The following is a 69,410-nucleotide window of genomic DNA, read 5'->3' as shown; positions in this document are numbered from 1 at the left end:
AAACACCAGATAATTGAGACTAACCACAAACATGCCAACTCCATAAACACAACCAGGCTCCAGGAGCCAGGTTTCCTGGAATTTTAAGAAGTAATGTTCATTTAGTAGCCTAATTCCCAGGAGCATACTAATGTATAAAAGAATGGATAGTTAGTGTTATGGTTTTCACAGTTCGTGCATCTGTGTTCTGTGAATATGAATACTTAAAATTCAAGTGCCTAGTGCCAAGCCCGTAAGAAATATCTGTGTGCCTTTATATGGATAGTACAGTGATTAAATATGAGACTTCAATTTAAAGATCATGCATCCTAACATGAACAGAGAGATCCCAATTTGGAAGTCACAAGTTTGAATTACTAGGAAGGAATTTATCACTTTGTATGATGGAGAAAGACTACCCTCCTCTGTATGATGGAGAAAGACTACCCTCCTCAAACTTCCTGATATATATATATTTAGAATTAGAACCACAAGAAGTTCCATCACACTTCTATTTCTATAAGCAAAAATTAAATTCATGGACATACATTAAGCGCAATGGAATTTTGTTCACATCAGTTGAGCAACTTTAGGGGTTGTCAGCAGAATATTCTACAGATAGAATAGATAGATCTAAGCAATGGAATTTTGTTCACATCAGTTGAGCAACTTAAGGGGTTGTCAGCTGAATATTCTACAGATAGAATAGATAGATCTAAGCATTGAAGTATTCTTCATACAACAGCCACCACCTTGGAGATTCTATGCTCTACAATCCACAAGATATGAGAATGAGAACCTAACTTGCACCCTGTTGGAATGAAGTCACAATATTATTCAAGTTTTCCCTGGGAGGTAAAAGCTAAAAATCAGATGTTATTTCCCATTTAGCAACAACTGATAATTTTATCTTATGTTTTGGTTTATCATCAAGAAAGATGTTATGTCCCAATTACATTCCACAAAACCAAGACTAAGACAAGTTTTTTCTCCTTCCCTCTTAAACATATAATTTCAATCCAAAGTAAGACATTAAAAAAGAATTTTTTAAGATTTATGTTCATCATTTTTTTTATGGGGAGGGGGTGCTGGGGGAATCATTCAGTTATACAGCATGTCTTCTTTTCAAGGCCCTCAGGGTCAAATTGAATGAGGGGGGACTACAGAATGGGTGTAAATACATGGGAATTAATGCTATTGCTGGGATGGTAGGACCCTTAAGTAATGGCTCTTAGCCACCCAACTTGCGGAGCTCTCTCATATCATGCATAACCATGGTTTTCTGGTAAATTGCATCCACATATTTCAGTGATCAGGAGAACAATGAATTACAGGTGGCCCAGAAAGGAGACTGATGCCACCCGGCACACCAATGAATAAACAGGTAAGTAAAATCTGTTACGAGTCATGTAGTAAGAAAACAATTCAGTCCAAGTTGGTGAAAGCACTGTAAGAGCATGGCAAAAGGACAATCATATGAAAAGAGACAATGATCTTAAGGCCCTTATTTTACATAAGAAACGACCAGAAGAAAAATCATGTTCCAAACTCAACATATTAGCTAGGAATTAGGGATAAGTCCTTGTTAATGATTAAGTTTAAAAAAGCAAGCATTTCCTCTATTGGGAAAGGTCAGAATAGGATAATACAGAAATTTAGCAAGTAGAGACCATTGATTTCTAGTGATTAGCATTGGGACACAATGGTATTGCTAGTGATTGTGGGAATGATGTGGCTGTGGCCTGTGGCACATGTCTAACAAGCTATACTTAACCTTTAACTTCAAGATTAACATCATGCCATTATGGCATTATTGCAATTTTAAATTTGCACATTATCTATTGATATGAATTTCTTGATAATTAAAAAAATGCACGTCACACAAAGAACTCACTGCATGGTTAGTTTGGGCAATCATCTTACTCCATGTACAAAGTATGTCCACCTTTGCAAACTCTCCTTCCTAAAACAGGATACTGATCAGGTTCAAAAGGTAGTAACATATGATTAATTGGTTATAATTTCCACCATTATGGTTAATAATGCAACTTCTTGTAATTCAGCCTAACTAAAAAGATTGAAACAGAATGTTGAACTATTAGCAGAACAAGTATGAACACATACTCATTATCAATAGGTGGGAATTTTTTTTTATGCCCTATATTATTATGGTTATGTGCCATAAAACCTTTGTGATCCAGATAAGAGCACAAGTTCCCTCCTTTTTGGCTTCTCTCAGAGGCAGAAAACAGCAACTTCGAGAGAGAGAGAAAATGAATAGTCATTTTCATAAAGTCTAGACCTTTCTCGTCAGTCTGGACCACCATTTTCTCAGCCTATATATAAGTCACCATGTCATTCCCGTCTAGTTCACGAAACATATTTGATCAAGTTCTACAACCAGAGATCCAATATAGTACCTTGCATACTTGCATAAAAATTTGAAAGCAGAGATGGTAGGACTTCCACCACACACATATTCCGATTTTCATCTCTTCGTTTTTGTATTCGTGTTCCTACTAAGTTTCCTGGTGTTTTAACTCTTTTGGGCCATCATTGCAGGATGAAGCAAACAAGTGGGAAGGCTATGTAGACTGGAAGAATGGACCTGCCCTAAGGGGTCGTCATGGCGGCGTGCTTGCTGCCTCCTTCATCTTGGGTAAGTATAGATAAATGATAAATATAACTTTCATACTTCTTCCCTCTTATATGCGGTATAATTTGCGAATTGGTTCTCAAGAAGAAGATAAATTAGTAACAGCTGAACTCATGATACACATGTACACACACTCATCTTCATATAAATACATAACTTTCAAGATATGTAATACTGATTATGTGATTTTGTTATATCAAAAATCATAGTCGTGGAGGTACTAGAGAATCTAGCATACCTGGCAAATGCAAGTAACCTTGTGCTATACCTGTCCAAGTTCATGCATTTTTCTCCATCCAGCTCCGCCAACATTGTTACCAATTTTATGGGAACAGCCTTCCTCCTTGCTCTACTTGGTGGCTTTCTGGCAGATGCCTTATTCACCACCTATCGAATCTATTTGATAAGTGCTGCAATAGAATTCACGGTAAGGTTACAAAGCTACTTTTGCCTTACTTTTGGAATGAAATCTTCTTGCTGTCATTCAAATAAGCAATTAGTATCCCTATTCTCTGAAGAAATCAAACCGTGAATGGTTCCAAGTTGCATAGTAGCCATGACTGGTTTGTTACACCCCTTTTGAGGATACTATCAATTAGAGACATAACATCGGCCAGTCGGACTCGCCACTGGAATATCTCTAAGGTCCATCGAGAAAGACAATCTATAAAATGGCTTGTTTGTCCATGCCCAGAAATGTGCCAATCGCAGGGCTTTAATGTTCAATAACTGTATTTAAGGTAGCCCCATCCAGATAGTATCCAAACCAACCATTAAATCAGTATCAATGTTTAAACAACAGCTTGAGTTTCCGACCAATAAGGGAAAACAAAGCAGCCAATAGATTTAAAAATTAATAAATCGTGATAGATTGTCCAATCATGTTTCTGGAAACTTGTAATTAAGGTCCCACAGTCTGAAGTGAAGATTGACAGGTGGATATGAATTCTCTCTATCAGTTCCCAATGGTCCCCTTTCAAATGAAAATAGCTTTCAGTCATACCATGTGACAGATTGATCAAATACAACACTTAATGTTCAATTCAGCCAAAAAGGAAAACCAAGTGCTGCCAAATCCTTAATAGCCTGATTTCAAGTTCAACACACACCACATTAAGGAAAATTACAATACAGTAAAATAATAAAAAGATCCTGGCTGAGTCCATCAACCATTAAAAGTTCTTCCCTACCACTTAAGATCATAACTTCTACATGCGTTAACCAATTCTTACCAATGAAACAGGGCCTGTTAGCACTCACAGTCCAAGCTCGCTTCACTTCACTGAAACCACCACCATGTGTTCCAGCAAACACAATCATCTCATGTGAACAGGTTCATGGGGGGAAAGCAGTGATGTTATTTGCAGGCCTCTATCTAGTGGCACTGGGTGTTGGAGGAATAAAAGGTTCACTTCCCCCACATGGCGCCGAGCAGTTTGATGAAACTACCCCACAAGGAAGAAAGCAGCGATCATCATTCTTTAATTACTATGTTTTCTGCCTCTCTTGTGGGGCTCTGATAGCAGTGACTTTTGTGGTATGGATTGAAGACAACAAAGGATGGCAATGGGGTTTTGGGATCTCCACTGCAACTATACTTCTCTCCATCCCAATCTTCCTCCTTGGATCCCCAGTGTATAGGAACAAAGTTCCAAAGGGAAGCCCCATCACAACCATATTCAAGGTACAGTTAAGATAAATAATACAAAACCATCAGAATTTGCAAAGAAAAAAAGATCCCGTTGGATAATCCATGTCATTTATTCCTCCTGCAGGTTCTCGTTGCAGCAATTTATAACACCTGCAAAGCAGGGAATCCAAGCAATGCTGTCAGGGGCATGGACAGAAGCTCATCATACACCACTGAGGCCAGTGAGGGAGAGGATAGTCATGCCAAAAAGGGGGCACCAAGTGAAACTCCGGGGGAAAGTTTAAAGTTTCTCAATAGAGCAGTGATGAACAAGACTATAAACCCAATGCTTCAATGCACAGTAAAGGATGTAGAAGAGGTTAAGATAGTGCTAAGGATAGTCCCCATCTTCATGTCTACCATAATGTTAAACTGCTGCCTCGCTCAACTCTCCACCTTTTCTGTCCAACAAGCTTCAACCATGAATACCAAGCTTGGTTCCTTGAAAGTCCCACCAGCTTCTCTCCCTGTCTTCCCTGTCATCTCCATCATGATGCTGGCACCAATTTATAATCATATTATCATTCCATTTGCGAGGAAAGTTACAAAATCTGAAATGGGGATCACTCATTTGCAAAGAATAGGGACAGGGCTAGTCCTCTCCACTGTGGCAATGGCAGTGGCAGCGCTAGTAGAAATCAAGCGAAAAGGATTGGTGGCCAATTATCAACTAACAAATTCAGCTGAAGCTCTACCCATCACATTCCTTTGGATAGCCTGGCAGTACTTGTTCCTTGGATCAGCTGATCTTTTCACCTTAGCTGGCATGATGGAATTCTTCTTCACAGAAGCCCCTACAAGCATGAGATCTTTGGCTACATCTCTCTCCTGGGCCTCACTGGCAATGGGATACTACCTCAGTTCTGTGCTTGTGTCAATAGTCAATGCTGTGACTGGTGCCTGCAGACACACACCATGGCTATTTGGAAACAACTTGAATCATTATCACCTGGAGCGGTTTTACTGGTTGATGTGCATATTAAGTGGATTGAACTTCTTGCATTATCTATTCTGGGCTTGCCGCTACAGATACAAATCAACAAAGCCTGATGACGAATAAAAAACTTCAATTGCACAAGTCACTAGATGTCTACTTGTCTTGCCAGAGAGAGAGAGAGAGAGAGAGAGAGAGTGAGTGTGTATAAAGATGGTATCAGAATTCCGTCCTGTATGATTCCTGATAAAATTTTCTTATTATCCCTAGTTACATATAGCTTTAGAACAAGCCACCAATCAACATACATAAAATTTGCCCATGTAATACGAATTCTGATGCTCGCATCTTATGAATAGTCTCTCATCCAAATAAATAATGGCTCCCAAATGAGTGAAATAAACTACTTGTTATAATTCCACACTGAATCACCCAAGTAGGTCACTCTCTTTTGGGACGACTTGTCGTCAAAAGACAACTACAAATCCCTTAGGTTAAAACCGACATAACATTCAACATATTATCTGTTTTCGAAGGAGGTTTAAAATAGACGTGCCGCTTAAAGATGAAAATAGTTCCCAAATCCCCATATATAAAAATTCTATTCTTATCCATGTTAACATCACAGTAGCAATCAAAAACCAATGAACAGCAAGCTCATGAATGCCTCAATTGCAGATAAAGATTTATCGCCTTCTTTCTTAATCATATCGGAACTGAGTATGAGGTACCATACGAGAAAATGATTGCAATTATTTTGCAGGGGAAGAGAAAAAACAGAATCCACATTTTGTAGGAAGTGGAAACTGCAAATCTAACTTAAAAAATATCGAACGGCGACGATTATAGTGCACCAAAAATGGGCAGTGAAAAAGTAAGAAATAGGGAAGTAGAATACTTTTTAAAAGTACTTTTTCTTTTTATTTTCATGCAGGGGATGTAGCTCAGATGGTAGAGCGCTCGCTTAGCATGCAAGAGGTACGGCGATCGATTCCCCGCATCTCCATGGTCGTGTAATTTTAATTTGTGTGTCAATATTATATGCACATTCTTTTTTTTTTTTAATTTTCTTGTATTTATCAAAATGGCACTATATGTATTATTTTTTTTTATTTCTTTATATTTATCAAATTGAGAATGAATCAAGTATTTTTTTTAATGAATTCCGTTGAGATAAATTTGAAAAGTATATAATTGAATTTATGAATTTAAATTTGAAAATAATATATGTGTTAGGCTCAAATTTTAATATATTAAGTATCTATTTTACAAATTTTTTTATATTTAAAATAAAAAGAATTTAAATATTTTATCAGTTTATTAAAATTTTAAATATAAATTATTAATAAAAATATATATTTTATTATTAATAAAAATATATAAATTTAAATAAATTTGAGTAATAATTATTGAATAAATTCAATTAATTTTAGATAAAATTTCATTAAATAAATTAATATTAGTGTAAATATTAAAAATAATAATTAAATTTAAATTTAAGTAAAATAACTTTTGCAAATATCATACACATTGCTCCTTATTTACATATCATTTGATCAATTCCATATCATCAATTATCATAAAGAGTTATCATCTCCTAACCTGCCATTTACATTCCTTAATATAATCATACACAGTCCACATTATTTTAAAATTAAAAAAAAAATGAAAATGCCCAAAAACCAAGAAAAGCAAAAACTCAGGCTCAGTCAGCTTCTTGCAGCCCACCAAGCACAACAGACCCAACAAACAACCCAGCAGCGCCAACAACAAGCGCACCTGCCAATACAACTTGCACCGCCACCAGCCCCGCCGAATCATCCGGTATTACGACGATCGCTGCTAGCGCCACTACCAGTATCGGAAGCGTTGCGGAAGCCAGAGTGGACGGAGAGACACTGACTGTCTTCTCCAACAGACTCAAAAGGCCTAACTCCTCAGCTTTGGAAAACACACCTAACTTCTCTAGTGACGACAGTGTGAATCCCAGCTCCTCCGCCTTGGAGAGTAGTCCTGCCTTTTCTACGTTGCTAAGTACTTTGCGCTTCTCCAGCTTCTTGAACACATCGAATTCCAATTCTTCACTGCTTTCGTAGAAGATTCCCGGACCATACCATTGTTTCTTCCAACCATCATCGTACTTGTTCACCTGCATCAATTGCATATAGATCAATTCTATTTACATAGCAATTAAAAAAAACAGTTAATTCAAGGGCTGTTTAAACAAGCAGTAAATATTAATTAATTAATTAATCACCTTCTTCTTGGGAGCCATAGCAACGACCGTGCGGGCCTGTTTAGCGGGAAATGGGGGTGCGAGAAGGGGATTGGAAGAGAAGAAGTGGCGTTGGATTCCTCGAAGATAAGCAGCTGAGGGTGATGGAACTGCGACCGCCATTGATGATGGAGGAGAGAAGAGCAAAACAGAGAATAAAGAAGGGTTTTTGGCCTGGTTTCTGTTGACGATGCTGCAACTGCGACGTAGGAGAATGGGTGAAATCCTAGGTGCTTTGTCTGAACCAATCAAATTGGTGATGGGTTTATCTAAGACATGTCATTTTTCCATGCAAAAGAAATTGGGCCTTTTCTTTCTTTAGGCCTGAAATCAAATTTAAGCCCATATTCTTGTTAATGGAGCATTCATCCATCATTTCCATCAATTGTCAAATTATGTTGTTTTCCATTTTTGGTTCTTCTTGTGAAAAAATGAAAATCATATTTTCAAAAAAATGGGCAAATGAAACAAGCAAAAAATCATTGTCTTAAAGCTAGTAATTGATTTTTCAGGATCCCACATCGATTATGAATAGCGTGCATAGGTGATTTATATGGATTAGCATATCTTCAGAATTTTATTAAGGAGTGTGTTATGTCACTGAATCATCTGCATACATGTGTATACCTTTAGATAAAAAAAAATCAAAGTGTTAGAGAGAGTGAGCCGGTGCGTGCGTGGGCTTACTCCCCACATATGAGTTGTGTACACATGGTTTGCTGTGTGAAAGGGCTGATCTTTCAGAATTATACATCGATTCAAGTTTCCACATCGGTTATGGATAACGTGTGTATACTTTTGGGAGAGTTATTGCATATGATTTCGTTCCTTCCTTATAATAAAAAACTAATTTGAATTGATTTGTATAGAAAAAAAAAATTTATGCGTTGAAATATTCTTTTTTTTTTAATTCTATATTATATATGGGTTCTTGCATAATTTTTTTTCCATTTTATCAATTGATTTTATGTTGAAAAGTAATTTAATTTATTCATATATCTAGAAATATGAGTAGTTAAATACATTACATAGGTAATAAAAATAAATATAATATTTAAATAAGTGAATTTTTAAAAAAATGTATGACATATTTAATAAATAGTTGTTGCAAGATTATAAAATGCTCTTAGTGTATTAATTTTTAATGCACCATATGCTCACAAGAATTTAGTCATTTTATGAATTATGGGATGTGAGCTCATTTCGTTGTAAAGGAAGGAGCATGTGCTCCTTGAGCACCTAATAAAACCTCATAGATATGATGTATATTATATATACCTTTATAAAAAATAGTTTTATTTACGATAAAAGGACGAGAATTTTTTCTTAAACTCGATTAATTGTTAATTCAATAAATAAATACGCAGAACTTATGTGTGTATTTAATAAGTAGCTTTTATTATTTTTGAATTAATAGTAAACTAAGTCTATCTAAGCAAAATCCTTTATAATATTATTTTAATGTTATTATACTCACTTGTTGTGATTATTCTCATTTATCTTATGCGTGATTTCTCTCATTTCCAACAAACTAGAAGCTTCCAACATTTTAATGGAGTAATGTTTACACCGTGTAATGGGTTCATCTTGCTCTTATTGTATCGATGGCGCAGTTTTTCTACAAAGTTTCACTCTGTTTGCAGGGATGATTTAATTAAAAACCAAAGCATCCGAAAGCTGCAAAGCAAGTAATACTTAATATTTTTATTATTGCACTAATTAATCTCTCCAAACACGGTACTGCTTAATTAATATTCTACAAACACATGAACCCTTTTCGAATTCATGTGTTTTTCTACTCATATTCTCTATAATATTAATATATGATCTTCTGTTTATGATCCCTAGTTGTAGCAGTCTATGTGGGAATCTCCATACCAGGCTTGCTACGCTCAACAAAAGATTTCTCTGCTTTCATCTCATGATCGTCAACTCTCACGTCCTTGCCATCGATTTTCTTAAGCTCGCCGTGGATGCTTCGGTATATTACAGCAATAGGTCTAGTGTCAAAATCCTTTACAAATTTAGAACCTGATACAGAATCATTAGCTGCCGGATGTTCTTCAACAAACAGGCCTCTGATTGCTTCTGGCATAGGCTGTTCTTTCATTATGCTCTTCCAGTAGTCCTGTGGTAGCTTTCTTGCATAGTTGAGGTTCACAAACTATAACAAATATATAGAAGAAAATGCTTTAATAATTAATTTAGTAATCAGACCAAAGAAATAAATTTAGTAATCTCGATACCATGCACCCAATAGCAATGAGGAAAAAACTGGGAGAAGCTTAGTGATCGTTGGCTATGAAATATACTTACCGAGAAGAGACACAACAGAAGAAAGAAAGTGAATGCGGGCTTCATCTTGAAATTTTTTTGCTAGTTTGTATTTTGTATGTGGTAGGCTGTACTCCAACCTCATGACTCCATGCCTCTTAATTTATAGCCCAACAACAAGGACAAGAAAGTGATTAACAATATATATTTTCTATTTATGAAATGTCTTATTGGAGTTAATTATAAAATATTAAAAGAGAATACAAGACTAAATATTGTTAATAATTTTCAACACTCTTCGAGAATTTCACAAGATATTAAAATAGCCACAGTTTAAGACTTAAGAAAAGTATAGTAATAAGCTGACCCAGGTGAGATTTTTTTTCGTGTTAATTAATAGTAATATTTGATGTTTTATAGTTTTAATAAACGAGTTAAATATTATATAATTAAAATACATTAATATAATTTAGATATTATTTAATTTTAAATAAAAAAAAAGTTTGTGAGTCCAGTTAATCAGGGACTCGCTATAATATAAAGTACAACATTTGCAGTGATCCCAAGGTCGGTGGTATGCCAAAAATGTTAAAGAATGGGTGGATACAGGAGGAGCATATATAAATATTCTCTCCCATTTTCCTGGCATTTGTGATATAAGCACTTTTTCATTGGAATAGATCATGTGTGACTAATTAGCAGAATTCAACGTCAAATTTAATTACAGGTTTGGAAAGTTTAAAAATATAGTAAAATAATTTAATTTAATTGAATTTTATTTAGTTAATTTTTATTTTTAAAAGTTTTAAATCCATTCATTTATTTTTTTTAATTATTTTAAATAATAAAATTCAAATAATTAACATATAGTATATGCTTGAACGGATAGAATCATTTCATGTAATCAAGTGGTGAATGTCTCTATAGGGAAGCAATAAATAATAAATAACATTAAAGGCATTGAAACTGTTGTCGAAAAAATTATTTTTTTAAATATATTAATTAAAGAGTATTAAAATAAATTTAAAATTAAATTTTTATAAGTTTTAGTTATAAAAACACTAAAATAACAAAATAGCTTTTTTTTAAACTGTTTTTTTCAACGTAAATGATGTTTTTATTTAGAAAAATAATTTCAGCCTTTTAAATATAATGCTAAACAGGCATTAAATATAGTTGATCACTAACTGTTTCGTGTTAGGCAATTGCCTTAAGTAGGTCTTGTCTAGATATAGTCTACCACAATATAATTCGATTTTATTGAAGGGGAAGGTTCAAGAACACCAAGTAGTGCTCTCTTTATTAGTTCATTGTATAAAGTATAATATTTTCAAAAGTGACTATATACGTGCTTAGTTAATTACTTAGCTAATATAAGAATTGATTATCTATCAAGTGGTCATTCATATTATAATTAATTAAGTTTTTTTATTTGAATAGTTTGCAAGTCGCAAGAACTATCTTTAATTATTTTTCCCTGTAATCACTCGTGAGAGCAACTATTTAGAGTGATGATGATTCAATTAAGATGCATACAATGTTAAAGATCCATGAAGGCTTGTGCTTACCTAAAGTGGAGTGGGGTGATGGTGGTGGTGGTGGTGGTGGGGGGGATTTTCTTGATGACAAACAGAAACATTAATTAAATATAGGTGCATGCCCTAGTTAATTGTCTCTCCCCATTAATTTCTCTTGTTTAATTAAATTAAATGGGAAATTATTTATTATTGTAGTAATTATTTTTATGTGAGGAGTTTGCCTAGTTCTAATGACACAAGATGAATTATTGAATACCATGCAACGCAAGATCTATGGTTCATTAGCAGCTGGTGACTACCATGAGAGACTGAAGAATAGAAAATTAAACCTAGTGGGATTGAAAATTGACTTTGGGGAGGTTGGATATGATTCTTGAGCTAGCACACAAGAGCGAGAGAGAGAGAGAGAGAGAGAGAGAGAGAGAGAGAGAGGTCTATCTATCTAGCTTGGCATTGGCACTTTCTACTAAAGTCAACTTAATTGAAATGTGCATGACAAGATGATATAGATATATAATAGTAATAGTGCCTAACAAAGAAAATTGTCTGGTTAGTTTCCATTTGGTTCATGCACGACTTGCACATTCTTTCTTTTTCAACATTTTTATTTTAGGCTGTATACTATTTTTCTTTTCGTAAGTGTTGTGTTGGATTGGGACAATGGGGTTGGCCTTGTCTGCCAAAGTCAACTTCTTTTTGTGCATCACTTGTAGATGTGTCTAGGTGTTGTTTCTTGATTTGCTCGTGGTTCTTGAAGAGAATTTATCATTGATTTCCATTATAGTGTTACTGCTTTTGTAAATTGATTCAATATTATTGTATCTTAAGGGTTGTGCTAGCTAATTAAAATCCATCTTTCTCCAATATTTAAGGAATGAAATCAAATTTAAATTGAAATACATCAGAAAAAAAAAATTACAATGAAAATTTTGTACTTTATTTTTGGTATAATTGACTCTGATTAAGAGTCAAATTTGAGATTTCACAGTATTATTGAAAACTATTTGAGTTTCACTAAGATAAAGCTCATATGATAAATTTAAATTTTTTTTATTATGTTAAATTAAATTCTTTCTTTAGTTATTTGTTTAATGAGAATAACCCATTAAAAAGCTTCATATAAAAGAAGTTAGTCAAAAGATTATTGGAATGGTGTAATATCCACTAATCCATGAATTTATTTGGGTCCCTCAAAAGGTTTAAATGCATCATCAATGGCGTAGCTATGGTGCAAGGTGATAAATTTGTTAGAATTAATTCTAAGCAAGAAAATTACATGATTCATTATTCAACTTGTCAACCAGAAATTTTTGAAACAAAAGTCTCATGTAAGCAAATCAAGTTGAATCCACGTTAGAATTTGATTGACAAGTTTTCAGGTACTCATGAAAATTATATTGGGCAGTGATGAGTGATTGGGGTTTGATGTATATCTTAGTGGAGGTGGGGCTGTACATAATAAGGTTGATTTGTAATTAATAGTAATTTTTTTTTAATTGATTGAGATGCATACACGGGCGCACACAGAATAGAAAATGCATACATCATAATAATAAATTTATTAAATAAATATATAATAAATATTTCTTTTGTGGAAAAAAAAAAGAATAAAATAATTTTCAAGGCACTAAATGAGGTCTAAATCTAATTTCCACAAGTGGAAGAGAACAAGAAAGAGGGATGAAAATGGAAAACAAAGTTAAAAACACAACATGTTAATGCGCTTTGCAAAAGCACTTGCTAACAGTGTTTTCATTCACTCAAACTTTTGTAAAATAAGCAGATCTTGGAGCATATTCTAGGCCCCCCTCCCCCCCCCCCAAAAAAAAAAAAAAAAACTTTAGTTGGGCAGTTCATGGCATATAAATTAGGCAGCTTTTGGAGTTGCTATAATTATTTTAAAGGACAATTATTATTTAATTTTAAATATTATTATTATTTATGAGTTATTTTTTTAAAATATATTAAATATTTAATTTTTTAATATATAAAATTATTCACTTCAAATTTTATTTAGCTTACTATTAATTTTTTCTCTTTTTCAAAAAATTATTAGGAGCATTCAATATTTATACATTCCCCTCTCACAAAAGCACATAAAATCCACCTTCTTAAATTAAGAAAATAATTAATCTTTATTTCAATAAGAAATACTATTTTTTAATTACTCGAATCTGTTTAAATTTTTTTTTCTCTATTTTTATTTCTCTCTCTTTCTCTCGCTATGCATCTATCTCTCTTTATATCCTCCCATCGTTTGCACTCTCTCTCTCGAATCAATGCCCAAACAGACCATATCCGTTCCTTTTTTTGGCAAAACCAAACAAATTACAAATTAAAAAAAATTGCAAAATCACAAAAAATGGCAAGGGTCAAACTTACATAATGCCATGGTTGATTAATATGCTTGAGAAGTACCTTAAATTACAAATTAAAAGAGAGTGTTTAGTTTAAATTATAAAAATCAATTAATAAATAATTAATATAAGATTATAATTATTTAAAAATTTTAAATAATTACATATTTAATTAAAATATTTATAAGTGACTGATAATAAGTAATTAAAATATTTTAAATTATAAAAATTAATTTATAAGTGCTTAATATAAAGTTATAAGTATTTAAAAATTTTAAATAATTATGTGTTTAATTAAAATATTTATAATTAATTGATGATAAGCGATTAAAATGTTCGGTAAAAATAAGTAAAATAAGTTTATAAGTATATTTATTATTATTATTATTATTTAAAATAAATATATTTATTATTAAATTATTAAAATAATATTAAATAAGATATATTAATTTAATTTATAAATAAAAAAATATTATAATTAAATAAATAAATTTATTTTTAAACTTATAAACCAATTTGATTCCTTTATACACTAAAACTAAACTCAAATTAATTTCATACTTTATACTGTTTCTGAAGAGCGATAGAGCATGGGAGGAGGAACCCTCTTTCCTTGGTCAAAATTTTTGTTTGGCCATCATGAGTAATAAGGCTCACTTCCCTCCCTAGTCCAAACAAGCCTCAACTTGAAATTCTTTAATATGAAATGGTGCAAAGCCAAGCAATAAAAAGGAGACGAAGGGAAAGAGAGAAATTGTAGCCATCGTTTCCAGGGATTTTGACACGGATAAAATCAAGTAGATCCTTCTCTGTCTCCTTTAACCGTCAACGAAGCCTCCATTGACACTAGTTTCGTCAGATTTTGAAGGATAAACAAATTGCAGAACTTGATTTGTGGCCTTCTATCCAATGGCTTCCAAGCTTTCAATCTCAATATGATCGGTATACATTCATTGAATATATATCATTGTGAGCGACATGAATGACGATTCGATTGTTACAATGATTACAGTAATGAAGAATGAAGAAAGTGCTATAAGTTTTTCTAAGCCAAAAACTAGGAGAATTATCAAAAACAGATAATATACAATAGTTGAGTGATTTGCCATCCTAATTATACAATAATCGAATTCCTTCGCCTGTGGTTGTTTGCTGTGTTCTAAGTTGAGACTTTTATTGCTCTGTAATGCCATATTAGTACCTGATAAAGCTTGAATTTAAAAATATTATCTCAATTAAATATGTACTTGGTTCAATTTTAGCCTAACTAGTTGAAAGTTTTCTGGGCATTGAAGGAAACAGCCGAACTGATAAGAGGGGAAGGTTGTGGTGGTGGCGTTTTCTCTAGATGTGTTTTTTATCAAGTAATGAGGGTGGGGAAAACCTGAGAAATTTAAGATTTCTTGAACCAGTAGATACACAACAGATAACATAATTAATAAACTCCAAATTATTTACACATTATGACCATGTTTGATTTAATTTTATGATAAAATTCATTTCATTTGTAAATGAATTCTATGATAGAATTCATTTACAAATAAATTTCATTGTTTGATATATTTTATATTAAATATGAAATTCATTTCAAATGAAATAAATTTTATTTTTGAAATAAATAAAATAAAATAAAATAATATATAATAAAAGAAAAATTTTATCACTTGAAATTTATATAATTTTAAGTTTGGAATTATTTGTAAATTTTATTAATTTTGATGAAATTTGATTTAGATATAATAAATTTCATGAAATTGATAATTAAAAATTTTAAATAAATTTTTATTTAAATCAAACAGTAAAATTTTAGTTTTATAAATGAATTTCACAAAATTTTATAAAATTCATTTATACTAAATACTACGATAGTATGCAAGGGAAACCCATGTCTATAGGAGCACACACACGGCAACATAGAAAGTTTTAAACATCAGGTGACGCCGTCCTAATATCCTGATGTTTAAACTTTAAACAACAAGAACAATGACAAGAACTAGAGCAACTAGAACAAAATATGTAACATCAAACCTTGTACCCGATTAAAAAAACCGCAACTAGAGCAACAATGACCACTAATGCCACTCTCACTTTTATTCTTATTAGCTTCTTCTTAATAGTCCAAGTGAATTTTAATCGGTGGCTTCTTCCTGGTTGGTGGTGGCAGTGGTGCTGCTGCCGCTGCTTCTTTTTCTTTTTGTTCTTCTTCATCTTCATCTTTGTCTTCTTCTTCTTCTGCAGATCCTTCTTCATATGCTTCATCTTCAAAGAAAATTTCAATCTCTTGCTTGTTTGTGGTAAATATAAGACTATCTAGATTCACTGCATGATCCCTTAAAAGTTTCATGATCTCTATTGCCAATGTGGCCCCATTGAAGAATTTGTTCAGATCAAAATATTCATCCTTCCATGTCTGGTAATCTCCATGAGTTACTTTTTTTTTTTGTTAGGAGGTGTATCTCTGCTGTTAACCAACCAGACTAATCACCCCTGGACCCTTGTAATAGCCTGGAAACCATGGGTGTTGTACTGTCCTTAGGTTTTCCAATTCTAGTCCCAAGTCTTGGATATCCAGGAATCTGCTTTCCTGGAATTCATATTGCAACAAATAATCTGGGAGAATCTGGCAATTTATTGAGCAAAAACTGTTAGGCATTGATAAAGCATTATATAATGACAAGTAAAAGAAATAGCACATAGAATACAATTCATATTTCATACCTTTATCTCGTCATTTCTGGGAGCCAATAATAACGTCAGCTCCTCAACCTTATGACATGCTTTTAGAATGTAAATGATTCCTGGTAGTTCCCATTTCCAGAAAGTACTTCTTATTTCCAAAATGGTGCAGTTGAATTTTAATCTCTTTAAATTTCTTAGCTATCACAAGGAAAGAAGCTGCATAAAATATTTGCATGTTATAAGATGTTGGAAGATGAACTGATTGAAGTGTTGTTAGTTTCTTCGTTCAAAAGTTGGAACTATATTTAGTGACAAGCTTATCTAACTGTATAACAATGGCCTTTACTTTTCTTGGTCTAGAGTACTTTTCTGATCATTTGAGTCTCTAGTTCAATGTAGGGTTGCCCATATTAGAGCCACCCAAAGTTAATCCATTAGAAGTTATTGTTTGTCTTTGATGAATTGCAGGGGCATGAAGAGTTAAAGTTGGAAGAAAACTATATCAGGGTGATTGGAATACCTAGATACACCAATTGCACATGTGAATGGCGTCAGACTTGTGAAAACTTGTAAGATGCTCTTGGAGTACGTTTTCTTACTTTTGAACTTTAGAGTATTTAAACAGGACATTTATTCCATCCTTTCCACAAGCACCAAACATCCCATGAATACTGGAATAAACCTCAGCACATTCTGATACTTCATCTATCTCATACTTTGACCTTGGCATTGAGCCCATAAACGCCACTTGGAAGGCAGTTGGAGCCTTGATAAACATTCTAGTTGAATGGTTGACAGGGAAAAAGTTTTCAATTATCACCAAATTACAAAAACGTTGATTTGGTGCTACATGAATATACAGATCCCTGGTCCTGTTGCAATCGCTCAAGAATAGTTGCTGGAGGACGGGAGCATTTGAAGTGAGCATCTCGATTGCATTATGATGTAATTCAATTCGATGCAAATGTAACACTTTGAGAGAACGAAGACCAATGGACATTGGCAGGTCCAGATTACAGAAACACAGTACCAATTTGACCAATGATTTGCAGTTGAAAACACAAGGATGTAACTTATAGCATGGACCAAATGCAGTATTCCTTGCTATATTGGTATCACCCACATCAAAGTCAAGATCTAAGTTTTCAACATGCTTATTAATTGCGAAGAGGACCCATGAAACAACATGTGTTGACATTTCTGGCTGATATATGAATCGTACAGAGAAACTTCGAATTTTTGGACCTTTATGAAGGCAGATGAACTGATTAAGAGATGAAACAATCTCTTTTCCTGTCAACTCAACCCATGATGGATCAAATTCAACAACGGAAACATACTTCCATAAATCTCTCCATCTATGTGACAAGAATCCAGTACTCACTGCATCGAGTAGTGGTAGTTTCTCCAGTATGGTATGAAGTAATTCATCTGGTAGCCTACCAATAGCATCACATAAATGCGCTGGGTCATTGTCGTCCTCAGCCATGTTTGAAAATCGTATCTGAGAATGAGTGCAAAGAAACTGCTCAATAAGCGTTAAAAAGTGGAAAAACAACAATGACAGATAAAAGGAGAGAGGAGGAGGAGAATCAAGTTTGGCAAAAAGATGATGACTGATCAGTACATCTGATTTTGCTTTTAGATGACTTAGAACATGTAATTTGGCATGAGCCACTTATCAAGCTGCTAAGTGAAGGCAATAGATCCAGTATGCGTGTAGCACAAAGGAATCAACAGTTGTAGCTGTTCTATATTACCCATGCCTTTTGCTTCTTTTTCTGCACAACGAATCTTCTTTTCTTGGAAACGTGCAACTGATAAAGCATTAACAAATACTAATATCGTCCAGTAAAAAATTTGAAAAGCCTCATGAGCTAGAGGTCATATCTGTCGAAGATAGGTTATAAATCAACACAATGCGCTTATAAGCTACAAAGTTCCTTTTAAAAGTTGCTTTGTCTTCCTGCCTGATTTTGTTCATGCTTGCTCCTAACCAACACATAGGTTGATGCCTTGCCTAGGACTAATTTGATATTTGAAAATTGGTATATTTTGCAGCATCTCACTTATTGTGCTTTGGAACTCTGGTTACCTTGCAAAGTATTTGATATGATTTCCCACCTGAACTAAAAGCATTTTATCATGTTTGTTTGATAATTTTTAGCATCACACTCATGAAAAGTGTTTAACATTGGAACATTTGCGTGGTGATGATGCTGAACAATAGAAAGAAAGGCATGCATAAGCTAAAATGTGTAGTGAGACTTAATCTGGATCATTTTAAGAATTGTCTATCTAACAAGCAGCTAAATTGTTATTGATCCTATAGCACTGACTGAACAACAGTGCATTTTAATGAGTTAAATCTGTTCATATCTGCAGCTTGGTTGGTGGTCTAACTTAAAAGCTTTGCTTGGGGTTTATTTAAATTCGCAGACCACAGGCTTCAAGCACACCCCATTTCTCTGACCAGAAAATATAATAGGTAGAAATATAATAGATTTTTAAAGTTGGTTAAGGGAAAAACCTATTTATAGAAAAAATGAAGATACAAATGATTTCATCCTCACTTTTTCAGTAATCAAATTTTCTAGGTTGACAATGATACAGTATAGTATGGCTCTTAATTCCATGTGATTATTGCTTAGAGGTATCACTCAGATTGGTAACAGCCTAGCTCAAACAACATAAAAAAAATGGGGAAAAGGAGGTATCAAGTATGTGAAACATATTTTGTAGGATAATCCTTTAATCCTCCATAAAAGCATGTGGTTTTGTGGTCTGCATAAATTCAAATGTTTGCTCTAGTCAGGAGATAGAAATATAAACTTGGGTAGTCTAACTTACTTTTTTATCTTCCTTGCCGTTGGTGTCGATTCTCCTAGACATATCACTTCAATTGTCGTTGATTTTTGGGCTTCTGCAAAATGAGTACTTATTCAGCGATGAACTATTTTGTGATGGCCTTCAGATGCATAGAAATTTTAGAGGAACAAAAGTTGAGTTCCTTGGGCAGTTAGATGAGAGGTTGGGGCACAGGTTTAGCGGTGGGATATGGAGGTTGAGAGAGATGATAAAATGACATTTTGGGTTACCATTACAGAGTATATGGTTGATATCATGGCAATTGTTGCAAAAGTGGGAAATGGTTATGAAAGAGTTTGTCCACGTGCATATCTGAAATTTTATGACTAACAATACAGGGCAAAATTGTTTATGATTACTGATCAATTTTGGAATATTTGTACCTGTTTCGGAATGCAATAAGCCGCAAACTGAGCGTTACATGCAAATAATGACAACGCATCCAAGGCAAGCGTTGAAAACAAACAGTTGCGTTCTAGAAGCATTGTGAAAGCAGTAAGTGATAATAAACAATTTGACCCCAATGGTATTTAATTTTATGACGTTGGAGTTGTATATCATATGATTGTCATGTGGAGTCAGTACTGGATTTAAAAGGTCTACCTTTCGGTTATTGTTGTAAGCATTGAAGAGCACATGCTTGTGCTTATATATTTCTTATATTTTTATTTATGTAAATTATATGATACTGATACTGTCGTTGTAAGTGAAATGCTAGCATGATTGCACATCGTCGCGGAGTATTTGTTATGAGAAAGAGAAATCAAGTTCACTTGCACATCTCTCATAGTTTTTTTTAATAATTTACCATTTATATAAAAACCCTTTTTTGATATGTGTTAACTTCAGAAAATTTTGACTATAGCATTCATCATAGCTGAGTACACAAATATCTCTCACAAGATTAGCACTAAAGATCAAGGAGTTTGCACAATTGCAAAGTGTAAAGTAGTTGCAAATAATTGTATCCCACATTTCAAGTAAATTTATGATTTTATCTGTGTGATGAAAATGATATCAATAATTAACCATTTTTTTTATACATATATATATATATATATTTTTTTTTTTCTAGTTTCAAATAAAAGATGCAATATCTAATTCTTAGGCAATGGGAATCTGATTTCTTGCATATTTTAATATATTATATTCTATAATGGTTTTGCTTACGATTATATTATATCTTATATTTTCCATATTATGATGCAAAAATTTCAGTTCAGAGTTGAATCATAAAAAATGAAAGCTACAATGCTAGGATATGGACCCGACCGCCATTGGGAATGGTTGCATATTAACATTAATGGCTTTACTAAGTATTTGTAGTGGTTGGCTTTTATCTTTCTTTGATTGGAAGAGTCGTTTTATTAAGTTCTTTGTGATTCTTTTATTCATTTGCTATGTTTGAATGCCAATCCAGAAGGCCAGGGTGTGAGGTGTGATGCCTCAGAGCAATAGGGATTTATTGTACATTATGACTTGCATTTCTTTCTCAAATGTGGCTTTACAATTCCTAGAGAATAAGAACTAGGATTGTCTTTTATTTTTGATTGTTTACTCTTCACTGTGAAGCCCCATACAATAGCCACCCAATTATTTAAATCCAATTCACTGTTGTAACATATGCATTTATATTATTTATTTTCCTGAGATCCATTGGGATGGGACTAAGAAATTTCTCAAAATTTGTTCTAAGCAATGATTATTGGTTTTTCTGTCTAACAAACTTGGTTTCTAGCATAGGCCAAGATGTGCAACTTTAGTGGCAGAATACTTCCCTCATGCAGATTTCAAGGCGACATATGAATTTGGAATAGGATCTAATGGGTGTTATTGGCAAGTTCATTCTCACTATTCATGAGTCATGGTCCAGGCATGATGATGAAAGAATTTAATTGGTTTGCTAGGTATCATTTAGACATTGGAATTTGATATAGTTAGTTACTTATGATTGTAATAAAGTTGACAGTTTGATGTTATACTGAAGGTGGTTATATACATGGTCTATGCCAGTCACAATTGCAGAGAGCCAGAAGCTGATGTGCATTGATTATTTGATTAAGAAATGAGATTGCTTGATTTTTGCGCGCTGTTTAACTTCTATTTCACTTCCTATTTAGAATGTGCCTAATGAGATTTCAGGAGAAAATTTTATTTAATCTATTATATAAATTTTGTCCACTTGCTTGTTTCTTTCCCTTCAGATGGTACAATTGTTTAGGTTTATTCTAAAAGAAACATGCAGTGATGTGCTGAAAAGGCTATGCGATTAATAGGTTAAGAAAGTTGATTGTTTCTTCATTGCGAGGCTGTCCTTTGGTCCAAGTTTCCAACTATTGATGTCAGGTCATTCCCTTAAATGCTTTCTCTAGACAAGAAAAGGTAATATTTCTTCAGCTTGCCAAATTCTGCTTTATGTGAATTAGGGTGTTTCAGCATTTTATGATTTTCGAATGAAGCTAAATTGTAAATAAACATATTCATTGTAATTTAATGGAGATATTCTTATGCAGGCAGATTAGAGTTTTTTTTTTACCAGAATTAGAAATGCTAATTTCACTGAGCAAGGTAATGTTGAAAGTGTGACATTAGTATGACGAAATCCCTGTGTATTTCTAGTTTGAGATGGTTATGGTTTTTACCAATCATATTCGCAATCTGGTTTTGCATATTGATTAGTGAGCTTTGATTGCACGTACAATGGGAGGATGGCATGGAAGAGTTGGGAAATAAAATGGATTTTTCTTAATTTGGCAAGGATTTTTTCTATCTTTTTTTGGGCAATTGTTGGGGTGTAGGTATATATTCATTTAATATAGTTGAATTAGCAGATCAATAAAACATCTATGCATAAATGATAAGTTACAAATTATGAATATTTTTTTAGCCAAGGCTACAAAAAACTAGGACTCTGTTGCAGCAAGCAGTCATCACCATTAGATAGAAAATCTACCTGTAAATCCTATAAATACGTGCTTTTTTAGTTCAACATGAAGCAGCTAAGGCTATTCGGCTATGCATTAACATCATAAGATCTGAGGGCAGAGTTGATAGCACTGTGCACGGTTCTCCGAGTCCCAAATCAAACGTATAAGAATTGTATAAAATTGAATTTATTTTAATATTTTAATTTAACTTTGATTTTTCATTAATTAGAATAGTACAAAAATCGAATACAAAATTAAATATATATAATTTATTATTATATTTATGTCATATAATTAAATATTATATAGTTAATAAATAATTAAAAAGTACATGATATATTTATACTACTATATTATATAAGATGTATAATTTTAAATTATATATGTACTTTATATTTAAATATTATATAATTTAAAAATAATTAAAAGATATATTATATTATATATTATATACTAATAACATATTTAAAAATTTAAATATTAATTTAAGTATAATATTTTATAAAAATAATTATATAAAATTATTTTATAAATTAATAATCGAGCTAAAACTGTATTAAATCGAATTGAAATTGAAGAATTGAGAATTATACTGAACTAAAGTAACGAAAAAACGAATCATAACTATATGTTACTAAATGATGTTCCATAAAAAAAAAAACATATTAGCTATGATATTTTTATGATGCAATTAAGATATCAAGTAATTAATATTAAATATTTTTAAAATTATTAATAGAAAATTAAATATTTAATAAATGAATTATTAATTAAAAAGGCAATAGTAATAAATAAAATTTTCCAATGAATTATGAAATAATCATATTTTATGATATTATAATTTGTAGGAATAAAAAAAATTATGAAATAATAATAAAAGAAGAATATACAATGAATCCTAAAATAATTAATAAATGACTGTTAATTAAAAGTATTTTTTTAAAAAATATTTTTTATTAAATTTTTGTTGAATAAATAATAATAAAATAGAAAAATTCAATAGAATTTGAAATAATTAATAAATTGCTATTTGAAAAGTTATATTTTAATTAATATTATTTCAATTAGATATCATATATAAGAGTAATATTATATGTATTATTAATCACGTAAATAATATGTATATGAAAGATAATTAATCTATTAAACAAATTATTTTTATAATTTTTATAATAACCTGCGTGGTGCCCCGCGAGGACGATTAATTATTATATTATAATTAAAAACCCTATAATTCCTCTGATTAGCTAAGTCCAAATTTCTACCCTCTGCGTGACGAGCCCCGGCTTTATTAGGGTTTCTCGAAATTCAATCTCAAGCTCATTCATGGACCATCAATGGCGCCCAATACTTCCTCCTGAAGGCAATATCTGCCCCATTTGCTCCGCTCCTCACTTCCCATTTTGCCCCCCCCAAACCCTTCCTCCTTATCCTACGTACAACCAAAACCCTAGATTCCCACCACATCCAAATTATCCACCACACGACCCGTACCATGCGGGTATGCCTAACCAGTACGTGGACAATCCAAACGACGGGTGGCACAGAAACCAGAGTTTTGATTACAGGGGAGGATTTGGGCTGTCAGTGTATGATTACAACAATAATAATAGCAATAGTAGTAGTAATGGCTATATTGGTGAGGTAGATGGGAGATTTAAGCGGCCTAGGGTTGATGAGGTTGGATCTACTTTGTATGGGCACGATAATAACCAAAATCCGGCAAACTTCTTATCGGAGGATGAGCGTAGATTGAAGCTGATACGCGATCATGGCGTTGCTTTGAGTGGGGATTTGACGAATGTTAGTTATGGTTCGGATTTCAATGCAAGTTATGGTAGGAATGTAGATATGAATAATCACTTTGAGTGTTCGAGGAACGGGGAGCCTAATCGTTTACAGAATGATGGGAGTGCCATGTACAGTCCTTTCCATCCAAATGCTCGAATGCAGCAGTCGCGCGAATCTCAGAGTCTGCCTTATCGAGTCCCTGAAGTTCGTAACGCGCATTATGGTGATCTTAGTTTGGCACAGAATCAGTTTAATGAATCAATGTCAGCGAAGGGACCTCATTATTCTCATATGAGTAACTGGCAGGAAAATCAGCCATCGCAATCTTATGGAATGCCTAATTATTTGAGACCTGATTATCAAACCCCTGGCCACGGTATGAACGAGCCAGGAGGTTACTTGCCTTGCCCTGAAAATAGGGTAATCGGTGGTCAACCTCCTCCTCCACCTCTTCCTGCTTCACCACCGCCTCCTGTTCCAATGGAACGTTTTAAAGCCTACTCTTCGCCACCAAAAACTTCCTTGTTTCCAGTTCCTATTAGTTCCTCAGCAAGCAATTCCTACTTGCAAAATAAGCCTCTTTCACATGCTTCAACTGCCTTTTCTTCAGAGGTATTGCTGCTTTGCTACGTGTTTTTGTTTTTATTTGTTCATGCATTGTTGTTTCAGCTACATCTTCCATGTGCATTGAGTTTTTTTTTTTTGGAAAAAGTGTAATGAGGTTTGTTAATTTCTGTGCTTAATTTTTTTGTCAAAGGAATGGCAAACATCGTCTCTGCCAAAGCAGCTATCTCCAGATAAGCCAACAATCATTGATGCTTCCCAATTGTTTAAGCAGCCTTATCGGGCTGCCCGTCCTGATCATATTGTGATAATCCTACGAGGGCTTCCAGGTACCTCTTTTTCGTTGGTGCACTCTGTTTGATTCGTTATGTATTTGATATTTGTTTCTTCCTTGTCATATGTGTTATAAAGCTTTGAAAAATTTCATTTCCAATATTACCATGCTAGTGCTAGCTGGGTATTTTTGGGCTTGCGGTCCATGGCTCAAACTAAGAAAGTTCTTTTCTTTTTGGTTTGTAAAACTGATAACTTCTTAACACTCTATTCGGATTGGGGGTAAGGAGAAGAAGGGTAAGTGAGGAAGGGGGTACCCTCCTACCCTTGTTTGGGAGAGAATTTTAATTTGATTTTGAATGGGAAGGGAGGGTAAGTCTTAACACCTATCCTATAAGTGACTCATTAAAAGAATAAAAACAGTGTTTGTCCTTTTTATCCCAATGCCTTGTATTTTGTTTCTTCTTAAGAATAGGAAATTTTAGTAATTTTAGCACTTTACTTTCCTTCCTTGTAACACTTGGTCCCAAACGAGACCACTCTTCCCCTTCTCACCCCATCCAAACAAAGTGTGAGTGGTCAAAAGATGAAAAATTTAGGCTTTGGTATTCGTGCAGAAATTTTTTTTATTGTCCAATTTTCAAAGAAAATAATTTTATTATAACATGTTTGTTTTTTGTTGCTTGATGTCTTAAAAGGGAAAAACAAGTTGCTACAATTAGTGATAACCTAAAAGGTTTTTTTTGCTTGTTTCATTAACCTGATTTCCAAGATACAACTTTTAGCTTTGTACGACAGTACACAAAACAGAAAACAAAATTGATATTGAACTTGTTGGAAGGAACTTGATATCGTGGTAGGGAAGGAAGATCAAACTTTTTGTTAGAGAAACTTTTTTTTTTATTGGATGTATTGTACAGTTTGAAAATTAGGAGGCAAATTACGTAGGGTCTATTTGGCATTGTTGTTGAAACTGCTGTTGAGAAAATCACTTTTTTAAATATATTAGTTAGAGAGTGTTAAAAAATAATTAAAAATTAAATATCTAGGCTCAGTCATTAATGTGAGGAGGATGTTAGTCATAGGATTAAAGCCGGATGTTTGAAGTGGAGACGTTCCACGGGAGTTTTATGTGATCGTAAGATTCCCAATAAGTTAAAAGGAAAATTTTACCGTACAGCTATACGACCGGCTATGTTATATGGTAGTGAGTGTTGGGCACTGAAAGAGTCGTATGCGTCTAAGATAAGAGTTGCAGAGATGAGAATGTTAAGGTGGATGAGTGGCCATTCTAGATTAGATAAAGTCCGTAACGAGAGTATTAGAGAAAAGTTAGGAGTGCTTATACGACCGGCTATGTTATATGGTAGTGAGTGTTGGGCATTGAAAGAGTCGTATGCGTCTAAGATAAGAGTTGCAGAGATGAGAATGTTAAGGTGGATGAGTGGCCATTCTAGATTAGATAAAGTCCGTAATGAGAGTATTAGAGAAAAGTTAGGAGTGCTTTTGAAGATAAGTTGAGAGAAGGGAGATTGAGGTGGTTTGGTCATGTGAAGCGTAGACACATGGAGGCTCCAGTTAGACAAGTAGAGCATATTAGGTTAGAGGATAGAAAGAAAAAAAGGGGTAGACCTAAATTGACTTGGAGGAGAGTAGTACAACATGACCTAGAAGCATTACACATTTCTGAGGATTTAACCCAAAATCGTTTAGAGTGGAGAAAGCAAATCCATATAGCCGACCCCAAAATTTTTGGGATAAAGGCTCAGTTGAGTTGAGTTTAGTTATAAGAATACTAAAATAACAAAACAGCTTTTTTCCAAACTGTTTTTCTTAACAGCATCTAAAATGGTGCTTTTATTCAGAAAATCAGTTTCATGCTCTGAAACTCAATGCCAAACAGGGCTGTAGACGATGATGATAATTGTAGCGAACGTTATATTCAATAGTTCTTCCATTCTTGTTGGATTTAGTGGGTTGCTTTTGGGAATCATAAGAGGGGTGCTGGAGTTATGTTTCTTGTGAGGTTTTGACTAGCTTGTGAAAAGTATATGCAAAATTTCTCATATTTGTTAGTTTTTTGTATTCTATCATGGGATAAAGGCAACCTGTTTAGCTGCAGTGCCAGGACCTATCTTTGCATATTGATGAAGATTTTTGTAAGGAAATGAGTAATTTTATGTGAGCATTTTCATCTGCAGCAATTAAAATTTTTAAATGTGCTATTGTATGCTGCAAACCGGGAATATGAAGATGCCTTTTGCTGGACTTGAGTTAATCAATTTATTTGTTGTGCTTGTAGGTAGTGGTAAGAGCTACTTGGCAAAGATGATGCGTGATCTTGAGGTTGAAAATGGTGGTAATGCCCCACGAATTCATTCAATGGACGACTATTTCATGACTGAAGTTGAAAAGGTTTGCCAGCTGGATGTTCATGTTCATGCTCTTTCATACAGTTCTTATGAATGCGCATAGAAATTTTTGTCTCTTTTGTAAGGTTTGCATATTGTTATCATTTAATTAGTGTTGTTTTCAACATCAAAAGGTTGAGGACAGTGATGCTTCAAAATCTTCTAGCTTGGGTAGAGGCAAGAAACTAACTATGAAGAAGGTCATGGAGTATTGTTATGAACCCGAAATGGAGGAGGTAACGCTCTAAATTTTATACGTGATGGTAGAAAATTGGTTCAAATATGGTTGAGATGGTACTTAATGATATAAAATTGGATCAAATATGGTCAGGATGCTGATCTGCATTCTTCTGGCTTTACATTTCAAATATACACCAAGAAGTAAAATTTTCTGCTGGAATTTGCAGTATGAAGTATATTGTCTGTTTTACAACATGGCATGTTTAGGACAAGCAGCTAGATAGTTTCGCATGCAGTCAGGCCATTTGTATCCAGGATGAGAGATTCAACTTTAACTTGGTCAGGATTAGCCTAATGGCTTGTGTGGTTGGGCAGGTTTTGTTGATAATAGCAAGACTGAATATAAAATTGCCTTTGGTTCAGTGAACATTGGGTTGACAAATTGTTTTAATGAAGATGTAATCATTTGAATGTGACTTTGGTGTCATTTTTATAACATGATTTCAATGCTAATTGAAAAATAAAATGAAGAAATAAATATTGAACTAAGAAGGAAATAAATACAGGAAGTCTCTCTAGTACTTGCTCTTTTTTGGTGTGTTATTTTCTTTCAATGTTTTCAACATACGATTTTGTTGTATCCCCAAATTAGGCTTATCGAGACAGCATGTTGAAAGCTTTCAAAAAGACCCTTGAGGAGGGAATCTTCACGCTTGTTATTGGTATGAACCTTTACTCTGGAATTGGCCTTTAATTGATGATAAAGATAATTATCTTTGCTTAATGCCCTTCTTTTTTTAATTGTTTTCTCTCCTTATATTGTAGCCATTTCAAGGATAGTGGCTTTCTTGAGATGTCCATTTCTTTGCAGATGGAGTAATTCAATTGTGGCCTAATTGGTTGACATGGTTCCCTTTTAGTTTGATCATGTTGTGGTTTTAAACCATTTGGTTTGTTGTCAGATTTCTTGCATCTGATCCTAGATTTAGTACCAAGTCAATGACTATTTCCTTTGCAGGCTTGATCTATTGAGTAGAGCTAAAGGCAATGAAAACCTTTCTTTTTATCTTTATATATTAGCAGCATTTTAATGTCTTCAAAGAAAAATTTCAAATTATAAGATTAAAAACAATATAAAGTGATTCAAGGTTCTTCTGGTTATCCTGGCTTGTTAATGCATTCAACAACTTAAATGATTTGGTCTGATTATAGATTTAGTGGTGATTCAGTGCTTGTGCACTGCTTTCATTTTCACTAACTACAGATGCAGTTTTGTTTGGCAATTGACCTTTTTGTGCTGGTATGTGTGCCTCGTCTTAGTGGATGACCGCAATCTGCGGGTAGCTGATTTTGCTCAGTTTTGGGCAATTGCAAAGGTATACCCTCATTTCTCTTCTTCACCACCTCTGCGAGTAATATGTTGTCGTTTTCCAGTTTCTTGGGAATGTGTGAAGGTCTGTAGGTCCTCATTCCCTTACAGGGATCTCTCCATAGTCAGATGTGAATAATGTAATATAGTGTTTTCTTCTACTTTTTTCTTCTTTGGGATAGGTGGCTTTCTATCATTCTTCAATGGTCAATGTTCAGCCACTTAATGTGCTGTTAGCTTTTCTTTCGTCACTGTATTTTCTAGAAGCCGTTGTGCTGTATTTTACATTTTTGCTCTCATAGATTATGAAAATAAAATTCAATGGGTCTTGTGCAAATATTTGTCTTGAATTGACATAATTGAGTGCAGCGTTATTTTTCTTTAATATAAACTGATAAAAAAGATCTCTTTTGCTGCAACTTTTGGGGTGTAGTTTTATTTCTGGATGAGCCATAAATCTGGTATATAAAGCTTGAGTAAGGAATTGGTTAAATATCATGGCTCATGTATATTATTCTTTAGTTTGAGGTAGTTATGCATGTATGCAAGGCAGGACTTGGTTCATCACGAAGACTAGAAAAGCCATATGTGGATCCAACAAGTGCTGTATCTATGTTTTATGATGTACAGGATTCATCTAAGAATTTCACTTGAAAAAGCTTTAATTTCTTTATTTTTTGACTTCTCTATTCTGTTAGCTTAAAAGCTTATGAGCTCTATTCAGTTAGCTTGAAAGCTTATGAGTGAATTGCTGAATGTAAACTTTACATGGATGGTACAGATTTTACAAGTATGCATTCCTTCTGTTAGTATATGTATCTCTTTAACATCAATTTCCTAATATGCCATGTGATGGATGATGTTTAATAAGTGAGAAGTACTCTCAAAGTCAGAATGGTGGATGCCCTGTTTCTGAATTGGGTTTGTACAAAATGGATGCTATTTGTGGGTCTTGGAACTGAATATTTAGAATTTATTAGCAAATAACCATAATATCTTTGATCAGTTCCTAATAAATTGTTGCATGTTTGAATCTGTATTTTACTTGAGATTCCCCAACTCACACACCTCAAAGTTCTTTATTCTTTATCGATGCCACAGGCTTGGAATTTTGTGAACGGAGGGCAAGTTCCTGTGATATCAGTTTTCATGTTAGATTTTTTAATTTAATATGTGCTTTTAGAAGTCGCTGCCCTTTCTTAATTATCAATTGATTTAAAATTGTGTTATATTATCTGCCTATTTCCTTACCTTTATTTATTTTTTTTTTTTCAGAGATCTGGCTATGAAGTTTACATATCAGAAGCTCCATATAAAGACCCTGTGGTTAGTGTATCTGTCACACGCACACACATTTTGTTCTTGAGATTATTTGTTGATTTGATATTTTTTTTGTTACCCCTAGTTGGTGATTGATGCCTCACCATCTAAAAATACAACATGCAGCTATCATAAATTGGACATAAGTTCCTCACTCTGATTTGGTGGCTTCATGTTGATAATCCTGTGGAATTTCAGGGCTGTGCAGCTAGGAATGTACATGGTTTTACACTAACTGAAATAAAGGACATGGCTCGGCAGTGGGAAGAAGCTCCGGCATTATACTTGCAACTGGATATCAAGGTTTGCTATGTTTTAGGTCTCAATTTTTATTTTGGGTTCGTAACTGAAATTCAATCTGTGTGACCAGTTTAAAGAAATTTACTGTTCTATCTTTAAAGTAGAAGCCCCATGTTAAAAAAATGATAACCCGGTGCACAAAGCATCCTGCACTTTTGGGCTCTGGGGATTATTGATATATGTAGCCTTACCCCTGTGGTAACAGTCCACAAATTTTTAAGTCTAGTGAGGACCAATCTTGCATATCATGAAGTTTAATAAAGTTGGGAACCTTTCTTCTGACTCATAGTGACTTCCATGTTTGGGTCTTAATGATTTTGTTATTCTGGCATGACAGTCATTATTCCACGGTGATGATCTGAAGGAAAGTGGAATTCAAGAGGTAACTGAATGTTATATCATTACTGATGAACTTTTTGTATTCATTAGTTTGTTTTCTTTTGTATCATTTTCTTATGGTTGAAATCTTTGTTGTAGCATCCTTATAAAGCAGAAATAATACAATATGTTTAGTTTGTATTCTTTGTGAACAGCATCATCACCATAATAGCAGTAATGAACACTCATATGCAATGCTTATTTTTTTTATCATAGTATCATGCCAGTGCTATGCTTCCTGCTCTAACATATAAGCTTTTCGTCAATGTAATTTTCACTGCTTATTACATTATATGTCGTTTTTTCTTTTGTATATAAGAAATAAAGGTTAAGATTGTGGATTTGTTCCACCCTGGGTGTGAGTATAATTTACTGTAATGAATAGGGAAGCAGATGCATCTCTAGAAAAAGAAAGAATTAAATTTGCTTGAAAAGTGTAAGCATTTTTTTATAGAAATGAAATGACAAGTGTTGAACTGTGATGTTTTGCATGTGTCTGTCTATGTGTATCCCAAGTATATGAAATTTATAGGAAAGAAAACCATGTAAGAAGTGTGTGTGTGTGTGTTTCTTAAATACAGGACATTAGAAAAACAAATTATGTGGACTTTTTATAAACTTCTCATAGTTATCATTTTGCCTGTGTAATTTGAGATGAGTCGAACTACAATAAATAGCCTCGCTTTGTTCATCATATAAAATAGTTTACACTTTAACTGTGTAAGTTTTTCCACCATTTTGATTTAAATTCATTCTTGTGTCAATTTTCAAGGTTGATATGGATACTGAAGATGATGATAATCCACCTGGACTGCTGGAAAGAAATACTGAGAAGGCCATACCTGAACTCTTGGAGGATAATCTGCCTCAGGGTACATTTATGTCTTCTGCTCTCAAAATAGTGACTACAAATGATATGATTTGTGTATCTTTGTTGTCATTGGCACAAATATTAAAGACACGTAATTGTGTTAACATTACCTTTTAATTTCATTTTCTTGGCTCTGACTGGGCAATTATTTAACTGCCGTTACTCAATAATCACCTCGAGGAGTCTTAAACCCCTGGCCATGCCCAGAGAGAAGGTTACATTTTACATAAATTTAGACCTGCAATCTAGCTAGCATCAAGGTATTGAACTTTAGGTGGAAGCTTTATGCAAAAATTATTTCTACTTTTACTACTAATGCCTGGATTTTTTATACTGTAATTCCCCTGCTGAATCAGAAAAGAAACATCTCCATGATAGTTGTGATTTGTACTGTGGAATACAATATATATTCACTAGCAGCGTGCGGGTGATGAATATAATGTTTGAATATCTGCTGTGTCTACATACATAAAAACTTTATTTCACATTTTGGTTGAAAAGTTTATTTGTTGGTTCTAATATGCTCTTGTTCATGTACACAAGCCGTGTCTCTTCACCCACTGAGAAAATATGTTACCACTTCAAAACTTGTTCAGTTCTCTTATTTACTTTATCATTTTGAACTTCAGTTCCTCCAAAAGATGGGAAGAGATGGGATGCTGAAGAGGACCATTCTGCACAAGGAGTGAAAGAATTAGGTAAAAGTAAATGGTCAGATGATTTAGATGAAGATGATACAGAAGGGTATGAAAGAATGAAGGGCAATTTAAATGCTCTTTCTGGGTTAATTCAAGCATATGGAAAGCAAGGAAAATCCGTGCGTTGGAGCGACCAGGTTACCATTATGTTTAGGGCTTTTGTTGTGTGGTGTTAATGCTGTGCAATTTCTGTTTTAGGGACCTTATTAGATGCCAATGACAATAATTGGACTATATTTGTGAGTCAAAGAAAGATTACAAACTCTATTAAATGTGATGATATTATCGAGCATCTACAAGCAAGTTTTAAAAGGCATTTTCAAGCATGTGATGCATAAAACAAGATTATGCACTGGACCGTTTGAATGGAAGTAAGAAAGTATTGGCATACTAGATCCTAAACTGTATTTAAAATCTGGATCTTCTATATTTCCTCAAGGATGCTCAGGATTCAAGCTGTTGTTTCTTCAGGCATTTCTGTATTATGGATTTAGAACATTTTTCTCTGCCCTAGGAGGCTGTGTCACATTTTTCCATTTTTCCCTCCTTTTCTTGTTTCTTTGTCCCAACCTTTTCCCATAACCAGTCGTATCATTGTATTGCAGCATTATAATGTTAGTGAACATTCTTTTTTTTTTTTTTTAACTCCTTTCCTTCTTACAACTATTTTGCTTGTCCAGGTTGGCAATACTGGTTTTTCTATAGGTGCAGCAAAGGCAAATGTGCGGTCTTTAGTGATTGGACCAGGTGCTGGATACAATTTGGTAAGTTGTGCACCTATTTTGGTTGGCTTCTTTTGTCAAAATTTAGATGATTAAAATTGAATATACTTGTTGATTACATTATTCCTCATAGCATAAATGTTAGTTTCAATATTTACACACATGCAGCGATTTTTTTTTTTTTTTTTTTTAACTTTGCTGGAAAAACATGCCTGCTTTTCTGGTAGGCTAGCTAGTTGATTTTTTTTTTATTATTCGTAATTTCATCAATAAAACACAGTTGCATTTGTGCATGCACACCCCACAATAAATGAAGCTTACAAAGGCTTTAGCTGCTGAACCGAACATGGAGCTAACTTTATGGTTGCTATATAAATGCTTTAACACCTGCAGAAGTCCAACCCATTACCCAAGGATGGAAGCCTAACATCAACCCATAGTATGGGCGAGTCGAGGAGACAGAGCACTTTCCAAGAACGACTCCGAGCAGAACACGAGTCCTTTAAAGCTGTTTTTGATAAGAGGAGAAGACGGATAGGGGGACTTGATTTAGAGGAGGAATAATAATATATGTTGTGATTCTATGCTCAAGCAGTTTTTGATGTACTTAATTTTTTGTATTCTTTGCAGGTTCCTTGCTGTTGTCTGTAATTATTGGGTTGAGGAAAAAAAATAGTGGTCATTTCCTGCATGTGTAATTTAAACAAAAAACAAAACTATTCAATTGGTAGAAATAAAATATTTTATCTACCACCATGTATCAGTCTTTTTAACTCTTGGACTCTTGGTTTTATGTGGAATGGTTGAAGAAATGAGAAATTGGGAATCAATTTAAACTTAAATTCTCGCAAGCATCCATGGAGGATTGAAAATTTTTGCAAATATCTTGTGCGTAATTTGCTTGTATACGTGTGTATGTCCAGACTTTCGAGTAAAATTGAAATGGAATGTATATTTATCTTGAAAAGATTTTGATTATTATTGAAAAGGATATTAACTCCCAGAGTGAGTTGAATGAGTGGCTCTGCTCGTTTACTGGTGCGTAAACCCACAGAGAAGGCAATATCTGTGTGCCTTTGCCTGGACCGTAGCCACTCACAATACTTTCTTTCTTCCATAACTGCCACTTTCTTCCTCTCTACGAATTCCATTATTTCAAAGCAGAGGTAAAACCTTCTTTCCTCCCAATTTCTCTTTCCTTATCTGCCTTGACCAATTTCACTAACCCTCCCCTTCCTCAACTGACCTCTGATTTTCATATTTCATTATTTTATTTATCGATGAAAAGGGAATCCTTTTTAACCTTATCAACAAACACACAAGAAATACCATCTGTTGTTTTTCTTTCTATTTTTTTTTTTGGCAGTTTGATATAATCATGACGATGATTTTGAGGTTTACTTCAACCAGAAATTCATTTCTATCCATATAATAATTTGTTGGGGTGTTTAAAATCAAATTTGCAGCTTTTGATACAGCTCAGACATCTAACCTTTTATGGCAATATATACCAATAAATTTGTAAGGCCTTTTCTATGATGATGACTTCCCGTTGCCGGCACACTGTCTATAATTTTTATAATCTTCTTGAGTTGTCTTTCCTGCCATTTTCTCGCTCTTTGCCTTTCAGTGTGCTTGTCACTTTCAAGTCTCTTTCTTTCAAAACAACAAACGCATCTTGTGATTCCCTTAGTTTATGGCTTTTATTTTAGCTGGCTATCGACTTTTCTATTCGTATTTCCTTAGGATTTATGTAAGTTCTTAATTAGTTTTAGGATTTATATTTGGGAAGCAAGGTAACCCCAACCCTACCGCATCCTGCGCCCCGCGCCCCACCCCCAACCTCGTCAATAATAATCAGTAATTTTCTCTCAGATTTGAGTTCAAAGTTCTGGAGAAGTTGCAGGAAGTTTTCCAGGTTTTGGTCTATTGCTAGATTTTTTTCCCCGCACTTATCTGTTGTGTCAAATTTGATTCTGGTGACAGTTGGAACTACTATTTATTTTCCACTTCTCCTGTCACTTTTCACTTTTTTTGAAGCGTAAAATATATGTTATTTTTGTTTTAGCATTTAGATTATTTTCCTATGAGACCTTGAGCTTGTTTTAGGGAAATTTAGTCACCATTAGCTCACTTACATTTCAAATACCATAAATAAGTCTTCTAGTTTCAGATTGAATGTAGGAATTTCGTGATTCTATTGAGTGTGAATTTTGTTTTTCTGTCTTTGCTGTCTGGTAAAGTATGTTGATTGGGATATTATAGATTCAATGTGTACTCCTTTTTAAAAAAAATTGCTAATCATTGTGAAATATCATGTTTTAGTTTCACTTTGACTTACATGTTATTTTGGGATGTATTGGACTGTAGAGAGGATGGGTAATCTGTGTTGTTGCGTGCAAGTTGACCAGTCCACAGTAGCTATCAAGGAGAGATTTGGGAAATTTGATGAAGTTCTTGACCCTGGATGCCATTGCCTACCTTGGATTTTTGGAAGCCAGCTTTCCGGCCATCTGTCACTGAGGTTGCAGCAGTTGGATGTTCGTTGTGAGACCAAGACAAAGGTCTGTCTATTTCAAGAATGATAGTTTAACCTTGGGAGCTGCTGGGTGGTTTTGAATATTTAATATTTCTGGATGCTTTTTGGTTGGTATTAAATCCTTTTTTGAATATTTCCTTGGTTCTAAATTTCTAATCTTGTAGGCTTGAATCATTTAACCAATTTGGGCACATAATGATGAAGAGAAAAAACAGGGAGCTATTTCTTTTGTTCATTTCTCTTCAGAATTCAGGGACTGTTGTGATTCTTTTATTTTTACAACTTCACCCTCTGTTTTCACATCCTTTTTATCTTATTTTTCTTTGGGGGATTTGGGTTGGAAAGGGAGTAGGTCAACCACAAAACCACGTCTGTGCTACCTTTAGTTTTGTAATTGTGCTGAATTGCTGATTGATGTTACACATACCCCTAATGTTGGCAGCTGAGACAAACTGACCCTTCTTTCCATTTATTTTCAGGACAATGTATTTGTTAATGTTGTTGCATCTATTCAGTATCGCGCACTGGCAGATAAAGCAAGTGATGCTTTCTACAAACTCAGCAACACTAGAACCCAAATCCAGGCCTATGTTTTTGATGGTATATGATACTTCTCATCAATAATGCATGATTGTATAGACATGGATATGTATGTTTTCATATAAACATGGATACATACTTCTTTTGACATTTGATTCTCAATCATCTTATTCAACCCATAATGAGCTCAACTACTTTGGCCCATAATTTTAGTAATTAGGGCAAGTGTTCCAAAACTTGATCTGGATGATGCTTTTGAGCAGAAGAATGAAATTGCCAAAGCTGTGGAAGACGAACTTGAAAAGGTAAATAAACTTAAAGATATGTTTTTTTTTTTTCTCCATATTGTGAAAGCAAACGTATAGTAGTGATGAAACTTTTGTTAGTTGAGAAATTCAAGTCTCATAAATATGTAACAATGTGGTGTTCAATGATATTTGTCAGGCTATGTCTACTTATGGATATGAAATTGTGCAAACACTCATTGTTGATATAGAACCAGATGAGCATGTAAAGCGGGCAATGAATGAAATAAATGCAGGTAAAACATTTAGTATGTCGATAGCGAGCTGATTATTTTCCCACCCATAAAAAACTCTCCATATACTTATAATGCAGACTATTGAACATCAATTGTGCCATCATTGTGAACCCTTCCTCTATTTTTTGATCTCTTCTTTATCCCTTCAATTCTTTACTTGAAATTATAAGAGATTCTTTCAATCACAGAAATGCTTAATCTCCACCATCTTCTTTAGGCGAGCAGAAGAATGAGGATTGTGATTAAAAAAGTGATTTGCTGCTATCAAGAAAGTGAATTTCTCCCAACCTTTCTAATATTTAGTATAAAGTATCAAACTTCGGTTTTGCATTTATGCTAGAGTCTGGACAACATTCAAACCCATGGAGACAGATCAAGAAAGGGGCTATGACAGACTTCAATAACTTTTCCATCAAAACCAAAATCCTATGCGGAGCACAATTCAAAAAGTGCGAAAAAGTATGGTTTTGGGGAGTGGAGGCACATGATACATCAGGAAGATTAGATTCAAGATAGAAATTTGGATGACTATTATTACTTTTTTTTTTTTTTGATAATTCATAATTTTATTAAAATTAATAAAATTAGGAAAGACTTAGCAAAATAATTCAGACTAAACCATGCCAATAGACTAACCTAGAACACCCAACCTAAGGCTTATAATGCTAAGTGAAAAAACCTAGACCATTACAAAAATACCTCTGCAATACAAAAAGTCTGCAACTTAAAAGATATTCAAGCACTCCTAACCAGAGGAAACACAAATCAATTTCAGAACAAGAATACATGCCTAAGGTTACAAAAATCCTAATACTACAGACTCCATCGATTTTCAGTTCACCCCATCAGCTAGAGTCTACATCTGAGAACAGAGGTGAGAACAGGAGATTTGGAAGCTTGATTAATCATTGTTGTATTTAATAGGTTTGAGGTCTTGTTCTGTGATTTAAGGTTTTAATTGGAAATTGGATCACTAAATGCATCTATTGGGAAACTCTAGAATATGTCAGTCAAAGAATGTTCTTGTTTTTCAACTGAGTTGTTAGTGTTCCCTTCAGTCAACATTTAATTTCAAAGTTTAAATTTATTGGTTTGGGTTTTTGAAGTTCCAATAGTTGTTCAAAGGTGCTTCTGTTCCCTATGGATGCCACACACATTGGTTGTTCTGCAATGTCCATAATAAATCAAGATTGCAACTCTTAGATTAATTATTGCCTGTGGTCCAACTATCTCAATTTGAACACTTGATCTTGGAGAACATTGTCTCTCTTTATTATATCATATCTTACTTGATATGTTTTTTCTGATTAACTTGTTGCTTTCTTAGCTGCAAGACTGAGGGTGGCAGCAAATGAGAAGGCAGAGGCTGAGAAGATTCTCCAAATTAAGCGATCTGAGGGTGATGCTGAAGCAAAATATCTTGCTGGGCTGGGTATTGCTAGTCAGAGACAGGCAATTGTGGATGGATTAAGGGATAGTGTGCTGGGTTTCTCTGAAAATGTACCAGGCACCACTGCAAAAGATATCATGGACATGGTCCTTGTCACTCAATATTTTGACACAATGAAGGAAATTGGTGCTGCGTCTAAATCATCTGCAGTGTTTATTCCTCATGGACCTGGTGCTATACGTGATGTTGCTTCTCAGATTCGTGATGGACTGCTCCAGGCTTCTGCCCACCAGTAACTGAGGTACATTTGCAGCTTTATGGCCTTATGGGTTTGTGTTGACAGGAGCTTTATAAGCGTTACTTCCTTTTGTTTTTTGGGCAAAGGTTTCAAATGTTGAGGTCTTGTTATGTGATGACACTTGCATTTCACTTGCCTCCTTGGTTCACAAATTATGCGAGTTGCATGAGTAGTGGTTCTCTCTATCGTACACTCCATTCACTAAAGAAAACGTTTTGTGTAATATCTTCACAATTTCAGTGTGCAAGAACCAAGAAGCTTGTAAATAAACACAGCATGAATAATAGCTTTGTAAATTGAACTTTATATAATTGTATTGTTTTCCAACAGTGGTTGATATTGTTCGTGTTTTGGAGTTAGTGGTAAACTTTGTTCTTTACCTTTCTGGTTCAATGGTAAAGAGACTTGCTTTATAAAAGAAGCGAGCGCCACACATAATAGGGAGTAGGGACTCTAATCAGTCAATAAACCCTAGTATTAGGTTTAAGGTTTTTAAGATGGGACCAAATGTATGTACTTTTGTAATTAACTCTTTTTAAAAAAAAAAATATTTTTTTAATAAAAGAAGCATAAATAATAAGAAAATATATATAAAAAAATTTTCAATTCACATAATCAAATATCATCCCTTTTCTTTAGTAGTAGGTTCCAATTTATGTTCAATTTTCAAGTCTGAAGCTTCTGGATTAGCTCAAAGACGAGAATTCTTCGAGACAAATCTGTTGCCACTGGCACAAACAGACTGCATTTTGCATATTTTCTTGTTTCCAATAGCTGATAAAATTTCTTGTGTTCTTATTCGTCGTTTAATCATTTTTAATTTAAAGGAAGGAAATTCAAAGTCCAGCGACTCTATGCATCAAAATCGCTGCTCAAGTTGTCCTTCTTCGTTTTGTATATCCGCATGTTTTGTACATACTCCGCTAATCACTTTCCCCAACGTTTGTTGTATTAATAAAGGAATACAAAAAATAAAAACTATATATAAATCTTGATGGAATGGAGGCTGTCATATAAACTCAAAATAACAGTATTTATTCTCAAGCGAAGCCGCTCTAGAGATTGAAATTTATGGACATTCCAATCTTAGAAATTTTGTTTGCAGCCCTGAAATCCAACTCCCCTGTTGCGGCTACTAGGAGCTTTTCCCACAGTTCCATCCGAATTAGCCCACCAATTTTGGCTTCATTGTTCACACGAACCTTCATCAATGTAAATGGAAAAAAGGAATGTTGTGCGCCAACTGTAACTGTGGTTGCTCCATTTTCTGAAAAATTATGATTCAATTCAGCTGCAATGGCAGTCGTGGTAAGGGGATTGAACGTATAGTGACAGGAAGCTTTTACAGCATCAAGTTTGTCATCCCTGCATTTACAAGAAGATAACAGATTAAAAATTTTAGACCAAAGTCCCATCCTGTAAGATTTTTTTCTTTCTGAGACTGGTAATGGGATTGCTCACAAGTTCAAGGCAGAAATAAGGAAGGGACTGTTGAAGCTCAAACCAGCACTGAATTCATCAAAATTCCTTGTTGCTACATTGAAGGAAATGTCAGTCCCAAGAGAGAAAAAAGTGTTTCCTGCTAAACCTGATAAATTTACAAATGGGTTATATCCCTTTCCTCTAAAGGGTCCCTGTTCACATGCCTGCATTTCAACGCCTGCAGCGATCCCGAAATAGTCACCCAAGAATCTGAGTTCCACCTGTTATTTGCAGACACCATTGCCTTCAGAGGACTCATATGTCTATATTTGTCTTAATGTAATACATTAATTAGCCTTGGTCTCATCAGGAAGTTCTCAAACATGATTGTTAACAACATTGACATGAAAGATCTTCAGATGCATAAGTTGACAAAATTTCAATTTTATTACCTTACAAGAATCAGGAATTGTGAATCTGAAAAATGTTGTGACTCCAGGCAAAATTTCCGGTGCTGCAACAGTAATGGAAACGAACCAAATAATTATTAGGTAATTGAGAAAAATAAGAAGGAATAAACTTAGGGAGAAAGAATGTTCAAAGAATTGATTCCTATATTAGTCATTAATGTTCTAGGAGAATAGGAGAGAATCTGCAAACTTATAAGATGAAATGAAATGTCAGAAAGGGATATGCAATGCACTGTCCACCATTTTCCAACATCTTTAGCCCCAGAAATTCCAATAAAGAAACAAGAAAGCATGCACAACTCATCCAATCCCATAGCTGGATATAACAATAGAGAAAATATGCTAAAAGATCAAGTAGAAATACATTACTTTCACATGAGAGATCAAAATTCCACTTGATGTTCCGGTAATGAAAATGAGTTTTTGGTTGATGAGCGTAATCTCTGTAGAGAAGATCTAGTGAAAATGTAAACAAACCTATGAGTAATTTATCAAGAAAAGTAAAGTTCAAAAAGATAATGTAGTAGAAAGCAAGACAGGATGTGAAGAGAAGAGAAGACGATAACCTCTGGCCTTTTTGCCAATATCCTGGTATAAACCTGGACAATTGCTCATTTCTTTTAATTAAAAATTTAAGAACAATCTGAGTCAAAATTTTCTTTTAACCTGTTATGAGTTGCTGGAAGGAAAATATATTGAAAATAGATAGAGAGAGCCAAGAGGAAATTTCCTCATACTTACAAACTTACTAACATTTGTAGATAGGGAAACTTCCAAGAACCCTTCAACTTTTATTGATGGAACCTAACTACCCTGCATTAAGATTTCTCACCTGGAGTTTCATCATTTCATTTACATTTTGAAGATGGCGCTTGAAGATGGTGACAATACAGAAATGTTATAACAAACACTGATAGTCAGAACTATAGTACATTAACAGTACACCAAACTTGCCTGCTCTCTGGAACATTTCAGTACAGGGAATGCAGATAATGCTATAATAAGTAGCAAGTAGCATAAAGTATTTGTTCTAATATAGTATGGGTCTTGCCTACGTAGCAAAATACAGAAGATAGTAGCTATAACGAGTCTTTTTTCCTTTTCTTTTTTTCATTTTTCTGGAGTGGGTATTCTGGCACTGGGGGTAGGATTTCAGGGTGGGGGTAGACTTGACCAATTGCATTTGTATTTTATGGAATTAGCTATAGTACAATAGAGCACTGGGGCAGAGTAAATTGCTTCATCAACTCCCCATGTGAATGAAACATCCCCAAGTATGATGTCCTCATTCCTCAAAACTCTTTCTGGGCAATACCTTGGAAAACAAATTTTATGACATCTAGATGACGCCACGATGATGGCAATTACATCCCAAATAATGTATGTTCTAAGATAATGGAACTTCTACCTGAGAAACAATATCTGATTTAGAAGAATCATAATCGCAAACACTTGGTAGCCACTGGGTCCGGCTTGCTCGTCTAACCAATTCCTTTTCACACCGGACCCTCTAGTTTGAGGAATTCTTGCATGAAAGAAGAGGCAATATTACCCAGAAATAAAAAATAAATAAAAATTATCCTATTAATATTGACGACAGTTCTAACCTATTTAGTGAAGGGAAGTGTGAATATACTTAAAATTTTTATATAATTATATTAGTATATTTATTTTATTTATTAAAATTTCAATAAATATGAAATCTTTTCTATTATTTTATAAAAATTATTAACTTTTAATAATATATTTTTTAAAAATACCTTTTATCATCATAATTATTAAATAATGAAATTAAATAAATTTATAAATTGTATATATTTTAATTTTAAATTATTAAATAAGTTAAAATTTTTCTAAAATTAAAAAAAAAAAAGATAAATTTTTAAAAAGCGGATCTTCTTTTCTATTCAGAAATTATGGAAAATTCATTTACAAATTCTGCAAATGTTTTATACTAAAAGATATCATTTTTTTTTTTTTTGAAATCACCTTCATTTTTAATTTAAGTATTGTGAGATAATATACTAAAAAAATTATTATTATTATTTTATCAACCGGATAAGAAATATCTTGAGGAAATGGAGAAGTGAAATTGTGGAAGAAGAGAAAATCCAACAATCTTCAAGGATATTATGATGATTATCTTGTCATTCTCAAATTAGCAACACATGGTGAACAACATTTGGCCTCAATCCCTACTTATCAAATTACATAATTTTATTAAAAAAAAAAATCTCACAAACTTTCAATTTAATTTCATGGATGTGGGATGGGTTCCTTTTTCCTAACGCAGAGATTTTTACATTTTGGATGAAACATGAAAATTGAGTGATATATCCTGGGTTTCCGTTCTAAACAACTCCTCACCAAATCAGGCTACCGAGTATCATCAATTTTATAAAAATTCCACCTCAGTCATGTCTCTTTTCTAATCAAGAAACATGACATTAGTGGTGAATCATTATATTAAGATATATGTGCATTGTGCAATGCATGTTCTGTTGTTTATGTTAAGTACTAACATGAAAATGTAAAGACTATGAATCTTGCACCTCTATTTCTCCATGGACAAAGCTAATTAATTCCAAGTGGATTAATGTCTCTTAATTATCATTAATCACCTCTCTTATCGAACCCATATATAAGATGGTGGATTGCGGTTGGCAGGTGGTGCATGGAACCTTGCTTGAATATTTTCTATCATGGGAGTGGTTTATGTGGGGAAATTTTTTGCTATATAAGGAGAGCATTTTATGAGATGGATGAAGTGGTTTTCCACTAGCTAATCAAAGATTAAGTGGTTCAAGTGAAGATAATTGCAATGTTTGGAATAAAGCTTGGTCTGTGACCAATGCAGTACTTTATCTCTGTTTCTGCTAGCTATTGCATTGCTCCCGGACCAAGCTTCATTCCCTACATAAGTTATCGAATTAATTTTTAATTTCTTGATGTTCAATGGATCATCATAATCTTTCTTTCTTTGTTTCTTTACTGTGCTCTCTTTTTCAATGGAATTCAGGCTTCTTTTTTTTTTTTTTTTTCTATTTACAGTTGATTAATCAGTAATTTATCATTCTTGCTGCAGCTATAAAAAAGGTACAGTGTTATTTTTGCATTAATTATTATATAAACTACTTAATTAAATTCCTAAATTTCAAATTTTTTTCATCTCTTCAGGAAAGACAGGGTGCTGAAGTAGTTCATTCGCATGGTTTCGCTTTGGCAGAATTAATTTTTCAACTTCTTGGAATATATAACAATTTCCTCTTTCTTTACATTCAGTGGGTCTCTCCCTTCCCACCTCGTCCACCTCTTGCTGTGGCCTACTCTCAAAGCCTTATGTTATTTTGAAGCTCTGCGACGCCAAGGTCAGCACGCTAAGGATTTATGTACTTGTGAAAAATTGGATTAATTTTTTGAAAAAAAAAAAAAAAGAAAATATAGTTTTATATTCACATATATTAATTTTCTGCATCGGGAACTAAAAATCAGCTTTTCAATTTTTTAAATTTTAATTAAAATTTAGAAAATAATTTTTATTTTTCACTATTTTCCTTTATAACAAATATTTTATTTTCCAAGGGTTTCCAAGTAGAAAATTATGACTATTTTATAATCAAAATTATATTATAACTTTTTAATATTTAAAATTAAATAATTATTTAAAAAATATTTATTTATAAAAATTAAAAATTAATTATATTATTTAAAATAAATAAATAAATAATACATATTAAAATTTTATAAATAAAATAAAATTTTTAAATATGTTTTGTAATAATTTATTTTTTTAATTATAAAATATATGAATAATTTTTAAAATTTTTTTAAATTAAAAAAAGAATCTATAAACACGTTTCCCCTACTTTTCATAAAAAAATGAAAAATGAAAAATAAAAAATTATTTTTCATATCTGTGGCCTTTGTTACTAGGTTTTTCTATGGGGTCTTTATTAACCCCTGTTCTTCCCTGCAAGTTGATCCCGGTGACTGCCCTCTAGAAAATGGTGGCGATAGCGACAATCTATGACTGCTCTGTTTCTTTCTACCATAGCCAGGCTTTGGCATGTTAAACTGGACTCGTGTGCTAGGTTTGGGAACCTTTAATTTAAGCCATGGATTGATTTATCTTGTGAGATGGGCTTCATTAGTTTCTAAACCTTTTGTTTGGTCTATTTTAGCTCTTATATACCCATTAATGATATTTACACCTTTTGACGGAAATAGAAAATGCCTGAACCTTGGTGTCAAGCTTTTCAAGCTCAACCCTTAGTTTTGCAGTGTCCTTATCTTCAGGATTCTTTTTCTTATTCTCTTCTCCACCATCTTTTTTTATCCTCCTTATCTTCGTTGTCCATGTCTTTAAATTTCTCCTCCTTCCCCTTTGTTTTTAGATTTTCTTTGTTCTCCTTTTTAACACGAGTTTTAGGTTATTGAATTTGATTGTGAATTGGGCTTTAATCTGAGGCCCTTTATATGTATATATGATAGGAAATATTGAGAGAGAAAACGATAATTTAATCCTTGGTTTTATGTATATATTCTCTTGAGTTGCGATGTATTAAGTAGGTTTGATGGGGAGGATTACAAAATAAGGATGCGTCATGCATGGCATTAGCGCCTAAACTATAAGCCTCCCTATTGCCAGAGTCTCTAACACAATGAAAATAAACATGATCCACATAAGTGGAATATTGAATTACATCTAACAAGACATCATGAATATATTGAGGACCAACAGATTTTCTTATGGCATTGATAACATACCGAGTTATGATAGACACACCTCAATACTCTTTTTAACAAACAAAAAAACAATTGAAAATTATTAAGAAACATTGGTGATTGGGTGGGTCTTCAATGGATGAGGGGAGAAAGTCTAGTGAAGATAGAGCAAAGATGGGATTCTATTCCTTCACAGAGGGAATAAGGAGAACAGAGTAATGATTTTGGCCATCTATAGGAATAATTAATTTAACCATGATTTAAGAGGAAATGGTTCAAAACATTTTAAATCATGATTTGAGATGGGTAACTGTCTTATTACCATCTCTAGCAATGATGCAAGTAGGATTATGAATTTGTTTTAAAAAAAAAAAAAAAAAAACAAATTGATATGCTTATGTTGTAATTGATAGCCAAAATAATTTGTGAGACTTACCATATTTCACTGCATTTACTGAAAGTATCAGCTAAGGCCTAATAGTGGAAATTTCATTTTATATCAGGAAAAAGATCTCTGTCGTTTGAGTTGTAGAATCTGTACAAGGCAAAATGTAAGACATGTTTTGAAAGGCTTCCTTCAGGTGCAGTGCCAGTGAATTATTTTTGTGGCCCAAGTAATGACTCTCAGTCACTCAGTGGACTGAAAATACTGTACTCTATAGCCCCATGGCCATACATGGCCCTCAAAGTCAAACTTGTTCGAAAATTATGTCTCAAAGCTGCCAATTGCCAACCTTGCATCTTGACTCCTAACATTTCATGTCCACCAATTGTTGCTACATTATGGCCACCACTGCAAAGTAAAAGGGAAATTCATTTTTGTGTATTGCAACTGAGAACTTCTGGCAGAGCTCAATACACTACAATCCGGTTATCAGCACACAAAAATGAAACCAGATGAGAAAGAAGAAATAGAAAAATGTTAAAATAAAAATACAGTTTATAGGTTAGAAAGTAATATTTCAAATGTTCAAACTTCTGCGACGCCATTAAAGCAAACTCCCTCTTTCCCTCCCATTTAACTGGCTTAAAATTTCCTTTTCTTCCTGCTTCAATCTGCCTCTGCCCTCACTCCATTCTCTTATTCCAAGTTTTTCAACCTTTAATCCATTAATTCAATTAGGGGGGAAAAAGACACATTATGCCAACTTGCCACTTTTTTTCTACGAATTTTTCTTTTTCAACCAAAAGCAGTCTTTTGTTGTTTCAGCTTTTAAGTCCTTTGTTGTTTCAGCTTTTAACTTCTCCCCCGCCCCGGCCCCAGTGCGTCACAATTTGGTGCCCAAAAATTTTTGGTAATTTCGACTATCTATTACCATATATCCAAATCTACATTAACCTATCCAATAAGCTCGGAAGCCCCAGGAAGAAGTTCAGGCTGGCCGGCGGCATTGGGTTCCGGAACATTGGGTGCCGCAAATAGTAGAATCCTAAGGCCACAGCAACCATTTTTGGTGGCACTACAGAAAGAATTATGGTTGTAGACAAACACGCCGCTATGAACAACTTTGTGGCTCGTGGGTCCCTCCAACTCACCTAGCTTGAATCCGCTCTCCTTGGGTTGCGAAATCACCCAAAACTGTTTGGACGCGGGCAGCCAAAATACATATCCGATCATATCTGGCCCTGATTAGTTCCGGTGATTATGAGCTTGGAATTGCATCAAATTCTTCATCCAGGTCATCCGATTCCAATGTCTCCGCTTGAGATAATCTTATATCCACACCCGCTGGTATCTTGGGCCTAAACCTATAGTACCACATACCAATTAAGAACATGTACAAGAACCCGGTAGGAACAATCAAATCCTAGTATCAACAAGCACCAAATACAAAACGTGAACCAAAACTGTTGTAACCGGGCTTTTCCATCTTCGGATATTATGCAACCATTTCGCCAATCCGATTGCCCACGCAAGAACAGCTACGATCCGAAACCAATTTGCCTTACTCTTTCTCATGCTCCACGTGTGAGAATCCGCATCCAACATGTAATGGACCACCTCAGGCTCCAGTGGTGGTTCAGACACGCAATTCCTCTTGCTGGGCCACTCCAAGTGGTCGTAGATAGTGCATCCTAGGAAGCAATGACTGAACGTACACGGTGCAAGCATCTGATAATAAACTCGGGCAGGCGAACCGAACCGCTATTTCTAATCTCACCCATTTTCTTCAAACCGGTTCTTTGTAAAACCAACAGAGGATAGGAATTGGTATAAATCTTGTTGCTTTCCAGGGTGGATACCCGTATCCGGGCTTTACCTATACGGGTTTCTAACTTATGTTCTGACAGGTCAGCAAAAATACGACTATTGTCAAATACACCAATGGTCAAAACGGTGCAAGGGTCATAAACCTGCCACGTGTACTGATCATTCCAGCGTGGATCAAAACTGTCCATGATGGCTCTCGTGCGGACCCACCTTTTGCCGTTTTTAGCTACAGAGTAAGCATTAGTGGAGCTCTTGCTTCCTCGGTTTATGTTATGTTTCATGGGCTGTTCTTGTGGTAGCCGTGCATCCTTATCTAACGGAGGCAGAGACTGTTGATCCTCGACTAGCAACTCGTCATAGTAACAAAATTTTAATCCAATCTCGCCTCTAATCCAGCTAAACACACTCTTCTTCTCGAGAGGGAAATAAACGAGCCCTCTTCTCCTCTCTTAGCAAATTGAGAACCGTACAACTTGAGCCTCCCCAAGAAGTGGTTTTTCAGGCCGCTGCCGTGGCCATACTTCTTATCATTAAAGACCTCGATTTCGAGCTCATCGAAATCCATATTATCCGGGTCAGAGACAATAAACTCAAGCGTCTCGTTCCACATTTTGGATTGAGGTCCCGATACTTGGTGGAGGTTCGCTTCCTCTGTCCATCGAAACCAGCGATGACAAAAGGACTGGAGCTTCCCTGACCATCTTTAATAAGATCACGCGCATCGAATACTTGGATGAGCGGCTTGCGAAGGGTGCTGGGAGTTGAGACGGCGTTGTCATAGTCTCATTTTTGTGGGTTAACAGAAATTAAACAAAGACGACAGTGAGGTGTGTTAATCCTGAAAATTTTGCTTTATTTTTATGCCCCTTAGAAAGGAAAAGTATTTATAAAACATTTAGAAACACATTTAAAAATTTGATTAGATGTAAGTAAATTAAAAAAGTATAACTTTTCGGAAGCAGTTCTTTCTATTTTCTTTTATAAAAAAAAAAAAAAATTATCTGAAAGGGACGTAATAAATTACATTTACTCAGTCTAGTGCAATATAATTTATCAACCTATCTTTTAATTTGTTTCACTTTAAATTTTATTATGAATGGATGTTATTATTTATTACAACTTATAAATAAATTTACTTTCTGGTAAATAATTATTTGTAATTAAGAACATCTCTATTAATTTTATCCATATTTTTCTTATTTTTTTACTAATTCTACTGGGTAGAAACCATAGATCAGTGTATTTTAATACTGAATTTCTTATACACAGAATTGGCAAACACAGGGTATGGAAGCCGATATATCTAAATCTTAATGTGCAAGTGTAGAGACTTTTGAATTAGAATGCAAATAATAAAAATTACATTAGAATGTGGCATTACAATAAGATTATAGACTGGGCCAAATATTGAAACATAAATTATAGATCAGAGAAACCATTAGTGATTGCTCCTAACTCTGTTCACCTTCAGCTTCAGTTTTCAAGTTCTCGATTACGTTTGCCACAGCGCAACAAAGTTTGCCTTCTGAAGCTAGAGAACCAACCAAACGCTCTATTGATTTCAGCTCTTCATAAAATTCTGGATGCAACACTAGGGAAGAGAAGTTTTCATCCAGCACCAACCCAAGACATTTAACAATATCTTCAAGTTTAGGAACCCAATCACTTCAAGCCCAGCGCAGATGAAGCCTTAGGACATGGACCTGCTTGAGGAAACATTTCATATTTCTTTAACCATTTCCCCAGATACCTAATTAAGTTCATCGTTTCTTTACCATTCAATCTACCTATTGAAGATGATAATATAACTTCATCAACATTTGATGATGACAGCAAATAATGCAAACAAAGCTCAGATGTTGAAAAACCATCATGGGCAAGCATAAGCAAAATTGAAGCCTCCTTGGCTATGCGTGATTTCTCGTCTGAGAGTTTCTTGTCTTTCACCTTCTCAATACCTAATGATGCCTCGCTCTCCCATTCCTTCCTGACATTCACCAAACTACTATAGGCATCTTTTGATGGACACACAAAATATTTCAAAATGCAAAGCAACTTGTCAATCCAAGATCTGGAGCATGTTTAATACTCAAAGCAAGCAAATCAGACCTCTTTTTAACCACAAGACTTGTTATCAAATTGGAATAACATGAATGATCAACAATGCCTTTTACAATCGAAGTCTCTACCAAATACCAAATCTCCAACCTAACACATGCTTCCAAAACCAAAACCTGCCACTTCTCGACCCATCAAAAAGCCCATCTTTTCAATCAATACCTGAGTATAGCCATTATCTGATGAATCAACCGCAACTGAAATCCCAAAATTCTCCCCAATTTTCTCAAGAAACATATTCAAAATTTCAAGAAATTCATCTTTATTGAAATTATTAGTGTCCTTGAGCTTTCTTTTCAGCTTAGTATAGAATTTCTTGCCTGATTCAATGAGATGAACATCAGTTTGTGAGAGTTGCCACCCGGTAACAGAATTAGCAAGCGATGCAGGATGGGTAGATCCAAGCTGTAGCTTCAAATTGAGAAAAATATCATCTGCGTTTAAAATTATCGGGTATTCGGACTGAGATGCAACTTGTTCAGAGTTGACTGAAGCATTTGTGATCACCTCAAGCAAAGAAACGGCAAATTGTAGAGTGTGCAAAGTAAATCTGTGGATAGATCATCAATGCACAAGCCAAGTAAGTGGGTTGTTCGAATAACAAAATAACTTAACAACACAAATCATAAAATTGATAAAATTGGATTCATCTTTTATTGATTGCCCAAGAAGATGATAAAACAGAGAACTTCGAAAAGGTAAAGGGTAATGCTGGATTGAAAAATCAATTAAATAACGAGAGCAACATATTTAAGCAAACCTGAACTGTAAAGCAGCGCCTAATGAGATGAGGGAAGAGAAGCCAAGGTTGAGTTGAAGCTGAAGCTGCAATTTTTGTGGGCAGGCTAAGGGTTTAAGGCTTAAGGGGTTTGGCTACCGGGTCAGTTTTGTTCCTTTTGCAATAAATAACGGACGCAGGATTTGAGGCCATTTTGGGCCTTCTACTTAGATGGGCCTAATATAATGGGCTTTTTCTTTTATTTTAATAAAATCCATCAAATTTAATTAATTTAATGAAGTTTTCTATTAAATATACAAAACACCCATATTTAAGTTATATTTATTTTTTATATATATAAAGTCAAAAATTTAAATACATTGAGCATGGCAAAATTTATGACAATTTTTTTGTTCTCTTTATATCTAGAAAATTTAAATGTTATACGAGTTTAAGTTATTATTTTATTTGAATTATATAAAAATAATTAAGGGAAGATAAAATTTTTATAGAAATAAAATAAATTTTAATTTCAAATTAAGAATTATAATAGAATTTTTTTTTTATGTTTTCATACAGATAGAATTATTTTTAGAATAGAATTATTTTATTTTTTATATTTTCATACAGATAGAATTATTTTTAGAATAGAATTTATCATAGGATTGCAATTTTAATTTATATTATTGAGTTGTATATTTCAATTTCAATCACAATTTATAAAATTGCAATATTTTCAATATCATATAATTAATTTAAAAATTACCATTAACTGAATTTGCACATTCCTATACCCTTCAATTGATTCCTTCCATGAACAGAATTAAAATTTTGCCATTGTGCTATTAAATAAAAAGTTGAGGTAAAGAAGAGGCCTTGAATCTTGATAGCCCAACAGTGTCGAGCTTATGTAGGGTTGCCTCTGTTTTTTTTCATTTTTGCTGTTCTCTGAGAGCACATTGTTTCAGTTCATTTATGCATTAATCAAGGATCATAACACATTAGCCTTCTTAATTGAGTGGCTTGCAAAAGAAAATCTGGTCAATAACACAGTTTTTCTCGTTAGCTTAAGCCTAGTAGCAGGATGAATGATTCAATGCTACATTTTCTTTTTTCAAAACTTTCTCAACTGTCGCAAAGTGGGGAGCCCTGTGCACTGAGGGCAATCTTTATACGTAGCTTTGCAGATGCAAGCATAGACTTCTCATGTTGATGGTAGAATTTCGCAATCCTTTGGCAGGGGACCAATATCATTATTATTTCTCTAGGGCAAAACTACAGTAGTTTTATTGCTTCTGGTATTTCAATCCCTGCACCTCTTGGGTCTCCATAGCACTTAAATTCACCAATTTCAGAACTTGTTTGGTTGGGTGTAAGTGAGTTAAGAAACTTCAAATCCTCAATATTAAATCCTCAATAAGTGTAAACAAATTTATTTATTTAGTTAGGAGTAAGTGTACACTTTCTGAAAATAAAAAGACCATTTTTTTCTCTATTTCACAAGAAGTAAGTTACTTACCCTCGTAGTAATTTACTTCTTAGAAAGTGGTTCATTTTAACAAAACAAGGCCAGTAATTCCCTAAAATTTTCGTCATTGACATTTCATCGTTAACAAGCAAGTGGAGAATATAAAGAATTACTTTCAAATGTTGTGGTTTTTAGAACTTGTAAATAAATGGGAGTTTTTTAGAAAATTAGAGATTTTATAATAAAAAGATTGATGTGAAATGAGTTTAATATCCTATATTATTTTAATATATTTCTTTCTTATATTTTATCTATATCAATGCCACTTAGACATGTAGCACGCTCTTATTATGAGATATTTTCAAACAAAAGAAAAAAATAAGATTGTCTTAATTTCACTTTAATTAATGATAAAAAAAAAAATCACTTCTAGTATCCCACATTAATATTTTTAGTGGCATTAAGATATTTGCCATTATAATGCAAACGGCATATTACCATATAAACTAAAGCATCACCAAAAAAAAAAAAAAAAAAATATATATATATATATATATATATATATATCTTAAACTGTAAATAACAAAAGCACAAAATTACATAATATTTTTTTTATATCTTCCCTTTAACTGAATAAATGCTTTAAATCATATCAAATATTTAGAATAATTATTCGTAATTAATCATATTGACTGGGATTTTGTAGCTATTAATTGATCCTCCTACAACAAGATAAACGATGCAATTTTGTAAAGGAAAAATAAGGCCTACCATTTGGGAATAATTTTTTTAAGTAAATGATTTGATATGAAAACATTGACTTAGTAGTTAAAATATATTAGAAGTCCAACTTTTACATATTTGAAAGTAAACAAGCTTGACGATTGGGAGGCTGCATTTATTCTTTTATTGACTTTATATGTCTGTTTAGTAATGAGATTGAAAAATTGAAATTATTTTTAAAAAAAATACCATTTTAAGTACGATTAAAAAAAATTTATATAAAAATCTAAAAATAATTTATATATCCTTTTTATTATCAAATCCACACAAGGCCTGTAGATTCTCCATTCAACAAAAGTAGAAAACCAATTATAATAAATCAAAATTCTTACCTTTTTCTAAAATAGCATTATAATTTGATGTTGGTTTAACTTGATCTTCACATACAGGCTAGTCTGCCAAGTAATACTGCAAATTGTTACTAGAAAACTAACCCAACTCTAGTTGATAAACTACAGCATATTGTTACTAGAAAACTAACCCAACCCTAGTGTATGCTACCGCACAACCACAAGTATCACGAGTTATTCAGGAGGAAGAAAATTGAAGAGGAGCATATGAAAATCTGGAGGAAAAGTTCCTGCAAGGCCTGCAATTCAATCGATGCATGAATTAGCTTCACGGAAGATGTAGACAATGGAAACTTCTCAATCTTGGCCGAAGAGACTTCTGATTGCCATTATATGAATAACTTTAATAGAGTTGCGTCAGAATTTCCTAATACAATAGATTTTTTTTGCCTAAATCGGATTTATAAGAAGTCAAGATATAGTATATCTGGTGGATCCACCTATTAAATAAGTAAATCTTACTACATATTTATATTTTAAATTTATGATAGATTCGATTTAAGTAAGAATTTCCTACGTATAACTATTAAATTACCAAAAATTTTAGAAAAAATAAAAATATTAGAGTTTGAACTCAAGATTTCATATTTTTAAACTTAATCCAATACATTATAAGTCAAATACTCAAGTTAAAATATTAATTTAATTATTTTTTTTTCCTTTATTTCACATTATTTTCTAAATATAATCCATAAAATAGCTATAACAGCTTTTTTTCAAGGGAGCTAGCTAGTAGTAATTAATTTTTAACAAAGTGGGAGTCCAAATCTTAAGTTGTATTTAACGTTGTTATTATTTGAGCTTTAATTTATTAAATATTTTTTAAATTAATTAATATATTTTAATCCTAATAATTTTAAATGAATAAATAATTATTTGAAATTTTTTATTAATATTTTTTAAATAGTTTTAATTTTAATGCCAAAAAAACTCATGTTTAATAGATCATAATACGATGTAATTAAATTTTTTTTATTAATTTTCAATAAAAATTTTAAAAGATAATTACATTTAATTACGCTGTGTTAAATATAGCCTAAGATTAATTGGTCAAAAGCTGAATCCGAGGCATTGACCTAGTTCAATTAAAAAAAGTCACACGCAAATGATACAAGCAAAAGTGTTAAGGAGGTGAGGATTTTTAAAATCTGATAATTAATTAATTCCTCCGTAATCCAATTAACTGGGCCTCTTCTAAAAAACATACTAGGGCTGCTATGCTTTTGATTAATTGTTTCTTAACCTAACCTTTAAAAAAGAGTTCTATTAGATCATCATATATAAAATACTTAAAATTCAATAATAAACTGAGCAATTTGTTATAATATCTGCTAACTTAGAATAAGATATATAGTATCATATATAAACTATTACAAGTAAATAGAATTAATGAAGTGCATATAAAGCATTGACCTAGTGCATATAATTAAGGCACATTGCATATGTCATGTTTAAAATTTTTTTATATATGTCATCAGAAGCCAATTAATAAAAGGTCAAATTGGAGTTTTTTTTTTAAATAAAATTAATAATTTAATTTTAATCAAGAATCAGAAGCCATAATTTAATTTCAGTTAGCTACTTAAGTTGAAACACCCAACTGCTGATCAAATAAATACATAAATTGAAAAGATTTATTTTTTTTTTGTAGATTAAAAATTTGGGAACAGGTGATGGTGAGAAGATGATGTTGTGAATTCATCAAGTGGCTCCCCCTCTTGGAATTTGACAAAATGGTTGAAACTTGAAAGCTCTCTCTCCAAGTGGTACAATCAATTTGCAGTACTTAACAAGTATTATCAATATAGAAAACCCTATGCCTTGACTTTTTCTCCACATTTCCTTTTCTTCTCTTTGTTTTTTCTCTCTTTAAAAATACAGAAATGGATATGGATGCTGATAATTTGTAATGCAGATTATCATGATCCAAAAAATTGAAAAGGTGAAGGTGAAGCACCCGGTGCATTTGCCTTGCCAAAAGCATAGGAGATGTGCTTGCTTCCCCATCTAAATATTCATTCTTAATTTTTCCTTTTAACTTAATTAAAATATGATTATGTAGGCTTCTATCAATTTGCCTGGCTTTAATCCCACCATTATTTTGAAATAGAAAAAATATTATTTAGACAAATTCAAAATATAAATATATGAGATCTATATATTACATAGTGAAATTTGATTATATATTTTTTTTCTTGAGTTTATAATCAATTAGGTTAATGAGAGAAAAATCCTTGAAATGGTGGACATATATAAAAGGAAAGCGAAGGGAGACTAATTCATTGCCTTTGCTTGTACATCTAAAGCTTTATCTTATTTTCAATTCCCATAAATAAAAGTCAAGTTCCAATTGGTGCTGAGATGTTTGCCTCTTTTTATATATATAATATATATATATTTTGAAGAAGGGTGTGTGAATTTCAATTATTATTATTTTATTTAATTCTACCTTAGCAAAATTTCTTGGTTCAAAACAAAAATAAGCATAATCAAACAGAATTGAATTGCATTTCTAACTAACTGATTTTTTTTTATATTTTAAAATATTAATTAAATTAAATCAAAATTTAATAAACGATGAATTAAAATATTTAATTCTATTAAGTTGAGACTTTAAATTTTACTAATCTTCCCTCTTAACGAGTAATCTATAAATTTCATTTTAATCCCTCAAAGAGATTGGTGATATGTATAGTCCTGGGTTAGGAGCCTTCCCTTACCTAAACTTTTATCAAAAAAAATATTTTGATTCTATTATTTAATTTCATCAAATTAACTAATAAAATACAATTTATATATTATTTGTTATTAATTTATTAATTATCAAAAAAAATAACAATATAATTAAAAATTATTAATAAAATTATAAATAATGCATATTAATAAAATTATAATTATTTAAATATTCCAATTACTGTTTAAATTAGAACTTGAAAAATGATTTTTCTTGATATCATTATCAATTATTTTAGTTATTAAATACTTTGTTTTTTATTAAAAAAAAAACTTTGTTTTCGGTCATATACTTAAGATTCAAGTCATTTTTTTTTTAAAGACGAAATTCACTTGTTATAAATATGCCATAACATATATAAGATCTAAGAATATATATATATATTTTTTATAACATATATATTTTAGAGGTAGATAGACTATGCAGAGATTATTATGTCTATAGTGCTCATATATAGACGTTTACAGGGTTAGGGAATTGCTTCAGAATTACATTAAAATCAAAACTCATAATATCTCACTAGAGAAATTATATCATAACTGATTATTCCATGTAAATAAGTATATATGGAATAACAAATTAATCATAGAGTAATAATTAAATTGTTTTGAATTTTACTAAATTTAATTTTATTTATGTCTTAAAAAAATAATTTTTTGTTTTTCAAGCTGATCTAGATGGAATTATAATCCATTAAATTTTTGTTAATGAAAAAATTATCCAAATTTAATTTATCATATATTTAAAACATAAATATATGAATCGTCATACATGTTATATTTTAAATACACAATGATGGGTGTGTGTGTTTGTGTGTGTTTGTATATATATATATATATTATTCTTTCTCAAATGGGAAAAAGAATCTGAGGAAGTGGATGAAAACCAATTGTTGGATGTCAACGGCCGGATTTGATCCCAATGTGGACTTCTTCAAGAAGCTCTCGCTGGTTGCCATGAAGTTTCAGAACAAACACGCATTTCAAAATCCAATTAGGATACCAAAGAAGAAGTGTTAAACTGTTTCTGAATTCTGATGATGGCGAATTTTCATCCCTCTTGATCGATGTTGTGGAAATTAATTAAACAAGAATCGACCGAGCAATTTCCATTTTCAGGATTTTCAAAACATCAATATCTCATTAATTACATTTACATAATTAATTAATTAAATACGAAACAACACAATTTAATTTTCAAAACTTGAACATTCGTACAATCTAAGACTATTGGTTTCTAGAAATGTTGTTTACTTGAATAATTTTATCATAAAGATCAGTGTGGATCGACCGCCATTGTCAATATTGTAAATTTAGGAAACTAATATATATGGAATTGGACCTTTATGAAATAATTTCACACGCATTTTGACTACTTCATCCTCACGTCTTGCAATACATTTGAGCAAGAATTCAATTGATATTTTTCAATATGGCAGGAAATGCAAGTTTTAAGATACAAATGCATCTCACATTCTCTAAAAAATCGTTGTCTATATATATTTATATATTTGAAAATAATAAAAAAAATTAGGGGTAGGAGAGGTATCCTCTATCAAGGCCAAAGAAAGGGTACAGACTATTAGAAATTTATAATAAGACTTATGTATCATCACTCATAAGAAACTTTAACAGCAGTTAATAAAATTCAAACTTAAAATTGAGTTCATCAGGAGTTAAGTCTTTAACAGCTCAGATCATCTTCATGGGCATATATAATATTTTCCCAATGCAAACAAAATGCTAGGAATGTTATTGGGAAATTCTCTCAAAGGTCTTTCTTTCCTCTTAGAAATCTTCTCATTCCATCCAAATTAGGAGAAAGAACAATGAAGTTTTGAAAAAGGCCTATTGTCTTGTATAGAAGACCTAATGTAGACAAAATCAATAAGTTTTAATTTATTAATATTAAAGTATCTCCAAAACTATAAAATATTAAATTTAAATCTCAAAATTTACAAAGTTGACACAAAAATTCAAAAGTTAGATATGAATATATAGTTCATACTTTCAAAAAATGGAGCTGAAATTGACATTAACTAAAGTTTTGAAGATTTTGAAGGAAATTGCATTCAAATAAAGAGGCTTGAAGCTCCCACCAAACTATTTCATCAGCATTAATTCGTATAAGAGGTACACTTGGTAGGAAAATCAAGAACCAGAGGGAAGGAATTGAGCGAAAATTTGTCCATCGAGATACTCCACAATATATGACTTTTCGACTGAGAATTACTGAAATCATAGCCAATTAAGATTTTACCTGTTTCTATGATTTTTTTTTAACAAAATTTTACCCACAGGTAAAATCTTAATTAATAGAATAAAACTTGCTTAAACTACCATGACCAAGTAAGTATAATACCATATGAAAACAGCAATCGAAGGTTTATAAGTTTGTTTTCCCGGTCACTCGATCAAATCTCAATGCCACATTTACATTTTTTTTTTCCATTAGACCATGTTTTGAAGGAAAATTTTAGAGATAAATTATGAGTTTTTAAAGTAATAAATTTATTTGGGAGCAAAGTGTTTTTTTCTAAAAAAAAAAAGTAACCTCCAAAATGCTTTACTTTTTCAACTCACCAAATTGATGAGTAAGGAAGATTTTAATACATTACGTTTGTTAGAATACAAAAGTCATATTTGTATTAAGTTGTCATTGACCCAATATTCTGTCATTAACCCAATATTACAGACCTTGATTTAGGCTTTAATCTAAACTTTAATTTTGCTACCGTGATTTAGGCTTTAATCTAGGCTTTATTTTTGCTACCAACCTTCTTTCTTTTCTTAGCTCAATTATACCTATATATATAGAACCCTATAAATCTTGTAATACACAGATTCAGAAATACAAAATTTTTTCTTTTCTCATAATATCAGAGCTGTTTGACTTGATGGATTTTTGTCTTGTTATTCCATCCCTGATTCAATAGTCTTTATTCACATCACTCATTTCACTTTGGCCTTTTCTCATTTTGGCTTCATCTGGTCTATCACAATTTTTGTGTGTAGACAATTTTTTTTTTTATGGAGAAGTTCGATGTATCACAGCCTATTGGCACCATTTTAAATGGATCCAATTATATCCTTTGGTCCCAAGAAATGTCTAGCTTTCTCAAAGGCAGAAAATTATGGCGTAATGTCACTAAACCCACTAAGATCGCAGATGAAGATGAATCCAAATATGCTGAACGTCTTGAGGAATGGGATTGTAAGAATCATCAAATTCTTACTTTGCTACGCAACACCTGTGCTTCATCCATCAAACTCCAATTTGGCCGATTTGATACTGCCAAAGAAGTTTGAGACTTGTTAGTCAAGCGATACTCCACTTCGAATGCTATTCATCGATTTCAAATTTATGGTACTCTCAATCGCACGCATCAAAAACTATATCAGTCCATTAATGATTTTTTGTCTGAAATGACTGCTTTATGGGACCAATTATCATTGTCTTAACCACTCTGGCATGACATTCGTGATGCTGAACTTTTTGCTAAAGAAAGAGATGAATTTCGGGCTTATCAATTTACCTTGGCTTTAAATGATGAATTTGAGTCTGTCAGATCCTCTCTGTTACATAGGGATCCTTTTCCCAAACTTGAGATTGTGGTTACAGAATTATTATCTAAAGAAGCCCGTCTTGCTATCTTGAAATCTCAGCAGTCTATCATCACTACTGACACAGTGTTAGCTACTCTAGCATCTTCTCAATCGCAAAATAAAGTGACTTGCAGGTATTGTCACAAACCAGGACATCACATTTCTAATTGCTTCAGGTTGCAATCCAAGCAGGGAATTGGACGAAATAATCAATCCAAATTTAAGTCTGGTAAGGCTCCTACCCATACTACTGCTGCTGCCACTGAAAGTTGGTCTTCTGGCGACACATCTACCTTAGATGAGCTTCTTAACCAGATAAATATTGAGACTTTAAAACAAGCTCTAGCCCATTCCATCACTGGTGTTTCCACCTCTTCCACATTATCAGTCACCTCAGGTACATATTCTTCTTGGTTCTTTGACTCTGCTTGTTGCAACCATATGACTGCTGACTCACATCTTTTCAAAACCAAAATTTCATATCTCATTCTCCTGTTATTCATACTGCCGATAACTCATGCTTGTCTGTTAGTGATGTTAGAAATATTTCTACATCCTTACCTAATACCTTTCTTATTCCTAAACTTTCACTCAATCTTACTTCTGTTGGACAATTATGTGATCTTGGTCTTGATTTACATTTTGCTCATCATGATTGTTATGTGCAGATCCGCACAGATGCATCCTTGGGACCGTAAATTTGATCGTTTGTTTTAATTGTCATATCTTCACCTTCCTTCACAAACCACATCTATACCTATCTCTTTATCTCAATGTGCTGCCTTCGTGTCTTCTTCTACTTGGCATTCTCGACTTGGGCATATTTCTCCTTCTAGACTAAAATCTTTATGTTCTAGTGGTCTTTTAGGAAATATTAAGTATGAGAATTTTGATTGCTCTTCATGTGAACTTGGTAAGCATCATGCTTTACCCTTTAATAATAGTGATTCTATTTCCTCTTCAATCTTTGATCTTGTGTATACTGATATCTGGGGTCCATCTCCAGTTGCCACCATGGGTGGTGCCACTTACTTTCTGATATTTGTGGATGATTACTCTAGATTTACTTGGATTTACTTTATGAAAAATCGTTCTCAATTGTCTCAAATTTATTCTAATTTTACTGCTCATGTTCAAACTCAATTCTCTTGTACCATTAAAACTCTTCGAACAGATAATGCCATGGAATATAAAGATATTGGCTTTCTCAATCTTCTCTCTCAACATGGCACTATTGTTCATTGATCTTGTCCAGGTACCTCTCAACAAAATGGTCATGCAGAATGAAAACACAGACACATTATTGACACTGTACGTACCCTTTTAATTTCTTCCTCTTGTCCTGAACGGTTTTGGGGAGAAGCTGCTCTTACAGCTGTCTACACCATTAATCGCGTTCCTTCTGTAATAATTGGTAATCAAACACCTTATGAACGTTTGTATGGTATCTCTCCTAATTACAGTCTTCTTCTTATTTTTGGGTGTGCTTCCTTTGTTTTTCTTCAACTACATGAACGTTCAAAATAAGAACCTCGTGCACGGTTATGTTATTTTTTGGGTTATGGCATTGAGCATAAAGGTTATTGATGTTGGGATCCTATTTCTAAACGTCTTCATATCTCTTATCATGTTACCTTTTGGGAACATAAAATGTTTTCCACATTGTCTGAGTATCAGTGTTCAGACAATAGTTCCCCTTTCTTCACTAATTTGTCTATGGAGTTATTTCCTGATACATCTTCTCCTCTTAATGACAATGCAACTCCTTCTCCTAACATCTTTAATGCAGGACAAACAAATGATCAACCTATGGTGATGTCTGAGAGATCTAGTACATCTGCGAATTCTTTCTCCCCACCCACTGTTTCTACTCCTTCTGATATTGTACCTTTTAGAGTACGTCGCCCGCCATCTTATCTTCATGATTATCACTGCTATTCTGCTATAGTTTCTTTGCATGAACCTTTTTTCTTATAAGGAAGCCAGTACTAATCCTCTTTGGCAACAAGCAATGCAAGAAGAATTGCAAGCCTTAACAAAGATTTCCACTTGGAACTTGGTTAATTTACTGCCTGGTAAAATTGCTATAGGATGCAAATGGATTTATAAAATCAAAACCCGAGTAGAAGGTTCAGTAGAACATTACAAAGCACGATTAGTAGCAAAAGGCTTCACTCAGGAGTATGGTATTGACTACGAAGAGACTTTTGCTCCAGTAGCTCGTCTCACATTTGTTCGTAGCCTCATCGCTATTGCAGCTGTGCGTAAATGGACACTCTTTCAGATGGACGTGAAAAATGCCTTTCTCAATGGGGATCTTTCTAAGGAAGTTTACATGCAACCTCCACTTGGTTATGATCATCCACCTGGGAAAGTTTGCCATCTTCAAACGGCTTTATATGGACTTAAATAAGCCCCCAGAGCATGGTTTGCAAAATTCAGCTCTACAATCAGTAAATTGGGTTTCTCTTCTAGCTCTTTTGATAGTGCTCTTTTTATTCACAAGACTCATAAGGGATATACACTTTTGTTATTATATGTGGATGATATGATTATCACTGGTGATGATTTGTAGGGTATTAAAGAGGTGCAAAATTTTCTTTGTACTCAGTTTAAAATGAAAGACCTTGGTCGTTTGAGTTATTTTCTTGGGTTAGAAGTCTCTTCTGATAGCAAAGGCTACTATTTGTCTCAGGTTAAATATGCCACTGATCTTCTATGTCGAGCAGGTTTGACAGATAATAAAACTACTAATACTCCTCTTGAGACAAATGTGAAACTTTCTCCTACGGATGGAACAATTTTGGAGGATCCAACACTCTACAGGCAGTTGGTTGGGAGTCTTATTTATCTCACTGCCACTCGACCAGACATAACATATGCAGTTCATATTGTTAGCCAATTCATGGCTGCTCCTCGCACTTCTCACTTTACTGTTATTCTTCGTATCCTTTGATACATCAAAGGTACATTGTTCCATGGTCTTCATTTTTCTGCTCAATCATCACTTGAACTAAAAGCATATTCTGATGCTAACTGGGTTGGAGATCTTACTGATAGAAGATATACAACTGGCTATTGTTTCTTTTTAGGAGATTCTCTTATATCTTGGCGTAGTAAGAAGCAAACAATAGTTTCTCGATCTAGTACGGAAGCAGAGTACAGGGCACTAGCTGACACTACTTCTGAACTTCTCTGGTTAAGATGATTATTACAGGATATGGGTGTCTCTCAATCTAATGCTGCAACAAACATCTATTGTAACAATCAAAGTGCCATCCAAATTGCCCACAATGATGTTTTTCATGAACGAACTAAACACATTGAGATTGATTGTCATTTTGTTCGTCATCACCTTGTAAGTGGCAAGCTTTGTCTCATTTCGGTTCCTTCTGCTGATCAGACGGCAGATATCTTCACCAAAGCTCATCCACCTGGGCGATTTCACAACTTATCTTGCAAACTCAAGTTAGCAAATACTTTGCCTACTTGCGTTTGACGGGGGATGTAAGAATACAACTACCATATTTGTATTAAACTGTCATTGACCCAATATTCTATTATTAATCCAATATTACAGACCTTGATTTAAGCTTTAATCTAGGCTTTCTTGATTTAGGCTTTAATCTAGGCTTTGTTTTTGCTACCAACCTTCTTTCTTTTCTTAGCTCAATTATACTTGTATATATAGAACCTGTTGGAATCCCACATTGAAATAATATGAAGTAAAAAGGGCAATATATAAGTGGTTGGGTTGCAACATTGACTTGACTAGTCATTTTGATGTGTAAAGCAATCTAATCACTTATATAAGCCCGAATTAAAATGAATTGATTATAATTTGACCGACACTCTCTCCGAATTTAACATGGTATCAGAGCCCAGACTGGGTTATAGGTTTTAGCCGCCCATAAAGCTGTATAATTGAACCCGTATTTGGTTAAAAATAAAAAATACAAAGTAATTGTCAAGTGACAACCATGTGGTTGCACTTGAGGGGGGAGTGTTGGAATCCCACATTGAAATAATATGAAGTAAAAAGGGTAATATATAATTGGTTGGGTTGCAACATTGACTTGGCTAATCATTTTGATGTGTAAAGCAATCTAATCACTTATATAAGCTCGAATTAAAATGAATTGATTATAATTTGACTGACACTCTCTCCGAATTTAACAACGTTCTTCTTCTCATCCATTTTTCTTATATTTTCTCTTTTTCTTTTTTGATCTTCTACCAGTGGTAACTCCTCTTTTTTTTTTTGTTAGTTTTCTTTATTTTTTCTTCTAATAATTCCCTGATTTGTATTCATTTGGAATAGATTTAGGTATATTTTCTTAGATCTATTATTGTTGATAAATTTTGAGTGAATAAATCTTCAAATATATTCTTGTAGGTAGATGAGTTTGTGTGGAGTTTTTTTTTCTGTTCTTTAATGGAGTTTTTATGTATTTTTATTATTAAGATTTTTTTGTTCAGATAAGAGTACTCTACTAATGTGCGTATGCTTCTTTCAATAAAATATTTAAATTTGGAGATCATCTGATAGGGTTCGTAAGAAGACAATAGAATTGAAGAGTGAAAAGCGCAATCTGTCTATTGACCAATTTACATACTTTATCAATATTATCAGATTTTTTAAATTATTTATATTATTTTTATATGAATAATCAATTCTATTCAAAAAATGTAATATGTTGATTTATATTTATCTTTAAAAAAAACCTTATATTATTTTAAAAAAATCTAGTGTACGCTCCATCCAAACATTCTCTTAAATCTTTGAGCTCCAGCCCAAGTTTATTTTAATTATAAGATATATTTATCACCTTATATATATATTTATTTTAGGAAATGTTGATTAAGAAAAGAATATATATCCCACACCCGCGCTTGCTTTTAGATACACACACTTACCAATCAATCCGCCGAGCAAGTTTAATGAAGGTCAATTGCATGGACCAATAAATAACACCCATTCTGTCCCACTCACGTTTGAGTTTGACCTCAAATTTCCCTTCCTTACAAACCCTTACACTTTATCTTACCTAACCTTTGCGAAGAAACTCCGGTCACCTGAGGTAACACGAAACCTGGCCAAACCTTCAACCCTCAACCAATTTCTGAGAATTTATTGGGTGCACTAGTTGTACCTATGTCATAATTATGTGAAACTATAAAGAGAACTCATTTCTCCAGAGAAAAAAAGCATTTTTCTAATAATTAGCCCAATCCCTTTGCGATTTTTGTAGCACGGAAGTTTCGTGCCTCCTTACACCACCAGTAGGTGGGGTCCGAGCATTGCGGCTTAAACCTCTCCATTTATTATTATTATTTTCTTGTCGTCTTAATAATCGTTGAAGTTGATTTCTTCTAGTTTTCTTAGTTTAATATTAAAAGTATGCATACTACTGTTTCTTTACTGCAATTTGATTGAGGTGTCGACTTTTTTTTTTTTCTTTTTTCTTATTTTTGGGTTTGTGTATGTCTGTTTTGTGAGTTTGAATTTCTTTAAAACGAGTCAAATACTGCATGCTCTCTATATATAAGAAAAGCAGGTTTTTTAGATGTTGAAAGAAAAAGTAAGAAGAGATTGAGAGAACAATTAAGGATCATACATGGAGGATGTCTTCAGAAGATCTGGTCATGGAGCTCTGCCCAAGGAAAAGAAATCGGCTGATGATTATTCTAGTGCTGGTTATCATCATCATGAAGTTGCCTGCAGAGAAGAGGTTCTTGCAAAGGTATAGATATATCAAAAAAAAAAAAAAAAGCTTCTTCTTCTTCTTCTTCTTCTTCTTCTTCTTCTTGTTTTGTGGGGTTTTAAGGGAGAGAGGTATCTGTGCAATTTATGCCGAAACTAAATTATTGTCAAGGAGCCAAGATTTTGGTGACTGCATAGCAAGAAAAAGAAAAGAAAAGATAAATAGGTTTCATTTGGTTTATTTCATGATTTATTACAGCAGATCTCGTTTTATTGCTATATATATACAACCTAGTGGAATTAATATTATCCACATATTAGTTCTTCTCTTTTATTTATGACAAAGTGTTTACATATATATATATATATATATATTAATTGGCTCATCTATCTGTATGTGTGCATGCTTCAGGTTGGAGGCAAAAGGGCATACCATGAGAATAGTGACGATCTGAAGTCATCTTTGTCAGAGCATGATAAAGATTTAAGCTTGACCAAGCAGGTAATAGATAAGCTGTTAAGTCTTTTAGCTCCCTCAATTAATTTCAGGCAGTGAACGCTAACTATAAGCATTAAAACATAACTGTCCTATTTATTATTGATGGGATCTGCAACCATCATGAATTTCTGGTCTTCATTTATTTGGAACTTGGAATGGCTAATGGATAGATGTGGAAAGTAACTAATCTTTCATATATGGATGGGGATTTTCCAAGAAAACATATGAATATGACATGCCATGACATATCTATGTTAAAATTGCACTAAGACATGGCTGATCAACATCTGCAAATTGTCTTCTCCTTTGCCCAAGAAAATGAGGGGTTGGGGTAGGAGCACCCACCAAACGAACAGTGATCAGAACTATACCAAGATCCTTCCAAAACAATAATCATGAATTATCAGGTCTAAAAGTCATATTTATTGACTTAGCTGTGTCTAACAGTTTAATTTTGGTCTAAACCTTTGATTAATTAGTAGGATTTTTTGACCGACCATCATGTGCTAACTAAAGATAGGTTATCATAAAGACGACTTTCAGACACAAGTTTAAATTTGATTAATTGTTATTATTTTGTTTATTCCTTTGTTTATTTGCACAATCCAAAGATTTTGTATCTTGTACTGTTTCCATTTTCGGCTGATATATGGACAGGTGGGCGCAGGGATAAAAGAGTAGGCAAACCCTAGTCATTTAAGTCTTCCACATATAATTCTTTATTTGTTTTCCTGTTCTCTCTTCTTAATGCTCCCTGAACTTTGATGCTTCAACAGGTAGTTGTTGCAGATAATAAGGAAAGATCCACCATGGAATCTGAATCAAAAGCGTCTTCTTCCAGCCAAAAGGAACAGGTAACAAGCTAATTTGCTCGTGTTAATTTTATTTTATTTTATAAATATACCAAGCATATATATTCGTCTGGATAATGGAATTTTCATTGTTAATTTCTTTGATTTTGGTTTTATGTCTTTAAATTTGGTTGTCATGATGAAACCATCAATCCAGCAATTAACTGATGATTGTGTTCAGAATTAATATTGTAAAAAATTTTATTTTACATTTTAATTACCCTTTCCCTTTATTAATGGCTTTTCTTTTAATAAGCTAGCTTGGGTACTTGTTTTCTCATTTGCATATTAATACACAGGATAATTGGCTTGAATCAGCCAGAGCTGAAGTGGGAGCGGTGAGAGAAGAAAATCAAAGGCTGAAAATGTACTTGGGTCAAGTGATGAAGGATTACCAGGCCCTTCAAGTGAAATTCTATGACATTATCCGACAAGAAGAAACAAAGAAATCCACCTCTGCAGTTGATAACAATCAGCAACCAGTTGAAGAATCCGAGCTTGTTTCCCTTAGCCTGGGGAGATTTTCAAGTGAATCCAAAAAGGATGGAAAGAGCAAAACTTACAGCAATGGGAAAGACGATGAGACAGCTAATAATGAAGGTGATCTGTCTCTTGGACTAGACTGCAAGTTTGAAGCGTCCAAATCTCACAATGCAAATGGTGAACCTTTGGCGAATCCAATAAGCCCTATTAACAGCTTAGAAGATCAACCAAAGGAAGAAGCTAGGGAAACTTGGCCGCCACCTAAGGTTCCCAAGACAACAATGCCAGGTGGAGGAGACGATGAAGTTATACAACAGAACCCTCTCAAGAAAGCTAGGGTTTGTGTGAGAGCAAGATGTGATACCCCAACGGTTAGTATAATATATATAGATAGATAGATAGATTAATCAATCCAAAATGCTTAAGTTGATCGATGATCTTACATCCAAGGACTAAAATTTTTTGTTTATACGGGTCCAGATGAATGACGGATGCCAATGGAGGAAATATGGACAGAAAATTTCAAAAGGGAACCCATGCCCGCGAGCATACTATCGTTGCACTGTTGCACCATCTTGCCCAGTAAGGAAACAGGTAATTACCTCAACTCATCATCTTTCTTTGATACTTTGGATTTTAAGCCATGATCACTTATTAATTCTTTAAATCTTGGATGTACATTTTAGGTTCAAAGATGTGCTGAGGATTTGTCCATATTAGTCACCACCTATGAAGGAACACACAACCACAAACTTCCTCTTGCCGCCACGGCTATGGCTTCCACCACTTCTGCTGCTGCTTCCATGCTGTTGTTTGGGTCATCATCATCTAGTTCTCGAACCGGCCCCAACCCTTCCAGCACCACTGCTGCTGGCCTTCATGGACTAAACTTTTATCTATCCGATAACTCAAATTCGAAGCAATTCTACTTGCACAACTCTTCACTTTCAGCTTCACCTTCGCACCCTACAATCACTCTCGACCTAACTGCAAATGCATCTTCATCTCAATTCAATAGATTTTATTCCAATAATTCTCCAATTCTAAAATCCACTCCCACCGGTCTTAACTTCAGCTCTGCCGAATCTAAAGCTATGCCCTGGGGCAATGGGCTCCTCAGCCATGGTAGTGCGTCACAACCTTACAACAGGAACCAACTAGGAACTTTAACCTCAAGTGGTAGACCACCCATGGAAAATAGCCATTGTCAACCCTACATGCAGAAGAAAACCTCATCAACTCCTCAGCAGCCATTACCGGATACTATAGCTGCCGCAACCAAGGCGATCACAGCAGACCCTAATTTCCAATCAGCTCTAGCAGCAGCTTTCATGTCTATCATTGGCAGTGGTGGTGAAAATCTGGGCGGAGGGGATAACTTTGCCCAGAAGTTGAAGTGGGGTGAACACTTTCCTGTGGCTAGTGGTAACTCATCATTACCAACACCTAAAGGCAATAATATTGCATGTGCAACAAGCTACTTGAATCAAACAACTTCAGCAAATTCTCAAGCTGGAAATTTGATGTTTCTGCCACCTTCATTGCCTTTCGCTTCTCCTAAGAGTGCATCTGCATCTCCTGGGGACAACAGAGACAGCACCAATTAATACTTTAATTGTTTGAATTTGTTTTGGTGTATACCTGTAATAATAATATGTGAAGAAATTTTTGCATCGGTGACAAGAAAGGGAAGTTGAATAAGGATTACCACAACCCACGCCCCCCCCACTAATCCCCATTTTTGCAGGAAAATTACAATGCCTCCAATGAATGATATCCGTTATATGTTATAGGCTTAATTTGAGTGCCTTGATTTTAATATGGATGCATATTTTAGCCTGTGCATAGCATCAACAGTCGACACCTTATTTTTGTGAAGTTTTTTTTTTTTAGAATATTTTTGTGAAGTGTTAATCTCATTTTAGTTTGAACTTGTAACTCTATCAGTTTGATATTTATACTTCTGAGTTCGTGATTTTTAACCACATAGTTCTCCCTACTATTTTTTTTTAAAAGAATAACTATGTTAGAGTATCAATGTGGTATCATGTAAATTATATATATATATATATATATATATATATATATATATATATATATATATATATATATATATATATATATATATATATATATATATATAATTTTAATGATCAAACTAATAGGGTGTGTTTGAAAAGTTTAAAGTTGTATTAGGATTCAATTTTTTTTAAAAAAATAATATTTTAAAAAAATAAATTTATATCAAAAGTAATATAATTTTGAGATAATTTAATTCATTTAATAAAATCTTTTTAATAAAAATTCAAAATATTTCTATTTAAATTTAATTGTTTCCTTATAATGAGGGTAAAATAGAAATATAAACACATTCATTTTACTTTCCAATGATTCTACATAATAAAAATTCAAATCAACTATTTTAATATAAAATTTTCAAAATACATAATTGTTGTCCCAAAATAGTCCAAGAGGGGGATGAATTGGACTTAAATAATTTTTCGGCCTTTGCTTTAAGCCTAATAAAAAATTGTGGCTTTGTTCAACTAGATGCTCATTTATATATAGTGAAAGTGATATGTGTTTCAATAATGTGTCCCTAAATTGCAAATGAAGCTTCAATCAATATTTATAGCAATTTTTGACATAACATACATCACAAAATATTCAACTAATTTCTCAACCTACTCAATATATCTTCAAGTATATCAACTCAATCTATTCAATCAACATTCAATATCATGCATAGAAATTAAATTATACAAAAGTAAAGAGATTAAGGTTAGAGAAATCAAACACAATGATTTTTATAGTGGTTCGGCTTAACTAGCCTACATCCACTCTCTCAAAGAACCCTCTTTGAGTCTTCTCCCCACTATTTACTCTTTTAAAGGCAAGAGACCAAA

The 69,410-nt window shown here is 33.3% G+C and overlaps 8 protein-coding genes, 1 long non-coding RNA gene and 2 pseudogenes across 14 annotated transcripts; 5 read left to right on the top strand and 6 right to left on the bottom strand.

Moving 5' to 3' along the window:
* The first annotated feature begins 2,300 nt into the window (after positions 1 to 2,300).
* On the top strand, positions 2,301 to 5,678 carry LOC110645849 (protein NRT1/ PTR FAMILY 4.6). Its single transcript, XM_058132463.1, has 5 exons — positions 2,301 to 2,435; positions 2,542 to 2,638; positions 2,845 to 3,062; positions 3,879 to 4,319; positions 4,411 to 5,678. The coding sequence occupies exons 1-5, from the start codon at positions 2,433 to 2,435 to the stop codon at positions 5,383 to 5,385; spliced, it is 1,734 nt and encodes a 577-aa protein (XP_057988446.1). The 5' UTR covers positions 2,301 to 2,432; the 3' UTR covers positions 5,386 to 5,678.
* Positions 5,679 to 6,760: 1,082 nt separating this feature from the next.
* LOC110645848 (uncharacterized) lies at positions 6,761 to 7,801 on the bottom strand. Its single transcript, XM_021799114.2, has 2 exons — positions 7,517 to 7,801; positions 6,761 to 7,408 (listed from the first exon to the last, which is right to left on the bottom strand). The coding sequence occupies exons 1-2, from the start codon at positions 7,655 to 7,657 to the stop codon at positions 6,965 to 6,967; spliced, it is 585 nt and encodes a 194-aa protein (XP_021654806.2). The 5' UTR covers positions 7,658 to 7,801; the 3' UTR covers positions 6,761 to 6,964.
* Positions 7,802 to 9,212: 1,411 nt separating this feature from the next.
* LOC110645867 (uncharacterized) lies at positions 9,213 to 9,983 on the bottom strand. The gene is made up of 2 exons (XM_021799133.2): positions 9,851 to 9,983; positions 9,213 to 9,698 (listed from the first exon to the last, which is right to left on the bottom strand). The coding sequence occupies exons 1-2, from the start codon at positions 9,893 to 9,895 to the stop codon at positions 9,393 to 9,395; spliced, it is 351 nt and encodes a 116-aa protein (XP_021654825.2). The 5' UTR covers positions 9,896 to 9,983; the 3' UTR covers positions 9,213 to 9,392.
* A 5,594-nt stretch (positions 9,984 to 15,577) lies between these two features.
* LOC110645859 (F-box/FBD/LRR-repeat protein At3g52680-like) lies at positions 15,578 to 19,484 on the bottom strand. Of its 3 annotated transcripts, XR_009142382.1 has the most exons (4): positions 19,233 to 19,484; positions 16,903 to 17,886; positions 16,422 to 16,598; positions 15,578 to 16,287 (listed from the first exon to the last, which is right to left on the bottom strand). XR_009142382.1 is itself a non-coding variant. In XM_058131642.1 (2 exons), exons 1-2 carry the CDS (start codon positions 19,272 to 19,274, stop codon positions 16,978 to 16,980), a joined length of 951 nt encoding a protein of 316 aa, XP_057987625.1. In that variant the 5' UTR covers positions 19,275 to 19,484; the 3' UTR covers positions 15,578 to 16,977. The 3 variants fall into 3 exon arrangements, 1 of the variants encoding a protein (XP_057987625.1); XR_009142381.1 differs by having other exon boundaries at positions 15,578 to 16,598; XM_058131642.1 differs by having other exon boundaries at positions 15,578 to 17,886.
* A 3,920-nt stretch (positions 19,485 to 23,404) lies between these two features.
* Positions 23,405 to 33,810, top strand: LOC110645860 (uncharacterized). 3 transcript variants are annotated; one of them, XM_021799124.2, is made up of 13 exons: positions 23,405 to 24,580; positions 24,726 to 24,861; positions 27,108 to 27,220; positions 27,348 to 27,452; positions 28,049 to 28,118; positions 28,717 to 28,772; positions 30,041 to 30,091; positions 30,284 to 30,388; positions 30,723 to 30,767; positions 31,536 to 31,635; positions 32,276 to 32,469; positions 33,013 to 33,096; positions 33,448 to 33,810. In XM_021799124.2, exons 1-13 carry the CDS (start codon positions 23,504 to 23,506, stop codon positions 33,616 to 33,618), a joined length of 2,307 nt encoding a protein of 768 aa, XP_021654816.1. In that variant the 5' UTR covers positions 23,405 to 23,503; the 3' UTR covers positions 33,619 to 33,810. The 3 variants fall into 3 exon arrangements, with proteins under 3 accessions (XP_021654816.1, XP_021654815.1, XP_021654813.1); XM_021799123.2 differs by having other exon boundaries at positions 23,406 to 24,580; positions 27,351 to 27,452; positions 32,264 to 32,469; XM_021799121.2 differs by having other exon boundaries at positions 23,406 to 24,580; positions 32,264 to 32,469.
* A 242-nt stretch (positions 33,811 to 34,052) lies between these two features.
* Positions 34,053 to 38,701, top strand: LOC110645861 (hypersensitive-induced response protein-like protein 1). 2 transcript variants are annotated; one of them, XM_058132462.1, is made up of 6 exons: positions 34,053 to 34,220; positions 35,425 to 35,618; positions 36,073 to 36,193; positions 36,347 to 36,438; positions 36,578 to 36,674; positions 38,002 to 38,701. In XM_058132462.1, the coding sequence occupies exons 2-6, from the start codon at positions 35,430 to 35,432 to the stop codon at positions 38,358 to 38,360; spliced, it is 858 nt and encodes a 285-aa protein (XP_057988445.1). In that variant the 5' UTR covers positions 34,053 to 34,220; positions 35,425 to 35,429; the 3' UTR covers positions 38,361 to 38,701. The 2 variants fall into 2 exon arrangements, with proteins under 2 accessions (XP_057988445.1, XP_021654817.2); XM_021799125.2 differs by lacking the exon at positions 34,053 to 34,220 and adding an exon at positions 34,890 to 34,972.
* A 646-nt stretch (positions 38,702 to 39,347) lies between these two features.
* On the bottom strand, positions 39,348 to 40,981 carry LOC110645863 (mitochondrial outer membrane protein porin of 36 kDa). Its single transcript, XM_021799130.2, has 5 exons — positions 40,821 to 40,981; positions 40,624 to 40,710; positions 40,237 to 40,298; positions 39,824 to 40,065; positions 39,348 to 39,727 (listed from the first exon to the last, which is right to left on the bottom strand). Exons 1-5 carry the CDS (start codon positions 40,867 to 40,869, stop codon positions 39,418 to 39,420), a joined length of 750 nt encoding a protein of 249 aa, XP_021654822.1. The 5' UTR covers positions 40,870 to 40,981; the 3' UTR covers positions 39,348 to 39,417.
* A 1,881-nt stretch (positions 40,982 to 42,862) lies between these two features.
* LOC131171948 (uncharacterized) lies at positions 42,863 to 45,139 on the top strand. The gene is made up of 3 exons (XR_009142611.1): positions 42,863 to 43,350; positions 43,432 to 43,622; positions 44,188 to 45,139. It is a non-coding gene; the product is annotated as an uncharacterized LOC131171948 (long non-coding RNA).
* A 7-nt stretch (positions 45,140 to 45,146) lies between these two features.
* Positions 45,147 to 47,970, bottom strand: LOC131171947 (protein QUIRKY-like; annotated as a pseudogene).
* Positions 47,971 to 48,491: 521 nt separating this feature from the next.
* LOC110645855 (uncharacterized) lies at positions 48,492 to 51,358 on the bottom strand (annotated as a pseudogene).
* Positions 51,359 to 64,328: 12,970 nt separating this feature from the next.
* Positions 64,329 to 68,177, top strand: LOC110665187 (WRKY transcription factor 72B). The gene is made up of 6 exons (XM_021825197.2): positions 64,329 to 64,711; positions 65,084 to 65,173; positions 65,947 to 66,024; positions 66,321 to 66,875; positions 66,985 to 67,098; positions 67,191 to 68,177. The coding sequence occupies exons 1-6, from the start codon at positions 64,586 to 64,588 to the stop codon at positions 68,109 to 68,111; spliced, it is 1,884 nt and encodes a 627-aa protein (XP_021680889.2). The 5' UTR covers positions 64,329 to 64,585; the 3' UTR covers positions 68,112 to 68,177.
* Positions 68,178 to 69,410: the final 1,233 nt, after the last annotated feature.

The sequence above is a fragment of the Hevea brasiliensis genome, chromosome 13 (assembly GCF_030052815.1).
Source record: "Hevea brasiliensis isolate MT/VB/25A 57/8 chromosome 13, ASM3005281v1, whole genome shotgun sequence".
NCBI lineage: Eukaryota > Viridiplantae > Streptophyta > Magnoliopsida > Malpighiales > Euphorbiaceae > Hevea > Hevea brasiliensis.
The sequence above is the reverse complement of the archived record's forward strand: the minus strand, read 5'-3'. Positions and strand labels throughout refer to the sequence as shown.

What these genes read in the sequence shown, in the direction of transcription:
- LOC110645849 (XM_058132463.1), top strand. An exon ending in TGCTGCCTCCTTCATCTTGG is followed by an intron (nt 2,639 to 2,844) that starts GTAAGTATAGAT and finishes CAAAAATCATAG; the next exon opens with TCGTGGAGGTACTAGAGAAT. An exon ending in GTGCTGCAATAGAATTCACG is followed by an intron (nt 3,063 to 3,878) that starts GTAAGGTTACAA and finishes CCAATGAAACAG; the next exon opens with GGCCTGTTAGCACTCACAGT.
- LOC110645848 (XM_021799114.2), bottom strand. Translation starts at nt 7,657, where the DNA reads ATGGCGGTCGCAGTTCCATCACCCTCAGCTGCTTATCTTCGAGGAATC. An exon ending in CTATGGCTCCCAAGAAGAAG is followed by an intron (nt 7,409 to 7,516) that starts GTGATTAATTAA and finishes CAATTGATGCAG; the next exon opens with GTGAACAAGTACGATGATGG.
- LOC110645867 (XM_021799133.2), bottom strand. Translation starts at nt 9,895, where the DNA reads ATGAAGCCCGCATTCACTTTCTTTCTTCTGTTGTGTCTCTTCTCG. An exon ending in TTCTGTTGTGTCTCTTCTCG is followed by an intron (nt 9,699 to 9,850) that starts GTAAGTATATTT and finishes TATTTGTTATAG; the next exon opens with TTTGTGAACCTCAACTATGC.
- LOC110645859 (XM_058131642.1), bottom strand. Translation starts at nt 19,274, where the DNA reads ATGTCTAGGAGAATCGACACCAACGGCAAGGAAGATAAAAAA. An exon ending in ACGGCAAGGAAGATAAAAAA is followed by an intron (nt 17,887 to 19,232) that starts GTAAGTTAGACT and finishes ACTCATTCTCAG; the next exon opens with ATACGATTTTCAAACATGGC.
- LOC110645860 (XM_021799121.2), top strand. Translation starts at nt 23,504, where the DNA reads ATGGACCATCAATGGCGCCCAATACTTCCTCCTGAAGGCAATATCTGC. An exon ending in ACTTGCAACTGGATATCAAG is followed by an intron (nt 30,389 to 30,722) that starts GTTTGCTATGTT and finishes CTGGCATGACAG; the next exon opens with TCATTATTCCACGGTGATGA. An exon ending in AGGAAAGTGGAATTCAAGAG is followed by an intron (nt 30,768 to 31,535) that starts GTAACTGAATGT and finishes TCAATTTTCAAG; the next exon opens with GTTGATATGGATACTGAAGA.
- LOC110645861 (XM_058132462.1), top strand. Translation starts at nt 35,430, where the DNA reads ATGGGTAATCTGTGTTGTTGCGTGCAAGTTGACCAGTCCACAGTAGCT. An exon ending in CCAGGCCTATGTTTTTGATG is followed by an intron (nt 36,194 to 36,346) that starts GTATATGATACT and finishes CCATAATTTTAG; the next exon opens with TAATTAGGGCAAGTGTTCCA. An exon ending in AATGAATGAAATAAATGCAG is followed by an intron (nt 36,675 to 38,001) that starts GTAAAACATTTA and finishes TTGCTTTCTTAG; the next exon opens with CTGCAAGACTGAGGGTGGCA.
- LOC110645863 (XM_021799130.2), bottom strand. Translation starts at nt 40,869, where the DNA reads ATGAGCAATTGTCCAGGTTTATACCAGGATATTGGCAAAAAGGCCAGA. An exon ending in TATTGGCAAAAAGGCCAGAG is followed by an intron (nt 40,711 to 40,820) that starts GTTATCGTCTTC and finishes CATTTTCACTAG; the next exon opens with ATCTTCTCTACAGAGATTAC. An exon ending in CTTATTTCTGCCTTGAACTT is followed by an intron (nt 39,728 to 39,823) that starts GTGAGCAATCCC and finishes TTGTAAATGCAG; the next exon opens with GGATGACAAACTTGATGCTG.
- LOC110665187 (XM_021825197.2), top strand. Translation starts at nt 64,586, where the DNA reads ATGGAGGATGTCTTCAGAAGATCTGGTCATGGAGCTCTGCCCAAGGAA. An exon ending in ATTTAAGCTTGACCAAGCAG is followed by an intron (nt 65,174 to 65,946) that starts GTAATAGATAAG and finishes ATGCTTCAACAG; the next exon opens with GTAGTTGTTGCAGATAATAA. An exon ending in CTTCCAGCCAAAAGGAACAG is followed by an intron (nt 66,025 to 66,320) that starts GTAACAAGCTAA and finishes ATTAATACACAG; the next exon opens with GATAATTGGCTTGAATCAGC.